A 64,029-nucleotide genomic window follows, 5' to 3' on the forward strand; every position below is an offset into this window, starting at 1 on the left:
ATCATAAAACTTAGGTCTAGAAGGGCCTTTAGGGTTTATCCTCTTAATGGAGAAACAAGGAACAAAAAGAAAGATTAAATGTAATGTAAACTCACACAGCTGCTGTCTATATACAGGCATACCTCATTTTATTGCGCTTCACAGTTGTTGCGTTTTTACAAACGGAAGGCAAGACCCTCCACCGGCCAAAGGATTAGCAGTGGCTTTATTGCCACGCTCGTTTTATTACAATGGTCTCGGACCGAACGGCTCTGTCTCCCAGGGGCGCCTGTAATTATTGTCCATCATTAGAACCCAAGGGCGAGGACCCCACCCAGCCCCTCTCACCCTTTCCCAGCCTTCCTGGGCTCCCTCCCCTAAATACACAACCAGAGTGAAAGCCAGTTCGGAAACTGAGGCTGCCCCTGACCCCACTGCTATACTTGATAAGTGTACTGGGTATGTAGTGTCATCACGTAATTCGTTAATGTAATTTCAAACTCCAAATGTTAAGAGAGCTCTCCAGCATTTCAGTGAAAAAAAAAAAAAAAAAAAAACATTATTTGCCGTGACCTTGTCCATGTAGGTGGAACTCAAGACTATTAAACGATTAAAAACCCAAAACTCGGGGTGGGGGAGATGGGATCTGTTAACGAAAGGTCAAGAGTTAGCTCTGTCCAGACCTGCGGAGAAAGGAACCTGCGGGGGGAGAGGGGAGGGGCGTGCATAAGATGGGCGCGGTAACAAGCGCTCCCCCGAAACTTGTGTCCGTTCCTAGTTTTGCCCGCGAGCCCTTTATTAACCAAAGGAACTGCAAACCCCGGAGGAGAACAGAAGACCTCCCCAGGCAAAGGGAGAGGGGCCACGAGCAGGGCGCGTCAGTCCCCAAACAGGTGCACTCACGAAGGGGACGAGTCTTCCCCTTCAGCCTCCGTCTTGCTAAAATTCCGCATTCCCTTACAATGTAATGAGAAGCATTTCCACACACAACACGAGGAACACTCATGTAAAATGTCAGTAAGTCGTGGGGCGTGGGACAGCGGCGGGGCAGGCGCACAGCAAGATCGGGAAGCAGGAGTTGCCCGATGGGTTTTTCCTGCCCCGGTTTCCCGCCGCGCGCAGGCCCCGCTCCGCACAGCCCGGGTGGCGGTCGGGGTGAGCAGGCGCTGCACGGGCTCCCGGGGCGGGGACCACAAGCTCGGGGGGGGGGGGGGGGCGGGGGGTGCCAGGGGGCAGAGCCGCCACCTCCTGAGTGGGACAGTGACGCGAAGGGACGGAGGCGCCGCTCTGAGAAGGAGGGATTCGCTTTAGTGTTTGCGTCAGAGACGGGGTTGGGGGTCAGCGGCCAGCAGGGCGCCAGCCGTCCGGTGGCGGAAGAGGTAAGGATCGGCTCGGGGCTCTGCCGGTTCCCCGCCGCGGAGCGGGAGGCCCCAACGTCCGTCCCCTTACCTGCTGCCCATGGCTCTGCCCGAGGAAGGGCAGAGTGTCCAGGTGCAGAGGCCGCGGGGCCCGGGCACAGAGCGGGGCCGGCGGCTGACAGCTGAGGGCCCGAGGGATCTGCGATCTCGGCGGAGCGAACGTCCCCCACCGTATTAGGAAGCCGAGAGCCCACGCTCCGTCTAGAGCGCTGACGACGCGGGAAAGAGCTGCCCCGCACCCACGCACCCGGGGCGGGGACCCACGGGCGGGGCGGGAGGTCGCGCTGGAGAGCAGGCAGGGGCGTTTGGTTTGTCTTCCAGGAGCCGCTCTCCGAGGCCCGCGCGAACCTTCGGTCCCCGGGGGGACCCGCGCCCGCCCCACGGCCCCCTCCCTACCTCCCCCGGCCCGGCTGCTCAGAGCACTTGCGGCTCTGAGCCGAGTTCCCCCTCGTCCCCAATGTCCACCTCGTCCTCCGGCTCGGTCAGCACGAAGGGGCCGGCGGGCAGACCCGGCCGAGCCTCGGCGGGTGCGGCTTCGGGGCCGCGGGGGCTGCCCTCGGGGCTCTCGGGCGCTTCTGGCGCTTTGGGCTCCTCTTGACTTTTCCTCAGCTGCTTTTTATGCTTCATCCGCCGGTTCTGGAACCACGTTTTCACCTGATTCCAGGGAGAAAAACATAGAACCACGTCATTCCTCCAGACCCACGGTTCCCGACCTAAGATCGAAGCGACTGCTGGGGGTTAGGAAAATGCGCCACAATCCACTGACGGGCTGTTGGGGAGCTGTGAGGGTCTCACTCCGGGTTCAGTCAGCCTGAACCGCCCCACAGGCTACCGTCTCAGGCTGCGTGAGAATCAACCCAAGGCCCCCAAAGTAACCGTCCAAACTAACAGCGAGGATCAGAACAATGTGGTAAACACCGATCCTGTCATTAATTAGAATTACTAGTAGTAAGGGCTGCATGCGCGTCTCCTCCACCTTGGGCACAACACGGCTCCTCTGGTTCCGACATCTAAATGCCTGGTCCAGCGAGACTCACGGACAGGCGGACGGGAATGAGGCTTGCTGGCTCCCGTCGGAGAAAACCGCTGGGGCCCGGCAGAGCGAACGGTTGCGCAGCAAGGTGGGTTCCAGGCGCACGGAAGGTAAGAGAGGGAGTGGAGAAAGCAGTTGTGGGGCGCATGGTATCTGGAGGAAGATAAACGGTTCTTCCACTCAGGGCAATAAGGAGAAGCTTAAATTATAATATGAGGGGGATATAGACACGAAGACTTGTAGCTGTGAGAGATTAAAATAAGAAGACAAAACTGTCCTTGCGTGGGCATCTCTCAGGACAAGACCCTATCTGTTTTCCTACCGCCCGGGTGGACGAGAAGCGGGGAAGGCGCTGAGAGGACAGCCCTCAATCAGGGAGCGAAGGTCAGAATCACCCGAGGAGTTTTTCCTCCACGTCGTCCAGAGACCGCTGGAGAGATTTTGCTTTGGTAAGTCTGACCGGAACTTGGGAGTGGCTGTACTTGGCTAAGGATTTTTGGAGACGCCTAGAATCAAGGGGAGCGGGGTCAAGCCCACCTGCGTCTCGGACAGGCTGAGGGCCGTGGCCAGTTCCACCCGCTCTGGCGTGGACAGGTAGCGCTGAATCTCGAATCTTTTCTCGAGGCCAGACAGCTGTGAGTCGGAGAACACGGTGCGCGCTTTGCGGCGGCGGCAGTGCTTCCCCGGCAGCTCCGCGTGCGGCGCGTGCGGGAACAGCGCGGGGACCGGCACCCCTGAGGAGAGACAAACAGCCGCGTGGGCAGAGCCCGCCACGTGCCGGCAATCCCCGCTCCACTCCCGGCCTCCGTCCCTGGCGCCCCCCTCAGCCTCCTGTCGCCACCAGTCCCCTCCTTGCCCCAAATCCTCTGGAGCCCTTCTCCCAGGGATCGCAGGGCATGGGGATCTCAAGAATACCGCTTGGAGATCTTTAGCTGGGAACCATCTAGAAATACAAACAACAAACAGTAGGAATACGGGAAGGGAAAGTATAGGCTGGCGAGGATGTGGAGAAAAGGGAACCCGGATGCACTGTTGGTGGGAATGCAGACTGGTGCAGCCACTGTGGAAAACAGTATGGAGATACCTCAAAAAGTTAAAAATGGATCTGCCTTATGACCTAGTGATTCCACTTCTGGGAATATATCTGAAGGAACCCAAAACACGAATTCGAGAGAACTCAAGCACCCCTTTGTTTATTGCAGCATTATTTACAATAGCTGAGATATGGAAGCAGCCCAGCTGTCCATCAGGAGATGAGAGGATAAAACAACTTTGGGACATTTACACAATGGAATTCTACTTGGCCCTACAAAAGAAGAAAATTTTACCCTTCGCAACGGTATGGAAGAACCTGGAGAGCATTATGCTGAGTGAAATAAGCCAGTCATCGAAAGACAAATACCACATGATTTCACTCATAGGTGGAATCTAATGAACAAACTGAACAAGGAAAACAGAGCCAATTCATAGATGGAGAGCAGCTGACAGCTAGTCGGGGGGGAGGTTAGGGGATGGAGGGATGAACAAAAAGGAAAGAGGACTCATGGACATGGACAGCAGTGTGGTGATTGCCGGGAGAGGGGGTATAAAGGGACTAAATGGTAATGGAAAATACAATAACGAATACATTTTTAAAAAGAAAATTATAAAATAAATCCAGAAGACTTTTAAAAATATCTTTCTGGAGAGACTTTTGAAACGCCTTCCAGCATCCACTCCTTGTTGTGCCTCCTGAAGTTTCCTTGCCAACATCTGAGAGCCCAGGAGCTATCGCCCCCTCCCCTCCAATCCTTCCAGACCCTGGTCCCCTAGTGACACTCTGTGTTGTTCTGAGGCTGCGAGAACTGTGGATGTGATCTTGCCTTCCAAACTCACTAAAAAACACCCTTCTCTTTCTGGAGCCGCCCCCATTTTCCCACCTGCAGCCTAAGTGAACAGATCAAAACTTTCATCCACAGAACCTCTGGAGCGAGGATGGAGGGGCAATTCCTGCCCCGCGCGTTTCCTTATCACATTCTGGGGAACGCTGGGGACCCCGATCTCTAATCTGCTCCTCACTGTTTTTCTCCTTCTTTCCCACCGACCTCAAGCAGGGCTGAAGCACTTTTCCTCCTCAGATCTGGAAAACTAACAACAACAATAAAATCTTTCCCCACTTTCGCAGGCTTTACTGTGTGGAGAGGCACCAAGCAGGCAAACTGCCACGGATAACCAATACCAGCCAATTCAGGGAAAAACAAACAAAAACCAAAAACAAGCAGTTCTGGCATCGCAGGCTTTGGCCACTGCTATTTGAGGGGAACATGGCTAGGCTGGCCCGTGCTGAAGCCGAAGCCGAAATTCGGACTTCAGCGTAGGCTTTGCTATTGCCCTTCCAACCCAGTGTCCCTGTGTCTGGGCTTTCCCGCTTCGCAAACACTTTGAGCTTTTGTTGTGGGTTCCAGTGCTCACACTTCACAAAATGTCTCATGTCTTTCCGGAGACAGTGCTGGGACCAGGGTTGCTTTTCCGGCTGCAGTCTGCACTTGGGTTCAACAAATTCTATTCTGGCTGGAACGGAAATTCCAGAGAAGAAAGTGTGAAAGTGACCTTTCAGAGAGAGGCAGTGAAAACCTGGGTGTTTCCCAGCATGTCCCCGCACCAAATAGGCTTTGCATGTCCGGCAAAGCAATATACTTTGGTGTGGGGCTCCAATGATGCCAGCAACTGGGGCAGGGGGGGAAGGCGAGCCTAAGAGTTTAAGGTAAATGCTAGACGTCAGGACTAAAGAGGAGCCACATCTGTCCCTCTCCCCCTCAACCCAACACTTTCTCCTTTATTCTGGCCAACACAAACCTTTAGTTCTCAGGCTGTCCCAAACTCTCTTTCTCTTCTCTTTCACTTCTAAGCCCCCACAGTGTGGGTGGTGAATGCTCAGCACCTGGCAGGAAAAAGCTGGCCCCACTGGAGCCTTTTGAGCTCCTCTGAGTTGCAAAGTTGAATATTGTTCTGTAGGGTGGACTGGTCGGGGGTCTACCTCGGAGCCAGCATAGACAGAGAACTGGGACTGAGAGCTGGACCAAAGTAGCTAGAAAGACCACAAGGAAGGAGGCTGAGCACGGCCAGCCAAGAATATTGTCAAAACCTCCAGCCACCTCTTGGCTAGGCACATTTCCTCCACTGTAAAAAGTCCAGTGACCACGAGTTACCCCCATGGGTTGGCAGGCCTCAAGGCAGCTCCGCGCGTTCTCACCCATAACCCCTACCCTCTGCTGCTGCTCAGGGAAGGAGGCCGACAAGCCAGGCGCACCAGCTCTGGCCTTTTCCAGGCTCCATCCCAGGGGTAAGGCCTGCGCTGGAAGACCTGCTCTCTCGCTCCCCATACCTTGAAGCCCCTGTTACTTACCTGAAGTGGTGAGGAAATAAGGATGGTGGTGTTCTCCCTTATGCAGAGGGTGATGAGGGTGAGGAGCCAGGAGGGTGGGTGTGGGCATGAGGGGGTAGCCATAGTCTAGCAGTGGCACACGCGAGGCCAGAGAGCTGGCAAAATGGTCGGGGGCCACTTCCCTTAGTGGCTTGGGCTTGTGCAGCAGGATGTCCTCAATGAAGAAGGACGTGGGCCTCTGAGAAGATGCCGGGTGTAGAGGGGAAGTGAAGTTGAGATTCATCTTGAGCCGAGCGCCTGACAGAGAGCGAGAGCCAGGAAGAGGTGTAGGAAGCAAGCGGCGTCTCCACAAGCCTGGTCTCGAGGCGAGACCCGGGAGCCGAGAGCTGAGAGTCGGCCACCGCCCAGCGAGGCTCAGATCGCCGCGGCTCTCTCCTTGGCCTGGGCCAGCTAGCCCGGGCGCTGGAGAGGCGAGAAGACTAGCTTCGGGGTAGGTTGGGTCTAAGTGCAAGAGAACTGGCAGCTTGGAGAGGGGAGCCGGGAGAGCCAATGGCAAGGCTGCCAGCGCGGAGGGAGGGTGCGGCGGGCTCGGGGCGTGGCGGGGAGCTGTCCGCGGTGCTGAATCCGGCCGGCCGGACCCACGGGAGCAGAGCGGACCGGGTTCTTGCTCCTACCAGGATTCCGGACCTCAGTTGCTGCCTCTCCACAGCGGAGCTGCTTTGCTCCCAGCTGTTTTTAAAGAAAGCTAAAAATAAAAAGTCTGTCCTCTGACAAACTCTTATTTAGAGAGCAGAAGTCATTTAAGGGGCCCAAAGTAGTAAGGATAAGGCACTTATTTTGGCATGCGTCTGGGTTTTAAACTTTGGGAAAATGGTAGCATAGGAAAAGAGAAAAAGCGAGGAGAAAGAGTCCTCATCCGCCAGACCCAACTTAAACTGATGGCTGAGGGATAGCTAAATTGTTGAGGTAAATAAATAAAATGATGATCATAACATTCTTTACCTCAGTTACAGAGGTAATATAGTTATATAGTTAAGTAATATGGCCTGTGTAAATATGTCCAGGGCTGCTTTTCAATGCCAGTCTCCATGTCCTCTCAAATTTCCATCATATCCTCCTCTTTCCACTCACAGGGCTTACTATTTCTGCTAGAATACCCCTTTAAACTCTAACCCCCCCCCACACACACACATAATTGTCTCCCATTCCCTTTCCCAGCCTTTCCTTTCATTTCCCTCCCTTCCAACCGTTTTCCTGTTTGTCTTTTTCTAATCTGTCACATTTATTTCCCTTGAGTCAATTTGCTGAAATTAAGGTGATCATCCACAGCACAGCAGGGGTAACTTTGGCTTCCATCTCCAAAAATTGCTCTAATTATTGGTGTTAAACTCAGGGAAATTAAAAGAAGCCACTTCTCTTCCATCTCCCTATTTTTAAGCTCTAATTTGTTGAAATCTAGTTGTCATCACAATTCCAATCACTACTGCTAATAGTAAAAGTGTTTTAATAGAGACTGAGTCCTCACAACCCATGCTATTAGATAATTAGAGGAGGTGTTAGAAAGCCAAGTGCTAATCCTTGGGTGCATGGGTAGAATTTTCATCTGATCTAGCAGGTAAAACAAATTAATTACCGGAATCAATTAGGCCCCAAACTGCAGTGCTGCAGGAAGTGGGAGCGCTGTATTCCATATGGATGACCTAGTAAAAATGGTAAACAGACGAGGAGAGGGAGAGGAAAGAGGAAGAAGGGGAAATAGCTTTAAAATAAGATCTTGGCAGGTAGGTGTCTAAAAAAGGTCAGAGTGCTTTGATCTAGAGTCCAAACTGTGATGTTTGTTTTAAGTTTATAATAGTGAAACTGAAGGCCTAGAGCAGGCCACCAAGAGGGGCCACGGAGAGAGACAATAGTAGACTTCCAGGAGTCGTTCCTTAGTCCTTCACCCTGGGCTCAGCAGTCCACACAGTCCTACCTCCACCCTCTCCCAGTGAGAGCTTCCGGCAAGTGGAAACCAAGCCGTCCTGTCTCCTAAGATCCTAAAGGCTAAGTGGCTACTGAGGACATGGAAGGTATACAGCCAGACTCTGGCCTCAGTAAAGAGCCTTCCTGCACCTGCTCAGCCCCCTTCTTGATCCCTGCAGGATGGAGAGCAGATTTGCACTCAACCCTGGGGATGGGATTTCAACTTCACTATGGGTTGAAGTTAATGTCTGCCTCAGAAATTGAAATAAAGAGATTATTGAATGTCTCTTTGGGAGCAGGGGCAGTAAAAGCCATTTTGGGGTGACAGTTAATTTGCCCCAAGTCACTGCAAATGCTTTCTCAGAATTTAGCCTTAAGCAGTTCTCAGTATTTCAGTGTTTCTCGGGATCTGAGGAGGGAAGGGAAGGGGAGCGTAAACCACATGCTGGGTCCTAACCCTTCCCCCTTATTAAATAGGCCCTGGACTCAGCTCCTTATTCTCCCCCAAAGCTAAGGCCGTTTTCCCAGCCCTGCTGCCTGGCCTAGATGCAGGGGAGGAGGCCGACCCTCACACTCTCCTTTCTGACTGCTGCTTCTTCTAGGACATGCCCTCCTGCCTTCAGGTAGCCCAACACTACCCACTAAGTAGGGACTGAAGAAGCAATAAATGGAGAGAGAAAACTGGGTGGCTACAGGGAGGGGCAGGACCTCGAGGACTGCAGGGGTCGTACTTCCCTCTCCCCTTTCAGCGGTGCTAGGAAACAAAGCTGCAAGGCTGAGAAAGTAGACAGCCACTAGCACTAAAGCAGGCCCCAGCAGAAGAGAGATGACAATAGGGGATCCGAAGTGAGAGGCAGAAACTGGGATTCCTCAGTCTCCACAGTTAACACCCTGTTCCATGAGTGAGACCCCCTTCTCCCAGGATGCTCAAATAATCACAGCTTGGGCTTGCCTTGGGACTGTGTCCAGCACTGAAATGGACAGGCTGTGCAAGCAGGTCTTGTCCTGGAAAAGTTCCTATGGGGTTGGGCTTCACATTCCTCTTAGGCTAGAGCCCAGACCCTCAGGAAAATCCAGAGGTCAAAAAGCTCCAAATGTCTCTTCAGGGGTGGGGCTCCTGAGCAGAACCTGGGGGGAAGCTTGGTTAGCAGAACCCAGCCCCTGCCTTCCCATCAGGGCTCAGTACTACTTCTGTGGTGGGTGCCTCCAGGGACCTTTGGAAATTCAGTTCCTATTTGTCCTAGGGTTTGGAGGAAGAGGCAATCCAGAACCACAGACCTTCCTCTGCCCGCCCACCCCCACAGGGCCATTCTGGGTAAAAAATATATTTTTAGATAGCTTGTAAACAATTTGCTCCTTAAAAGCAGAAATGATTCATTGCCTGGGTTAACTATATTCTAGATCAGCACTGTTGAATAAAAATATGAGAGCCACATAGGTAATTTTTAATTTTCTACTAGTCACATTTAAAAAGTAAAAAGAAACAGATGAAATATTAATATAGTTAATTTAACCCCAATATGTTAAAAAATATTATTTAACATGTAATTAATAAACATATTATTAATGGGATTTTTTGCATTCTTTTTAATACTAAATCTCCAAAATCCAGTGTGTATTTTATATTTACTGCACATCTCAATTCAGACTAACCATATTTCAGGTACTCAGTAGCCACATAGGGCTAGTGGTTCCCTGCTGGATAGCTAGTTAGCATGGCTAGTTAACTGTCATAATCCTTTTTACCCCTCTTCAATGCAGGCAGACATACACAGAGAAAATGGAAAGCAGCTTCCGCAGCCAGCCTTGCACATTATCAATGCTTGCCCTTCATCCATCCATTATATTAGATTATTGTGAGTGTTTATTGAGCATCTACCACACACCAGACTACTCACTACACATCTTCCCAACCTCAGGAGATTCAGTAAGTGCACTCACATTACACTTATTTTTGATTCTCATTTGACTAAAATCTGTCACCCAAGGCAACAGGCTGTGGCTGACACATCAAACCAGACCCTGAACCCTGCCCTGAGCAAAAAAGAAAAAAAAAGATCAAATGAATCTTCCCCTCCTCAATCTGTAAGACATGATACAGCTCCTGCTTATGGTTTCAGCAGAATAATTATGAATTTAAAGAGAAAAAAAGATTTTTTTCAGAAAGCAAATAATTAAACAATCCTACTCTCTTTCATGTCAATCTCATCTAAAGCTGTCATCTGAGCTGGGACTTAGTTTCCCGAAGAGATAACCCTATTGATGATCAAAGGGAAAGACTGGTTCCATTAGCCAAGTTGCCTATACTGTGGCCTTCAAAATAAAGAAAGAAGTGTATTTTAGAAGGATCTGAGTAACACACTTTACCCATAACACTTTGTATTATATTGCTGTTGTCTGTTTCAGCTTACCTTCTATCTGAGTATTTTATTTTAAGCACTGCAAAAGTGGATGACATGTCTAGAGAAAGAACCGGAGTCACTGAATGCTTCCTGCAAATGCTTCTTCTTTTACACTGGAAAGTAGGCTGTGAACTCACATGAGAACACATTCAAGGATCGGATACTTAAATCACAGTGTTCTTCATATAAGAAGGATGAAACCCATCCAGTTTGCTCATTCAGGACTAGGCTAGTCTTTAAGGTCAAAAAATTTCATTTCTTTTCTCTCTTGAAGTTTTCCATACTGCCTTTGGAATCTCTATTTAAAACATGCTTCATAAAGTTTGTGATAGAAAGAAATACCTTAAGGGAATTAAAGGTTTAAAATATGAAAGGTCATATATCATCTTTCTTAATCCTCTAAGAGGTATTTAGTATTTCTCCATTTTTCTTATGAAGTCCCCAAAGAGTAGCCATATAGTATCCCCTCACCTATCGCGGGTATTACGTTCTAGATGCCCCCAACCCCACGATAGGTGAAAATCCGCGAAGTAGGAACCTTACATTTATTTTAGTATTTATACATATTTTAAGGCTTTATAAACCCTTCCCACACACTTATAAACCGTTTCCAGTCCCTTATTAACCTTTCCCACTTCCTTATTAACCTTTTCTGACACTTTTATAAACATTACTTATGTTCTTAAACATATTCTACACTCTTAAAGCTATGTAATTTTAACAACATACGTATACAGTACCACAAAATCCCGCGATATAGCAAAAAATCCGTGATAAATAATTAAATATAATATTTTTTTAAATCCCGTGATACAGTGAGGCCGCGATAAGTGAACTGCGATATAGAGAGGGACTACTGTATATTATCAGAAAAAAAAACAAAACAATAAGCTAATATAAATGCCTTTTAAATATTCTTTCTTCATTCTAAATCACCCAAACCTATTATTAGGGTTAAAATTTAGCACCTAATGACACAGTTTACTTCAAACAGTAATAACATAGTTTTGAAAATAAAGGGGCTTGAATTGCTACCACTATGTACTGTATGTTTCTGATTTTGGAGATTGTGAGACCCTTTCAAACTCTAATTTTAGGTATAGAGTTGAGCTTGTAAACATTTCCCAAAATGACCTCATGCATGGAACTAATTGTTTTGTATGTTTTTGTTAAAATTCTGGATCACTTATATTTTGTTTGAAAATACTGTTCATGAAGCCAAATTGATTTTTATTCTTCTCTCATTCATAATGCAATAAAGTTAGTGGACCATAAATAAATAAATAAATAATGGAAGGTACAAATGTTGTCACTCCGAGGGGATAATATTGAATTTGTCTTACAATGACCAAGATGATAGCTAATCTTAAAAGGAAGCAGAACAAAAAATATTGAAGGAAATTTTCTTAAGTAAACTTAAGGTAGAAAAAGCCATTCTGTGTATAACATAAAAACCTGGAAGCTACAGAAGAAAAATATTAATGAAATTAACTATATTATTATTTTTTAATTCTTTATGACAAAAACTACCATAAGCAAAGAGAAAAAGAAGACAAACAACAAACTGGAAGAAAATATATGGAACTCATATACCAGACACAGGAATATTCTGTTATATATAAAAAGTTACCATAAATCAATAAGGAAAAAGATCAAGAGCACAATTTAAAAATGGGCAAAGGATAGGAAAAAAGTTCACAGAAGAGAAAATATAAATGACTGTTAAACAGTTTAAAAATGCTAATAAGAATACTAAAAATAATACTAACAAAAGTTTAACTACATTGAAACAACATTAACTACTAAATTAAATTTTAATCTAATTAATTTAAAATTCACTCTGTTAGCAAAGGCACAGGGGAAAGAATCACTCTCATATGTTAATGCAAACAATGCAAATTTATACACCCTCCATAAAGAACAATTTGGTAATGTATATCAAAATTACAAGTGTACGTTGAAACTCATCCAATAGACATGATCTGCACATCATAGCTAAAATATTCAAACACAGATTGAAAGAAGCTCTTAGATGCATTGTTAAGAGAAAAAAGCCAAGTTAAAAATGTTGACAATTGTTTTAAAGGGGGAGAGAAGGATAATACTAAAGACATGTTATTATATATGCTATACATACCTGTGGACTGGCTGGTTTGGCTCAGTGGATTGAGCGTCGGCCTGCGAGCTAAGTGTCGCTGGTTCGATCTTCCAGTCAGGGCACATCAGAGAAGGAAAACTCTGACTCCAAAAAACCTCCGCTGCCTTGCGGCATACCTCTTCAGGGGAAAGGCTAAGGGAGTAAACCCCGACAGAAAATCTGGAGCCGGAGTCCCTAAGGCGGTTTGACGTTGTAGTCAACACCGGCAACTCCTGCGGCGCACCTGAAGCCAAGCTGTATTAACTCCGTCTTTCCCTTGGACCCTTCAGCTGCGAAGAGAGGGGGGGTCTGCTGCATGGGCAACAGCAGACCCTCCATATCACCCTGCCCAGGCTCTGTAGCTTCAGCTCCACTGGAGAGGACACTCCAGCGTCATCGCAAGATGTCAATTCAACACGGGAGGAGACAGATACCGTGTCACTCCCGAGTCGGACTGCACAGCCATTCTCGGCGGTGCAGATAGACTCTTAAGAAGCTACACCATCGTCTCTCGAGACGGACGGCTGCCGACGACATACCTGTGGAAAGATACATAAGAAACTCACAGCATTAGTTGATTTTAGGGACTGAGGTTCTAGGTACTTGGTGGAAGGAGGTTTTCCCCTATGTGCCCTTTTGTACTTTTTGAGTAAGAATCATATGAATATAATATCTATTCAAAAGTAAATATTAAGCCCTGACAGGTGTGGCTCAGCTGGTTGGTCATTGTCCCACAAAATGAAAGGTCTCCTGTTTGATTCCTGATCAGGACATACACCTGGGTTACTGGTTCAGTCCAAGAGGCAACTGATAGATGTTTCTCTATCACATCAATGTTTCTCTCCCTCTCTTTGTCCTTCACTTCCCCTCTCTCTAAAAATAAATAAAATCTTTTAAAATAAATAAATATTAACATTAAAATATAAAGAAAAAAATAGTTATTTTGCTTTAACCCAAAAATGTCCAAATCAAAATTCACTACATTATTTTGATTATGGTTTAGTTCTTCTCTATAAGTTACTGGATCCACATTAGTACATTGTTGTGTTTAATTGACATTTACCTGTAAGAGACATTAAACTTTTATTCCTTAGTAAAAGTTCTGCAACTCTTTACTTTCATATTACATGTTATTTCAAAAAGTTAATCACACACACACCATTCCTGTTAAGAAATTAGGGAAAATGTCTATTTAATCACTTAAAGAAATGTCTTTGAAGAATGCATTTTTACTATTTAAATGATGGTGTTGCGGATATCTTGCATTTATAATATACATAGCTCTCGCCATGTAGCTCAGGTGGTTAGAGCATAGTTTCCATATGCCAAGTTTGCAGATTTGATCCCCAGTCAGGGCGCACGTAAGAATCAACCAACAAATGGATAAATAACTGGAACAGCAAATCTCTCTCTGCCTTCCTCTCTCTTTCTCTGCCCTTGCCTCTCTCTCTCAAATCAGTAAATTTAAAAAATTTATAATATACATTGTATTTTTTGCTCTGCCTTCTTATTGGAATATCACAACTCTTTTTTTTTTACATATAAAGAAATAAATGATCACTTAGATAGAGTCATGAGCTGAAGATCACTCAGGCTGGGATCTGACTACAGAGTCCATACTCTGTTCATTCTGACCACATTATCTTTGAAAAATACAAAAGTAAAGTAATAATAGATCCTCTTATTTCTCATCTAAAATGGAGCTTGGAACTATAGTCCTTGCTTTAAGATGCCAATATCCTCAATTCTTATCAGAGTGTTTATAAATTTATTCCATGGCCTGCAATAAATAGAATCCAAAACACCATAAAGAATGCTCTAAGAGTTTAACTTTGGAATATAAATGCTCACACACACGCACGTGCACAAACACACTTACCAGCATCACTTAAAGGTGATAACGGTGGTACATATTACCAGTGGTAAACAGAACAGGACTTGGTTTCAAACATACCAAGGTTAGAGAGCTAGCTCTATCACCACTACGTACTAGCTGTATTATCTTGCAAACTTTACTTAACCCCTGCACGTCATACTGTCCTCACTTGTAAGTGGGAATAATAACAGCACCTACTTCATAGGACAGTTCTGGGGAGTAATTAAGGCAATGTATGCACCTTAAACATACATAATGTTATATGTCAATTATATCTCAATTTGTAAAAAGGTAATATATGTAAAGCATTTTTCTCAGTGCTTGGCACATAGCTAATGCTCACTTAAATAGCTCTGCTCCTGTTGCTATTGGCTGCTGCTGTTGCTGGTGTCCTGACTAACTGGATAAAGCAACCCCAGATGATTAATGCTGGAATCCTGGGCTACCACAGACAGAGAGAGTGAGGTTGGGGGAGGAATGTATTGGGAAGGAGGTGATGAATACTAAGGAGTACAGGTGCAGAATATCTATTTAATTCTTAAAGATAATTTTAAGCAAGATGACATCTTCTGATTGGATGCCTGCACTATTCATGTTCCTACTTTCCTGCAGCCAGAATTTGAAAACATTAAGATAGAAAACACTTTAAAATCAACACCAAGGGCATTTTCTTCTGGCAGGGCGTGGGGAAAACTGATAGGCAAAGAACATTTATTGAGTGTCTACCAAGGACCTTAGGCTGGGGAGGCAGTTTGGAGAGAGAGGGTAGAAAAGTGCAGGGAACAAAGTAATACAGAAAAAGTATGAGCTTTATATCTGCTTCAAATACACACACACACACACACACACACACACACATACACACACCTCTAAATACATTCAACCAAAAACATGCAAACCAAACACATAAAAACAAACAAGAGCTTCTTTGTAAATTTTACTTGATTAGGAATATATTTTCATCATTAAGATGATACAGGCTCACCCTGGCTGGTGTGGCTCAGTGGATTGAGTGCCAACCTGTGAACCAAAGAGTAGCCAGTTCGATTCCCAGTCAGGGCACATGTCTGGGTTGTGGGCAAGGTCCCCATCTGGGGACATATGAGAGGCAACCACACATTCATGTTTCTCTCCCTCTCTTTCTCCCTTCCTTCCCCTCTTTCTAAAAATAAATAAATAAAATCTTTTTTTTTTAATGATGATACAAGCTCAATTATAGGATAGAAAATAATAATGCGAGATGAGGAAGCCAAGGGCTCTGTGATTTATTCAGTTTATTTCTGCAGCATTTAAGGAACCTTGTAAAAGATTTGTATACATGTGGAGGGTTTTTCTTGTGTGTATGTGTCTTGCCTCCATTTTTAAGCTGATGGTTTAATTTCATCTACTGTCTTTAATATTTATAATGCATAATATAGTACTCCAAAAATTGACATTAAAATACTTCTATGGTTGACTGCTGTATTATTTGGCAGGTCCCAAATTTAAAATAATAATATAAATTTAGTGCAGATTACCATATACCTCTCTATTGTCTGAAAGGCAGGAAGCTCCTTAAAATGGTGTAGCAATAATACCACATGCCTTTAAAAATTTACCATGTGAGCTTCTTGGGGAGGGCAGTAATATGGACTGGTGAACTCAGAGGAATCTCTCCAAAACCTTCAGAACCAAACTAAAACAGAGCCTCCACCTTGCATTCTGAGGTCTTAGCCTTACAAAATTCAATTATTATTCAAAATTGCTTTAATCTGTCTCCTTTCTGGAAGGATCATCCTTAGCACCTCTTCGTCTACATAGATAATCTCCATCCAAATCAAAATCCAGTTCATTCCCTTCTTCTTCAGAAAACCCATTCCTGCCCACAGGAATGGGTACCATCATTATAGCAGATGTACCGCTCTCTGAGCTTTTGGTATAGGCTAAATACTACACTAATATGTTTTATCTTTTTTGTGTGTGTGTGTGGCCATATTTTGTTTTTCCAAGTAGGCTATGCATCATTTTTTCTATAAGTAATATATTTAAATAATTCAGAAGTCAACAACTATAAAAATTATAGAGTGACAAATCTCTCTTATCCTTCCCCTACCCTCCCACCATTCTCCCTGTGGAGACAAACTCTGCTATCACCCTTTAGGTATCCTTTCAGAGATATTTTAAGCATATACAGATTATATATGTAAATGAATAAACAAATAAAGTTTACAGGTGATATATATATATATATATATATATATATATATATAACCTCACACATATACACATCCTTTCTCCTTTTTATACAAAGTTTAAAATTTGTAGAATTTATACATATCCTTTTTTTCTTTTCTTTTCTTCTCTTCCTAAATGTCAGAGTTCTTGGTCAGACCTGAAAACACTTCAAAACAAGTCCTTGGCAACCTCCAAATTATTCTTGGTGACCTAGACACGTCTCTGGCCATAATCTTGGGACCAGAAGGACATGCAAAAAGTCACCTTGGCTTTTCTTTTGCACCTTGTTTTTTTTACATATTCTTTTGCACCTTGTTTCTTTTACTTAATAACTTTTGGGTGGGGGTTGCACATTCTAACAGCTGTGGATGTACTATGATTTATTTACCTAGTCCCCTTTGATGATAAGATATTTAGGAGGTTTCCAATCTTTTGCTATTACAAACAATACTGCAATAAATAAATGCAATAAATAACCATACGCATTATTTTGCCTATGGGGAAGTATGCCTGTAGAAATTCTTAGACAAAGAATTCCTGGATCAAGTTTGTAATCTGATTGTCTTTGCCAAACCGTACTCCACAGAGGCATTGTCAGTTTACACTTCTCTCTGTGGCATACTAGAGAGCTGCAAGTGATTCTCATGCAAATGACCGAAGGACAACGCTCTTGCTTTAGCAGGTCTGTTACCTATTGAGAGCCTTGGTTATTCTATCTGCAAAATGGGAATAATAACATTCACTTCTGAGACCTATTGTGGGGACTAGTTTGTGACTACTTTTAAAGCAAAAGAGCTTTAAAAACTGAACAGCAAGATAAACATATTAATTATTATAAGGATAACAGCATCTAGCACTTTGTGACAGGCATTATATTTTTAATATATCCTCTTTAATCTACACTGAGAGTAAATATAATTCCCAGAAAGGGGAATTACTTGAAATTCTTTTTTCCATCCCTTCACTTTCAGTCTTTGTAGATCTTTTGTTCTGAGGTGGGTCTCTTCTAGACCAGCATCTATGTGGGTCATGTTTTCTTATCCATTCAGCTGCCTTATGTCTTTTGATTGGAACATTTAATCTATTTACATTTAAGGTTATTATTGATAAATACTTATTTATTGTAATTTTTCCCCTTTGTACCTGTGTTCCTCTCTCTCTCTCTCTCTCTTTCTCTCTCTCTCTGTTTCTTCATCTTCTTAAAGCAGACCCTTAAGCATCTCTTGCAATGCTGCTTTGTTGGAGATCAGAGAGGGGATTTAGAAGACCACACACCTGATATGTGGCAAGAGAGGTCTTCAAACCCAAACATGCACAGGTTCGAAGTCTGGGCTCTTTCCATTTAGCTTTATTTTGACTTATAATTTAAATAAACAAACTACTAGAATTGCATTAATTTTTTTTTTAATTTTTTTTTTTGGTTTTTCAATTACAGTTGTCCCCTTTTCCCCCAATTTCTCTCCCCCACCCAACCCACCCCCTCTCCCACAATCATATCCCTCCCCGTTGTCCACGTCCATGAGTCTTTCATACAGGTTCTTTGACTAAACCCTTCCCTTACTTATCCCCCTTCTCTCCCTCTCCCCTCCCCCCTATTGACTGCTATTCTGCTCTTTGTTCTATTTAGTTCCTTTGTTTGTGTTGTTCTATTAATTTTTATAAATTTTTATTTAAATCATCTTTCAAATATAGAACATAGTGGATTTGCAAGATCCTGAGATTAGCATTAGTAAAGTGAATCTGGACTAGTATTCTGTATTCTGAAATGTGGTTATGATCTTATTAATAAGCACTCTGAGAGATAGAAAACTTTATTTTTACTTTCGAGCACAATGGGGTGAGCATAGGAGCCAATGAAGGTGAAATTTATAAAATTTCATCTCAAGTCTATGCATGAAGGAACTAGAGGAAAGGTACTAGAAAGTCCAGAAAGTAAATTACTGGTGTTTCCAGATATGAGTCCATTTAGCCATTCAGCCAATAAACAACCATTCATCCCTTCAACAAATACTCATCAATCATCTCTGTGGATGTCAGGTATGGTGGTAACAGCTTCAAAGATAAAGACACATGTGCTCTCTGCTTTTAGGACTTTCACACCTCCTGGTAATGGTGCAATCTTATAGCGCACAGTCTGTCAGGTCCTGTTTTGTTATTTCAGTCTTTTCTTCCCGGGCCTGAGTGATGGCTCAGTGTGCAAATATGATTAAAATCCTTTGGAAGTATTTATGTATATTTTATCATGATAAAAATTTTTCTTAGCCCTGGCTGCTGTGGCTCAGTGGATTGAGCGCCGGCCTGTGAACCAAAGGGTTACGGATTCCATTCCCAGTCAGGGCACATGCCTGGGTTGCGGGCCAGGTCCCCAGTTGGGGGTGCACAGAGGCAACCACACATTGATGTTTCTCTCCCTCTCTTTCTCCCTTCTCTTCTCTCCAAAAACAAATAAATAAAATCTTAAAAAAAAGAAGATAAAGTGAGCTAAACATTTTTTTCCTTAAATCTTTGGTCATTTCCCAGTGCTCTAAACTCTTTAATATGCCATATTCTCTCCCATCCCTGAGTCTTAGTATATGCTACTGTCTCTGCCAGGAACATATTACTCTAGCCACATCTCACTCCGACACTGACTTATTTCTATACAATTCTCAATGAAAACACAAATCACACCCCCTGGACGCCATCCCTAATGCCCCAGGTGTGTTAGGTGCCCTGCTTCTGTGCTACCATATGCTTCTGATATCATAGTATGTGTCTCACTGTATTGCAACTGCCTCTGTAATCACTTCTCTCCCTCAGTAGAGTCAACTGTATACTCTACATAAGGAGGACCAATTATATCCCAAGCATCTAGTTTAATGTCCAGCACATGGTAAGATCTCAAAACTTGACTAACTTACTGAATATCAAATGGGGCAGAAGTCCTAGGTGGCAGGAGTTGAGGTGGCTGGTTATCAGATGACAGTTGGGAAGAAGATGGTTGCTATGACAACTGTTAAGCACCATAAGCCTAGATGCACAAGCAAAACCCAGATTCAAGTAGGTTCAAGATCTTTAGGCTCCAACTACCTAGTCTATACAGTTCTTTGTACTTTTTTAGAATCCTAGAATGCTAAGGCTGGTAGAACCTTAGAGTTTTTTCCTTTCTGTATTCCTTGTTGTATAAACAAGTTCCAGAGAAAGTAAGCAATTTGTCCAAAGTCACACAGCAAATTAGTGGCAAAGCTGAGGCTAGTAAACCTGAATAACCCCATATCCAGTGAAGTGTTAACATTTCATGACTCCCAACAGTATATCAGTCACAGGTAGGTGTGCAGAATTTCTCACTAGGCTAAATTTTTCATTGTATTTACTAAAAGCTCCACGCATCTATCCTTTACTCATTCATTCCTTCAACCAATATTTTTTAGTGTTACTACATATCTTGCACTACTAGATGCTGCACGAAATAGGAAACAGTCTAACACAGGGTCCTTGGCCCTCATGTGAGGTTGGCCATAGAATGAGAGGAACTGGGTAGTGCGTAATGACAAAGTATCACCCTATTGATCACTTGCTGTTCACAAACAAGGAAGTGTCACCACGTCACTCCCACCATGTGGTTAATCTCAGCATCCCCAGCGGCCAGACAACCAGACACCAAGCGGGCCCTCACTGCGATGCTAGAGGAAGTACACACCAACACCGATGCTTGTGTTCCTGCCAAATGTTTAACTGAATCCAGCCAGGTCAGGCCAGCTTCAACTTATCGAAAATACAAAGGACAGAAAAGTGATCTAAAACTATAATGCGTGAAAGCAGTCGGACAGATGCAGGAGGGTCAGCATTCTGTGGGACAATTCCTTCCTTCTTTCAATAAGGCAGTGCCATGAGGAAGATGGCACAGCATGAGGGCTGGTGACTGACATGACAACGTCAAGTGTTATGCAAGGTCCTTGATGGGATGTTGCTTTGGACATACCAGCCATAAGAATACTTTTAGAGAAACAGGGAAATTTGAATACAGATGAGGTACTAAATGATATTGAGGAATCATTGTTAATTTTGTTAGATGTGATCATGGTGTTGTGGTTATATAAGAAAACATCCTTTTGTTTTTTTATAAAAGGTGTATTCTTTTTTTATTTCATGTTTATTGTATTTTTTCCATTACCATTTAGTCGGCTTATACCCCCTCTCCCCAAAAAAGGTACATTCTTAGGTAATTAGGATAAGATGTGATGATGTCTGGATTTGTTTTAAGTAAATCTCAGTGAGGGGATGAAATAAATATAACAAAAAGTTAAATTTTAGTGTTTGATACATGGAAGTTCCTTATACTAGTTTCTTTCTTTTTCTTTGTTGAAAATGCCCCTAATGAAAAGAAAAAGATAAGAGTGAAAATACCATTCAGCCATAAAAAGAAAGTCAAACAACAGTAAAAGAGTATGCTCACTAGCCAGTGTACAGAAAGCAACACAGAAACATAAATGAAAAGCTTTCTAGAAATGTATTGGAAAAAAAGTATCTCTTGGCAAAGAATATTTCCTGGAGGAGGGGGACTTGAATGAATAAATTGCAATATGCACCAGCAGAGTCAAGGGCCCAGCAGAACTAAGGCACTTGCCAGTTTAAAGACACACTTACCTCTCCTCTCCTCCCACTGTGGGCTACAGGAGGAGCACTGTCCAGTCTAACCCCCTAAGAGGTGGCGCCTCGGTGACTAACTCGGTTTGAAAAGTTCACTCACTGATGAACTCAGAGCCTGAACCCCTGCCATGCACCCCTGTAAGCTCCCAGTCAAATAACCAAAATGGATTGGAAGCACAAAGGGACGCTCCTTGGCAAAGAAATGACCTTCAGCTACTTGTTGCACCGGTTTGCGGGTCAACTCAGTCCAACCCAGTTAGTACTTGCTGAAGAGATTGCAGCCACATCCGGGCCGTCCCGACAGCAGGCTCTAGAGCTAGCCCAGCAAAGCCCCCAGGACCCTATGAAAGCCTGAGAGGCAGGTTTTCTCTCAAGCTCAGCATTGCCCATTCTTACCTAGCCCTTGTCCCTTAAGAATAAATCTAGTGAGCCCACATCAAACAAAACAACAGCCGAATGGCTGATGTTGCCATTTATATGCTCTGACTAATGCAGTTCCTGATTTCCCTTCCAAATTAAATGCATTTCGCTTAGTACATTTTCAACAGACGTTACTCATCTGCTCGATTAATGAGTTTGCTGTGAAAGCGTACTTTGGTAGCAATTTGAAACAAAAGGACCTAACGTGACTGAGGCTTTGCGTCCCCTTCTCTCTCCATCTTAGCCTCTCTTCCTCCCCCTCCCTCCCCAGGGCACATACTTCACTGAAGCGAGGATGGGGAAGCTGGAATTGGCTGAGGGTTCTCTTCTGTGTCACTACACTACATTAGGAATAAAACCTTCCACTTAAACACTTAAATGAAAACATCGAGAAACTAATTTACTATTTGCAATCACATGATTTAAGCCGAAGCTGCCTTAATTTCCTTCCCATTTTGCTTCATATTCGATGTGAGCGCACACTAGATTGGTCTATGAAAAGGCTGTCTTCGAATCACAACACTTAAGACCTCTTTCATTTTCTTTTTGATTAAATAATTGAAATTCCTGTCAGGGCCTGCACTTTACTGATGCACAGATTTGGTGTGTGAGGATAAAGACCGCTTTTTGTTTGCTGCGTGGGTCTTAAAAGCCAGCAGCCTTTACTTCATTGAGGGGCAGATAAAATAGACCCACTCTATTCACCCATTTCACAGAAATTTCCTGCGCCCATTAAATGATTGCCTGAGACAACGTATGGAAAGCACCTCCTCTCATTTAACCATCCTCATTCACCTGGAGGCTTCTGCCTGCTGAAAAGAGCTCAGCTACCTAGTGCCAACTGCATCCATTAGGAAAACAAAGACAAAAGCCCACACGCATATGTACACATGGAAACAAAACACCCAAATACCAAAAAGAAATAATTAGTTACAGAACACTTCACTTACCTCAACTACAGAAACCTGAGGTTATTTACATTCTGTGATGGGTTGTAGCAACAGCATCTCCCAGCGTGGCCCAGTGTGGCCCAGCGTGGCCCAGCGTGGCCCAACATGGCTATGGGCCTCTGGGCTTCTTAAGGTTGAAGCAAGTGCATGCAGAGGAGGGAAGGAAAGACCCTCACTTGAAAGATAAGCTGAACCGTCTTTTCCTTGGTACTATCACCCGATGAGCAGTGACTGGACAGTGGCAGGCGCTGTGTGGCTCGGTTCTTTGAAACTGGTTTCTGTAATTCATGCACAGTCTCACTTTAGAATGTGTGCCTGAGTTTAACTACAAATCACACAGCCTTGTTTATGATGCCAATCCTGAGACACACCTGGATGTTCTTCCTAGCTCCACCTAGCCGTGTACCTTTGGGAATATTATCTGTGATCTCACAGTCTCAGTCTGATCTATAAAACAGGGATATAAATAAATTGTCCCTCCTTCCTTTCGGGATGGTTGGAAGCTTTATGTGAGACACTTCATAGGAAGTGGTTGGTGAGTTTGGGACATAGTGCTTGCTTAATAAAAATCAGCCAATGCTATTATACACTTATGCATCTTTAGATGGGTATTGACATCTGGACCATGTTCACACTCCCTCAAATAGTGTCCTTTCAGAGGATGGTTTTACCCACATTTTACCCAGTAAAAAACAAATAAACAAAAACTCATGTCTGGGTATACGAGGAGAGCCACACGCTATACGCACATGCACGTGTACCGACATACATATGCACCCACATACATATGCATGCATGCATGCACAAATGCAGCATAATTTTATAGAAGGAAATGGCCTTAAAGAATATCAGGTTTGACCTCCACCCAAATTAAGCCTCCCACCTAAACATCTGAGATAGTTCAATGACTTTCTCATATGAAACCTCAATTTATTTTGGGGTAACCTCTACTACTAACTCCTATTCTGACCTCTGTAATCACATAGAAGAAAGCTCATTGCTACAGAGAAGTCTTTCCAATATTAAAAAAAAAAATCCAAAACATTAAAAAAAAAAAAAAAGAAAAGCTCTACTGTTTTCTCTGAGTATTCTCTTCCAAACCTATGTACCAGGAACCTGCCCTGCTCCTCATAACACACCACATCAGCCCTCTCACCATATGGAGCTCTGAACTTTAAAAGGGTGCCTACCCTGAATTAAACATAAAATTCCAACTAGGACCTGAGCAATGTTGGATAGAGACATATATTGTATTCATTCATTCATTAACTAATTAATCCAATACTTATTGACAGCAGAAACTAAGCCAGTCACATATATGGACAAATATATTAAATAGCCTAATAAATGCTGTGTAGAAAAGACCGCCTCTTCAGCACGATGACTATAGTTAATACTACTGTATTGTGGATTTGAAAGCTGCTAAGAGAGTAGGTCTTAAAAGTTCTTATCGTAAGAAAAAAAAATACAACTATGTAAGGTGATGTATGTTAATTAGGCTTATTGTGGTGGCCATTTCACAATATATACAAGTATCAAATCATTATGGAATACACCTGAAATGAATATAGTGTTGTATATAAATTATATCTCAATATAAAAATAACTGTAAAATTCTACACATTGAAAAGATTACTTCTTGATTGTACACATTGGAGATTATGCGTGTCGGACCATTAATTCCAAGGGCATTGCTTCCATCCCAACCATGGTTTTAGGATTCCTCATTTTGTTCTCAGGGGTTGTGGGCTCAGGGGCCACAAATTTGTCTTTCACCTTAGTGTAAGGAATTTAAAAAAAAAAAGCAACTCCCTCAAAAATTTACTTGGCACTTCTCCATGCCAAACCAAAAGGCCCTGGTATTGTACCGTCACCCAGGCCCCCGGCTTCACGGCAATAGCACGAGTGGCTGAGAACGAATCCCACAGGTGGTGAAGAAAACGCAAGGGGAGTTAACCAGGTGAGACTTCCACCGGGGAAGGCTCCCGCGGGAGGCGAACTGAGCGTTTGGAGAGGGAGAGGAGCGCCCCCTAATGGCAGCCACCGGGAACGGGGCACGTGCGGCCTTGCTTGGAGGCCGAGGAGATGGTCCGGCCAAGCCCGCAGCCGGCCAGGCTCCTCTCGCTGGACCGCAGACGGAGGTGCGCGTTCCGGCTGCCGGGCTACGGCAGGGGCCGGCCTTCGCGTTTCCACAGCCGGGACTTCCGCGGCCCTGCGGGGGTCACCGAACAGCCTCCCAGCCTCAGACCTTCAGGTCTGCTGCTCCTGCCGTGCTCCTAGCTCTTCCTGGGCCTCCCGGGATAATTTTTCAGTGTTGGAATCGTTTTACCTCCATTTCTAAGCCTGCCGAACAGCTCGGCAAGTGAGATGGTCAGCTGTGCAAACCTGTGTCCCTGAACTGCCGACTCACGGCTGCAGGCAGAGAGGGAGGGTGACTTTGAAGAGGTGTAACCCAAACAGGAGGAAGAAACAAGCCAGTTGCTGTGACAGTGGCCTGGAGAACGTGCTCCGGCCTTCTCCGTTCGGAACAGAGATGACTCTGACTTGTCTCACGAGTAGACCCATGGATGGCAAGCAGAGGGCATAAGATGGCTCCTAAAGCCATTTCTTCTTCTCCAGGTGACCTCTTCCGGGGACTCGGTTTCCCTGAGTGTGGGATGAACTTGGGCTCCGGGGCTGCTAAGGAGCCCCGGCGCACTGAGCACGGAAGGCTGCTCAGCATGCTTCCCAGGGGCCTCAGTGAGGGTGCAGAAGGAGCAGGCAAAGGAAAGTGATGTGCAAAATGTCACCCGACCTGCCTGTCAAACGTAAGTACCAGAGGTGTTGCGCTCACAGAAACCGGGCTCACGCTCCCTGTGGGCACAGTGCACGCCCCTTTCCCACCGGAGCTGCGAACCCCAGGCCCTGGGAGAGTTCTGACTGCGTCTCAATTTTGATCTAATTTCCTTCCGTCTGAGGAAGCTCCAGCGCTCTCTCTCTCCCCGGGAGCAGACAGATATCTGTGTCCGATTCTGAGTTCCCCGATCTGGTCTGTAGACCAGTTAGAACACATGATGAGGTTACTGGTCATAAAAAGAAGAGTAAGGCCACAGTAACGAGTCTTATAGAGTTCAATTTATTTCACTTACAAGAGCTCTTTTATTCTGAGATTATGTTATTGGAATGTAAGTTCCAAGAGGGCAAGGACTTCTATTTTCTTGTTCTGTTTTTTCATCAATACCCAGAGGAGTACTTGTACATAATCGTCGTCGTCGTCGTCGTCGTCGGCAGCCGTCCGTCTCGAGAGACGATGGTGTAGCTTCGTAAGAGTCTATCTGCACCGCCAAGAATGGCTGTGCAGTCTGACTCGGGAGTGACACGGTATCTGTCTCCTCCCGTGTTGAATCGACATCTTGCGATGACGCTGGAGTGTCCTCTCCAGTGGAGCTGAAGCTACAGAGCCTGGGCAGGGTGATATGGAGGGTCTGCTGTTGCCCATGCAGCAGACCCCCCCTCTCTTCGCAGCTGAAGGGTCCAAGGGAAAGACGGAGTCAATACAGCTTGGCTTCAGGTGCGCCGCAGGAGTTGCCGGTGTTGACTACAACGTCAAACCGCCTTAGGGACTCCGGCTCTGGATTTTCTGTCGGGGTTTACTCCCTTAGCCTTTCCCCTGAAGAGGTATGCCGCAAGGCAGCGGAGGTTTTTTGGAATCAGAGTTTTCCTTCTCTGATGTGCCCTGATGTGCATAATAGGCAATTGACAAATACTTATTGAATGAATGAGGGAATAAATTATTTCCTATTTTCCTAGTATTAAAATATCTTTTCCTTCCTGAAATGGTATTAATAGTGTCAGAGTTTTTTAAACACTATTTCTCCTTGGAAAAATTAAGGTATGTCATTACCTTTCAAAAGTTTCATTAATCTGTTATGCTTGTTTGGGAATCTACTAATTAGAGGATCCATTAAAGAATATTCAATCCCGGGGGGTGGGGGGGTTAATAGGGGGGAAAAGTGGGACAACTGTAATAGAAAAACAATAAAAATTTAAAAAAACAAAGAATATTCCATTCTATGATCCATCAGACACTAAGTGAAATTTGTCCAAAGTCCTTTAGCTACATAATGGCAGAGAGGTCTCACATCTGAGGTATTAGTAGCAGGGAGATCAGGATTCAGATCCTGGACAACACATGTTAGCCATATGACTTCGGGCAAGTCACTAAAGCCTAGCTTCTCCTCTGTAAAATGGGAGTGGTGCTACCTTCCCCACCCCCTCACCAGTGGAGAAGTTTTTACTGTTTGTGATTTCCCAGCACTGGGAAGATAGGACCATGAAAGTTGTCCCAGTGGCCTGGCTGCCTGGAGGTTTTCTCCACCTTCTCTGGGAAAGATGCTCCCCTTTCTAGGCTGGTACTTGGATCCAAGAATCCCTTTAAAGAAAGAAGGAACACCCTGGCCAGTGTGGCTCAGTTGGTTGGAGCATCCTCTCGTAGACCCAAAGGTCCTGAGTTTGATTCCCTGGTCAGGGCACATACCCAGGTTGCTGGTTTGATCCCTGGTTGGGGAGTGAATGAAAAGGCAACCAATCAATGTTTTTCCTCTCTCTCTCTAATCTCTCCCTTCCTCTCTCTAAAAGCAATGAAAAAATAACCTTGGGTGAAGATTTTTTTTAAAATTTTTAGAGAGAAAGAGCACATTTGCTTCTAAATTGGACACATTTTTAGGGGAACCTGGAACAAATCCCACTGCAAAGAGTTGAGGGGGCGAAATGAGTTGTTTTTTTAAAGCTAAATATATTTCATTTAGATTGTTCTTCATTGTATGTTTTTGATATTAACTCTTTTTATTCTATTATTATATGATGGTGATAATAAATGGTAGTTGTTTCTTCTTAAATTTAGGAATTAACAAAATTTAAAGTTTCCAAAATAAAAAACCGAGAATCTACACTGTTGTTTCAAACTGACCTAGGACACCTTGGTTCTGCACAATTATTAGGTTCTTTTTCATAGATGCGGGTCATCTCCAATAGTTGAGATAGAATAAGGATCTAAGTTTTTTTCCCTCCAACTTTGCCATCAGGTTGCATACTTCAGTGAAAGAGAGGCACAGACTAAATTCTGCCACACGTGCAAGCATTCGCAGTTAGAGCTAAAAGCACCCACACCGCAGCCCTGCGAGCTCACAGAAGCTGAAGCACTCTCCTTTCCCAGGGTTCTGCAGCATGATTGATTCTCAGGCACAGGCCATCCTTTTGGGGGGAAGGGGACTGCCCTGTGTGTTTTAGGATGTTCAGCAGCATCTCTGGCTTCTACCCACTGGAGCTAGTAGCACTCCCCCCACCCCACACCCCACCCCACCCCACACACACCCTTGGGTAAGAGGGAGGAGCAAAATCATCCCTGGCTGAAAGCCACTCATTCCAACAGCATCTTGCAAGCAAGGCTCACTCACAGCAGATTCAGATCACCTTTTTTTTTTTTTTAATTAATTTTTCTCCAGACCTCCAGCTCCTGCCCTGGACCTCACTCAGCGTGGCAGAGGCCTTTGGGTAGGGGAGAAGGGCAGTGTGCGCTGTCCCAAGCACTGAGCCTGGAGTCCCCTCCCTTAGTTCATAAGCAGTCACATTTCCAGGGCAATTTCCTGCCCATCGCCCACCACACCTGGTCTCCCTTTCCTAGCTGCTCGGTGAGACCACTTGCTTCTGTCCCCAAACCCAAGCAACAGATGGCCTCTTCCTCTGGCTCCCTAAAACTCAGACTGAGCTGTGTGCATTGGGGCATGCCCACCCCATGGAAGCCCCTGCCTGTGTCCACTAGGGCTCTCCCCAGGACAGAGATTTGTACTTCCAGGCTGGGTTGGTGAAGGTGGCCCTGGCTTCCACTGTGCTGGCCCTGGCAGGAGGGCCGCCTCCTGCTGTCCCCCATCCCTGCCATGGGCAGGGCCTGGCCAGGGTATAGGTAGCTCAGAGTACTGGGCTTTCCCCATTCTTCCTGTCCCCAACCCTCTTTCCTCAGCACTTCCTCTCTCTTGGACTGACCTGACTGACACCATGGCATGCCCCCCAGAGAAGGCCCTGGTTGTGACAGTGTCCATCTCCCAGAAGGACTCGAACAAAGAAGGTGACAAGTTCAAGCTCGATAAGTTGGAGCTAAAGGAGCTGTTGATCCGGGAGCTGACCAGCTTCTTGGAGAAAGGCCAGATGAAGCAGCTTTCCAGAAGCTGATGAGCGGTGTGGACAGCCACGAGGACCACGAATGGACTTGCAGGGAGTGTTCTGTCTTCTCCTCCTGTGTGGCCGTGCTGGGCAGCTGGTTCTTCCAGGGTGTCCCTGATGAGCAACCCAGGAAGAAATGAGGGCTCCACAGATGCGGTGGGGCCTGCCAGCTGGGGTCTTCCCTGTGGGCAGTGGGCACAGAGCCTCACCCTGGCTCCTCCAGCCATGTGCAGGATGCTGAGAACATCCAGTAAAGACTCTTTGAAGAAATTAGAGAATTAACTAATTTTAAATTACAGTTCACATACAATACCATTAGTTTCAGGTATATAACTTACAAAGTGATCACCCCAATAAATAAATCTGACACCATACATAGTTATTACAATATTACTGACTATATTCCCTTAACTGGAGCCACACAACAAGACTCTGTATAAACTTCCTAAAATATGACCAGACTGAGTGCTGGGCTCAGGCAGTGTCCGAGAGAGCAGGCCGCTGGGCGTGCTTCATGAATACTCCTGTTCATCCATGAACAAGAGCACCTGACCCGTTTCTAAGCAAGCCACACATCTTCAACACCACTTATTTCACCAGAAAAAAAATCATTTCTGACACCAGTTGTGCATGTCAACCAACCTGGTGTTAATAGGAGGTAAGATCATTAAGGTGCCTGTAGTGACCACTTCAGGGGTATGGACTTATGATTAGACTTTCAAATGCTGACTAACCAACTGTAAAGTATGAGAGGTATAGCATGTTCTTCCTACTGAAGGTGATCCAAATAAAGGCAATGTAATAGCACGATATAACAGTGATTTAGACACCCCAAATCTTTATTATTTACAAATGTTGTTATTTTATAGAAGTGATTGATGCACAAAACCCAAAACACTGGGAACAACTGTCTCCATCAAACTCCATGGCAAAGGAAACCAGTCCCTCCAAAGGGAAAGGGACTCTTGTCCTCACACGGCTGCTGCATGTAATTCACACCAAATTTCCATGCAAGCCCATGTCCCAGCTGCTTTTCCCAGCTGACGGAGAGGGTGGTTGAGAACAGGAGTCAGCCTGGATCCCATCTTGGGGATGAATTGCATGATTGCCAACCAGAGTTTGTTTCTCAGTGAGTCTGTGTGTATAAGAATGCACAAGTTGCAATTAATTCCCAGCGAAGTCACTCCTTAAGTTAATTAGAAATGCAAAGTGTGAGTCTAAATGTTATGAGATTATAAAATGGCTTAATAATGGGAACAATGAGATTGAAGCATATGCATTCTGGCCATGTAAATATTTCACAACAGTGCCAATCTGAGTTCATTTGCCTAATCATGCCATTGATATGCAGCTGCGAGCCTGCAAATAGAAAGGCTGAATTGCAACAGATCACCCTTCTAATGTCATAATTATTAATATTCGAGGGAAATGGAGCTGCCACACTCCGATGGAAGCTGCTAGGCCTTTGGAATTGAGATGGAGATGGCGCTGCTCAGGGAGGAGGAGGGTGATAGATACACCAGCCCCAACGTCCCCATCCTGTTTATTGGCCAGAAGTATTTAGGTAATTAGGCAGCTCAACAAATTAACGCGATGAGGATGTCGGAGAGAAGAGTTGCAAGGCATAGATCCCCCAGCCTCAGTCAAACTCGTGCTGAAACACACAAGCAACCCGAGAAAAGGACAGAGAAGCAACACTCTGCGGCAGTAGAGGAGGGCGTGCACCAGCACTGAGCCTGAGTAGTGCTGGGCGCCGGCGGGGCTGAGCCGTGCAGCCGCCTCTCCCAATTCGGCCTCTATTCAGTCGCGTGTCCCATATGCTTTGTGCACAAATTTTTCTCATATGCACACAATCTCACTTCCCTCGAGACGTCTGAGAACTGCTTCCCCTTGAACTCTCGTTGGCAGCACCGTGTAGGGGAAGAGGCTACAGGAGCTGCATCAGATGTGGGTGTGAGTTTCGGGGGCACTGCACTTGGGCAGGTTACCTGACTGCTCTTGTCCTTCCTCCGTTTGTGAAAGGGGACTTATGGTGCCCATGTCACAGTTCTGCTGGGAGCGCTGTGCAAGAAAAAGAATGTCACATCGCTATTTATTTAGTTACACAATGCCTCGTTTCAGGTAGGATCTGGGGCAACCAGAATATGCTTAATAACATGACAAGTGCTATGCAGAAGTTTACATTAGTATTTTCAGCCTTAAGTTTCTCTGCTTCCTTTTGCTCCAAGAAGCCTCTCCATAGCCCTGAGAACAAATACTAGAGGAGTTTTCTTTTAAAGAGCAGTTGCCATGGCTGGTGTGGCTCAGTGAATTCAGTGCCAGCCTGTGAACCAAAGGGTCGCTGGTTCAATTCCTAGTCAGGGCACATGCCTGGGTTGCAGGGCAGGTCCCCAGTTGGGGGTGTGGGAGAGGCTACCACACACATTGATGCTTCTTTCCCTCTCTTTTCCCTCTCTTCCCCTGTCTCTAAAAATAAAGAAATGAAATCTTTACAAGAAATATAATTTTCTGTCTATAAGATTCATTGATATTGGCATAGGATTCTATTGTCTAGACAGTACATTTTTGTTCTTTTTAAATATTGACTGAGCAAATTATTTAACTTCCCTAACCTCAGTAACTTCATCTGTAAAATGGAGATAATAGCTCTTGTCACACAGGATTAATGTGAAGATTGAGATAATATATATATAAAACATTTAGTATGGTGTTCAACTCACTGAAAACTCTCTGTATTTGTAATCTTTACTATTATCACTTCTAATTACTTTATTATTATTATATTGTATTATATAATAAATAATGCTAATAGTATTACTAATTATTATTAATTATAAAATCATAAGTGGACACATAAGAGAATCCAAGGAAGCCAGGAGTTTAGAGATATTGCCACAAATACAGCTCTTGATTACTTCTCACTGTCAGACTGTATTCAGAACTGTAGATTGTCATTATGTGTCCACAGTATCCAGGGCTTGTAAAATGTGTATTATAGAAATAATAATTGCTAAGACTTATATGGCACTAAGTACATGCCAGACACTGTTCTAAGCACTTTACATACAACCCATGTAATTCCTACAGCAGCTCTCACAAAGTAGATCCAATCATTCTCCCCATCTTACAGATAAAAAACTGACCAGGAGAAGGCATATAATTGTCCAAAGCCCAGAGGCAATAAACAGTAGATCTGGGATTCAAAATCACGTCACCTGGCTCTGGAGTCCATCCATGCCTCTGCTGGGGCATGAAACACTTGTGCTGTGTCCTTACTGCAAAGCAATTCACAGGGAAGGGGACATTCGGGTTCACACCCATCACTCCTGCTCCTTGGGAACTAAGAGCCTTCCAGTGGTAAACCCGCAGGGATTTTGCCTGTTCAGCTGTGTTTTTATCCTGAAAGCCTTTAGGCACAATGTATGCTCTTCAGGTGAAGGCAGACTGAGCTGCTCACTGTGTTTCTTTGCCTGCCTGCCTGCCTCTGGGACGTTTGAACACGCAACCCTGTGCTCTTGGAGCAGAAGGGTTGGAATCTGGCACTTGGAAGCAGTTTTAGTCCAGCGATGGGGGGCGGGGTGGGGGGAATAGGTCTTTGCGAGCAGGGTTGAAATGACAAGAAGCCGTAATGTGAGAGATGTGGGGTTTTTTCCTCATTATTTTTCCCATCAGTATTCACCCTGAAGCTGAGGAAGTTGGCAAAGGCCAAAGGGGCAGGCTCTCCCCTGCTTTGCTAGGGTTTCAGGCCACTGCTTCTAATGGCAGTTATTAACTGGCCTTTCTCACCTCAGTCCTTGGCACATCCCATTTCCCCATTAGGCCAAATGTCCCCCCAGGCTGCTTCCCTCACCTCCACATCTCCCTCTGCAGCCAGGCCAAGCTCTGTGTTCAGAGACCATCCCTACCCGATGCTCCTCCAGGCCCTCCCTGCAGGTAACTAGATCACCAAGGCCAGGTGTGGTGGTTTCTCAGCAGGAGCCCTTGGACTTGAGTTTGGAGATGCAGCACTCTGAGCACAGCAACGGGGTCGGCCGAGGGAGATGTGGTGCAGCACAGCGGTCAGCCGCAGGAAGGCTGAGGCCCAAATCTTGGTCTTCCTTCAATTTCGTGTGTGACCTTGAGCAAATACTTAACCTTTCAGTGCCTCCATTGTTTTTATTTTTAAATGAGAACTAATAAGAACACCAGACTTGGAGAGTTGTTGTGGTAATTAGATCTGTTCATCTAGATGAAGCATTTAGAATAGTGTCTAGTGCATAATAAGTGCTTGAGAAAGACTCATTTTTATTATTTTTCATTGCATGTAGAACCATCCAGGTGAATAGGTTGTTCTGTTCTGACCTCTGACCCTCAGGCCCACACCCTTTCTCCGATTGCTCATCTCTAGGCAGAGCCCCTTCTCTTCCTCCCTCCGTCCTTCTTCTCTCTCAGGGCTAAAATTAACAAATGATAACAGCAAAAGTTAGACTCAATTAGGACAAGGTCCCAAGGCAGATGCTGCTGTGTGCAGAGGATGGAGTAAAAGAATTGGCTCCAGAAGGCTTGGGGACTGCCTGTAGGAGATGCTAGTGGATCTCTTGCTGCTAATTTTTCCCCCCTAAGTGAACATGAAAGGGTGTCTCAGAGGCTCATCTGCTTTGCAGGTGATCAGGCAAATGAAGATCTGTGTCCAGGGAGAGGTGAAGATTGTCTTTTTTTTTCTCTCTCTCCAAAGGAAACATGATCTCAATTGTCCCAGGCAAAGATTTAATTCCTGCAAGAATGTTAAGCTGGAAGGGGATCAAAGGTCACTGCCAAAACTGATGGAGGCTCTGACTCATTCCCACTCCTGCAAAGTCCTAGGATCATGGAGGCTTAAGAAGAGCTGGCAGTCATCTTATCACCAATGAGTTTGGGTGATACGAAGAAAGCTTGAGCCCTGGCTGCTGTAGCTCAGTGAATTGAGTGCCAACCTGCAGACAGAAAGGTTGTGGTTGGATTCCCAGTCAGGGCACATGCCTGGGTTGTGGGCCAGGTCCCCAGCTGGGGGCGTGCGAGAGGCAACCAATCAATGTATCTTTCGCACATCAATGCCTCTCTCCCGCTCTTCCTCCCTCCCTTCCTCTGCCCAAAGGGCCAAAAAAAACGCTGGTGTTGATGCTGTGAGCATATAGTAATGCTGAGTGCTCCATAAATATTTAGTAAGGAAATGACCAGCCGAAGGCTCTGCCGAGAAGGTGAGTGGTTTAAAGCTGTGGTCCTGAGACTGAGACTGCTACCCACCCGGAGATCACTCTAGGAAGGAGGAGGAAACCACTGCCTCACGCCCTTGTTGCTGCAAATCAATTCTGTAACTTGATCTAATCTCCCTCACTTGGGGCACTTGGTCTCCTCTCACATCATCCCTCCTTTCCATTATTATTGTCACCATCTCCATTCAGTCACTGGTTACCACCTTGGCCACTGATGAATTAGTGACACTGGTCATCTCCCATCTCTCTAAAATTCAAACCACCCTATGTACATTGGCTAGATTAATCCTTCCAACCACGTGAAAACATGCACTACTCAGTGCCTTCCAAGTACAGCTGCGGTCCTCCACCCAGGATTTCAGGCTGTCCACACTCTCCCTCTGCCCACGCACACTGACCAGTCTCCTGCTCAGACACACTCTTGCATATTCATGCCTTATTTCAGAATCTGCAAACCGAGTGTCCCCCCCTAGGTGTCTGCGGTGGAAGAAGAGAACGGGAGGGGGCGCCATAAAGTCAGACAGATCTGAGATTTATGTCCCTGCCCTGTCACTGAGTGTTGAACAACTTATTCAGTCTCTCTGAGTCTTAGTTTCCTCATCAGTAAAAGAAAAGTAATCACAATGACCTTGCAGGGTAGATGAGAGGCTAGAGTTAATTCCTTAACTAGTATTTGTTGAGCACGTGTTGGTTAAGTGGCAGGTGTCATTGCAGACACTGGAAATACAGCAAAGAACCAAACCGGAGGTTGCATTTGAGCGAAGGGCAAGGGGAGACATAAACAAATAAAACCAAGTATTTGCAAAGTGTCTAGGGCATGCCTGGCACATAGCTGTCTCTCAATAACTTTTTTCATAGATTTTAAAACTCTTAATAACAGGTGTACATTTATCTATCCAATGTAGTCAAGTTTCTTCAGTTTCAACTGGAAAACTCAGGAAGTTTCTTGAAGGAAGGGACAGTATCTTGTCTATCAATGTACTGTCAATGTATTCCAAGTACCAGACACAGCACCATCCATATAACAGGTGCTAAATATTTGTTTGTTGAATAAACGTTGCCTGATGGGTGATGATCGGGAGCTTTAATAGACAGTTTTATTGTCTTTAATTATAAATGAAAACTATATTATTTAATAAATCTACTTTAATAGGCATTGCAAAAAGGAAACACTCAGGCCTCAGAACCATAGCGCCTAGAAAGCCCTTTCAACTATCTTTATTTACTGGTAGCCTGTCCTGTCTATAAGCCCCAAGTAGACCTCCTCCTTGTCGACGACCAGCACTCTGATTTCATCCGCCACATGCTGGTCTCCCGTACTGAACATCTGGAGCACTTTTCAACATGCAAATTGTACAGCATAATCATCTGAGGGTGACTTTTGTGTCACTTCTAGGCCACAGACTCTTTGTGGACCTATGTCATCTTTTTACACCAAAGCAGCAAGCAGAATGCCATGCTCTTAGAAAATGCACTGTCCTTGCCACCCCGCTCCTTCTTCCCATCCTTCCTCCTGCCCTCACACAGCATGAAGCTCAGTCTCCCCTCTGCCTCCTTGGCAGTTCCCGCCCCACCCCCAGATTTCACTCCCTTTGCAGAAGTAGACTAGCTGGACCACACAACTAGTCAGCAAAGGAGGCAGCAGCTCCTACAAAGTAACTGTAAAATATTATGAGGTTCAGGCTGTAGGCTCTGAGTCAGACTAACAAGTCCCAGCTTTACCTCCACATTCATCTTTTACTGTGATAATGGCTCATTTATTTTATCTCTGGGGCCCCAGTTTCTTCATCTATAAAATGGGAGAAATAAACAATGACACCTATTTTATAGGGTTGTTGAAAGGATTAAAGGAGATAACACATGTAAAAGTCTTAACATAGTGCCTGGTATATTATAAGCACTCGAAAAATGTTAGCTATAATATAATTCAAGGGCAACTAAAAGGCCACAAGCCCCAAATGTCATTTACCACCTGCTGGCTGGTACCCACACTCTACACAGTTAAAAGTACAGGCTGAGGAGCCACACTGCCTTGGTTCAAGATCTGCTCCTCCCCACTTACTAGCAGTATAGCTTTGGGTAAGCTCCTTAACTTGAGACTCTGTTTCCTCACCTTTAAAATTGGGGTGATGCTGATAATGTACTCCCTCTTTAGAAGACATTGGAGTCTCAAGTAAGTGAATATGTGTAAACTGCTCACGATGGTGCCTGCTACACAGTAAATGCCCAATTAATGTTAGAATTCATGGTATGGCCACTATACACCCCATTTCCAGAGGCTATGTCCATTTGTTTACACCAGGAGAGAGACGATCTCTTTGTTCTGGTCTGCTGTTTACCCCACCGGGAGAGCAACTCTTCAGTCCTGCCCTATCAGACAAATGTTACAGGCACTGAAGGCACCAATGACTAAGGGGAGACCCCTGTCCTGCAGGAACTCTCGGTCTGGTCCAGTGGCTCTGTCCACAGAGCTAATAATTATGCAGCAGCTTGCAGTTTAAAAAGCATTTTCTCATTGACCACTCTGTGCTTGTTCACATCCCAGACAGAGATGTCATCTGTCCATTTTGCAGCTGAGGAAACGGGCTTGCTCAGCGTAAATGATTCACACAGGCCATGTGGTCTGTGAGTGGCTGAGTCAGGGTTAGAACAAGCGGCCTCCAGCAGGCATGCTTGCAGCCCCCAGAGAATGGATTTCGATAGGTGGAAAGACCTGCAATTCCTGGGGGAGCCCAGAAGGCAGCTCAGAGTGTGGAGGGGGACAGGGCAGCTGCAAGTTCCTCATTCTTCCTCGCCAGCAGTGGGAGGCCAGCTCCGGGCAGGTGCTGGGGGAGGGGGGGAGTGGCCTTGCAGGGGACTCTTGTCCTCTGACTATTGCCTCCACTCTGCCCTGTGCACCCCCCGTCAGAGGGCAGTTAAGCCCCTCTCCCTGTCTGAGGAAGCTGCGTTTGTCATTCAGGCCCTTTCCTTTCAAGTCTGCCACTCTCCTCTCTCGTGCAGTGGCTAACAAGGCCTCCCCTAATTAGAGTTTTATAGTCAGTATAATTGCGTCCCACTAGTGCTTTTGAATAAGATACTTCTAACCTTGTTCACCTCGTAATTGGGGGCATCCACCCAGGTGTGCCCACCTATGAAGCAGGCACAGGTGTGGGTAGAGAGAAAGAGTCTGTGTCAAAGGCACATATGTGTATGTATGTATGCTTGTTGGCTACATGCATGCGGATGTCTGTGAATACAGCCCATCCACGGCTGCCTTTGTAGGCATAGGCAGGCTTTGTGGCTGTAAGGGAGAACATTTGGCTACATGTTTACTGTTTAAGTGTACAGTTTACTATTTAAGTGTACATGTAGAAGGAAGGAGTGTGTGCGTGCAAGGAGTTGCGTAATTTCTTTATTTGTTTATTTGTTTGTTTATTTATTTATTTTTAGAGAGAGGGGAAAGGAGAGAGGGAGAGAAACATCACTGTGTGGTTGCCTTTCACTCATGCCCCCAACTGGGGACCTGATGTGCAACCTAGTCATGTTCCCTGACTAGGAATCGAACCAGCGACACTTGGTTCACAGGCCAACGCTCAATCCACTGAGCCACAGCAGCCGGGGCTTGAGTTGTGTAATTTCTTAAGGGAAGGTGGTAGGGAAGCAGAAAATTGTTGCTAAGCTCCTACTATCTCTCTCCAAAGAAGGTATTTATTTGTTATAGATATTATATGTACATGGATTCAAAAGTTACAAAAATATACAGTAAAATGAGATCTCCCTCCCACCCTGCCCCCAGCTATCTGCTTCTCTTCCCAAAAGGCAATCTTTATTCCCAGGAACATATGATTGTTCTGAACCTTGCACTTTTCATTTATTTAAATTATATTTTATTGATTATGCTATTATAGTTGTCCTAATTTTTCCCCCTTTGCCCCTCTACCCCCAGCATCCACCACTCCCTCAAGCCATACCCCACCATTGTTCATGTCCATGGGTCATGCACATAAGTTCTTTGGTTACTCCATTTCCTATACTGTAGTTTATGTCCCCATGGCTATTCTGTTACAACCTATTTGTACTTTTAACCTGTTCACCTCTTCACCCATTCCCCCACACCTCCTTCCATCTGGCAACAATCAAAACGCTCTCCATATCCATGATTCTGTCTCTGTTCTTCCTGTTTGCTTAGTTTGTTTTTTAGATTGGTTGTTGATAGATATGTATTTTTGTTATTTTATTGTTTGTAGTTTTGATCTTCTTTTTCTTAAATAAATCCCTTTAACATTTTATATAATAATGATTTGGTGATGATGAGCTCCTTTAGTTTTCTTCTTGTCTGGGAAGCTCTCTTTCTGCTCTTCAATTCTAAATGGCAGCTTTGCTAGGTAGAGCAATCTTAGCTGTAGATCCCTGCTTTCCATGACTTTGAATATTTCTTGCCAATCCCTTCTAGCCTGCAAAGTTTCTTCTGAGAAGTCTGTCAGTTTCAGCTGAAAGTCTTATGGGAACTCCCTGTAGGTAACTAACTTCTTTTCTCTTGAAGCTTTTACAATTCTCTCTTTATATTTAACCTTTGGCATTTTAATTATGATGTCTTGGAGTGGGTCTCTTTTTATTCATCTTGTTTGGGACTCTCTGTGCTTCCTGGACTTGTATGTCTATTTTCTTCACCAAATTAGGGAACTTTACTTTCATTATTTTTTCAAATAGGTTTCCAATTTCTTGCTCTTTCTCTTCTTCTGGCACTACTATGATGCAAATGTTGAACCTTTTGAAGTTGTCCCAGAGGCTGCTTACACTATCCTCATTTTTTTGGATTTTTTTCTTCTTGTTGTTCTGATTGGTTGTTTTTTGTTTCTTTATGTTCCAAATCATTAATTTGATTATTGGTTTCATCTACTCTACTGTTGTTTCCCTGTAAATTGTTTTTTATTTCAATTACTTTTTCCTTTGTTTCTGAGTGGATCATTTTTATGTTGCTGAGGTTCTCACTAAGTTCCTTGAGTATCCTTACGACCAGTGTTTTGAACTCTGCGTCTGATAGATTGCTTATCTCCATTTCATTTAGTTCTTTTTTTGAGTTTTGATCTGTTCTTTCATTTGAGCCATGTTTTTTTGTCTCCTGTTTTGGAAGCCTCCCTGTGTTTGTTTCTGTGTATTAGGTAGAGCTGCTTTGACTCCATGTCTTGGTCGTGTGACCTAATATAGGGTCCAGTGGCACAGCCTCCACTATCACCCAAGCTGGGTACTAAAGGTACAGCATTCATGCGAGCTGAGTATCCCCTCCTCTTGTGGTTGAGCTTTGGTTGCTGCTGGCAAGTCAGTGGGAGAGATTTACCCAGACCAGTCAGCTGCAAGAACTGGCTGTGTCCACTGACCACCAACCCCCGCCCTCTGTGGAGGATCATCTGTGCAGCGGCAGGGTGGTGGTGCTCCAATGTGCTCTGTAGCTGTCCACTGGGTGCATTGGCCCTGGGGTTTCCTGGGTGGAGGAGGCCAAGTTCAGCCCCCCTGTGTTTCTCCCAGGGCCATCCTGCCTGAGCTATAGAGCAATCTGAGATGGCTGCTACTTGTGCTGGGCTTGGAGATTCCCAGGTGAAGCCAAGCTGTGAATTTAGGCTGGCTAGTGCTAGTGCCATGCCTGGGGCTCACTGAGGCCAGCTGTTGCTTGTTTGAGAAGATTTAGGAAGTTGTGAATTATAAGCCAAGACCAGTCATTCGTATGGAAAAGTAGCTTGGTTGAGCCTATAAGTAGGGTGGGGCAGAGTCTCTGGGGAATCTCCAAGGCAGGTCAAACAGTGTTAGCCAGGAGTCTCGGATATGGCACCAGCTTGACAGCTCTGTGGCAGGAGGGCTTGAAAAGGGACAATGGCTTCTGCTCACCTTGATGCCAGACACTTCAGTTTTTTCCAGTATGCCTCTGGTGACTTTCCAGCTGCTACCCTGGTGCTGGAGCTCAAAGGGAGTGGGTCCATGTGTGGATTCTTTAAGAGGACCTGCTTGGGGCTCCAGCGGTTTCTTCCACCAACTCAATACTTGCTGGTTTTTTGCAGCCAGAAGTTATAGGGACTTATCTTCCTGGCACTGGGACCCTAGGCTGGGGGGCCTGGTGTGGGGCTGAGAGTCCTCGCTCCTGAGATAGCCCTCCCAAATTTTTATCCACCACACGTGGATGTGGGACCAGCCCATTCTATGTGTGCACCCCTCCTACCAGTCTGGATGGATGTGGTTTTGTTACAGAGAGAACCTGGCTACAGTTTTTGTTAGTCCCATCTTGTCCCACCAAAACTGTTACAGAGCAAAAGGGGGTTCTTTCCCATGGCACCTTGGTGTAAAACCCAACAACTAGTGTTGAGGAAAACAGGTCTTTCTTTACAGTATTCCAACCTGGGGAGGACAGTGAGCACTTCAGCTCAGAGCCCTGTTCTCCCATGGGACCTAGCACTTCCCTTGCTCCCCAAAAGGCTATAAGCCAAAAACATTCCCAGAAGTTCCCCATCCCTTACATCCCTTATCTGTCTGCTCTGTTGTTCAGGATCTGCGGTACGATGTCATCAGCCTCCGTCCAGGAAAGCATGTGCCGTGTTGCACTGGATCTGTTTGCCCTTTCAAAGCCGCATGGAGTCCCTCTCTCCCTTTCAAAGCTGCATGAAGTTCTTTCTCTGCCCTCCTTGCAAACTGCGTGGATCTCCTCTCCTCCTCTCTCTGAAAATGGTTGTCACCTATTTTTAAATCCCTGACTGCGTTCTGACGCAGTGGGTATGGTAACCAGTCTGACCATTCACAGAACCTTGCGCAGGCCCCATATGCTCTTTCCACACCATTCCATGGTCAAAACGCCTCCCATCTCCTTAGGGCCTTGGAAGAACCAAAGCTATTTGCGTAACTAAGACACTAGCTACTAGCCATAGTCATGCAAAGGCATCTTAAAAGCTGTTCCCTTTCCTCCATCCCCCAACCTGCAGGTCTGGGGATTTTTGGAGACCCCCACTCGGTAACAGTTTCTTTAATTCCTTGGTTATGAGACTTTCATTCAACTTGATGATTCTGAGTGCTGATTGTTCTATATTTTAGTTGTAATTTTGATGTGGTTGTGCAAAGAGGTGAGCCATGTCTGCCTATGCTGCCATTTTGACTGGAAATGAAAATTGCTCTTTTCGTTTAAAAATACATCTGTTGTCTGTTATTGTTAATGATCCTGTCTGTTCCACATCTATACCAAGAGAGTTGTTGTTTTTTTTAATTATCATATGCTCTGAGTTATTACATTTTTAAAAAATCTTCACCTGAGGACATGCTTGTTGATATTAGAGAGAGGGGAAGGGAGGGAGAGAACCATCAATGTGAGAAACATCAATTGGTTGCCTCCTGCAGGTGTCCCAACTAGGAACAAAACCTGAAACCTGGGTATGTGCCCAGACTGGGAATCGAACCAGTTGCCCTTCAGTTTACAGGTTGATGCTCCACCCAGCCGAGCCACACTGGCAGGGCTTCCCTATCTTTTTAATGACTACATACTATTTTGTTTCCTACAGTTATCACTTAACTAACAATACTCTTGTATAGTAAATATGTGCCTTCCCATTTAAAAATATACATTTTTCACCCTGACTGACATGGCTTAGTTGGTTGGACATCGTCCTGCAAAGCAAAAGGTCGCCGGTTCAAATCCCAGTCAGGGCACATACCTAGGTTGCAGATATGGTCCCCATTCAGGCTGCAAAAGAGAGGCAACTGATCGATGTTTCTCTTGTTCTCTTTCTTCTTTCCTTTCCCTCTATCTAAAAATGAATAAATGAAATCTTTAAAAATAAATAAAAATATACATTTTTATCTCATCTTCCTCCTGAGGAAGCTTAGTTTTGCCCTTAAGCATGCTCACCAGAGCAACTCGGGAAACTCTACACCCTGAGCGCCTGAGGAGGAAATCCCACCGAGGGTGACAAAGGATGGGCCGTGAGCAGGGTGGGACTGCCTACCTGGTTTGGGCTCTGGGATGCCAGGGAGCAGAGGGGCCAGAAAGGTACCTGTGTGGTTATAACTCCCTAGGGTAGCTAAGCAACCTGGAAGCATGCAAGGGGCCCGTGCTCTGTTTGTGATACGCTGCTGTGTAACAAACTACCCCAAACTCAGTGATTTACAAGAGTGACAGTCATTTTTCTTTTTGTAATGTGTGTTAGTCAGGCACTGGGGAGCAGTGTGGTTGGGTGGCTTGGGCTCAGGATCTCTCGGGAAGCTGCAGTCAGCATGCTGGCTGGGACGCAGCACTGGGAGGCTTGACTGGGGCTGGGAGGGCCACTCCTGAGATGGCCCACCCACGCGGGTGGCAACTTGGCCTTGGCTTTCACTAGAGGCCTTCACTCTTTTCCATGCAAGTCTCTCCACGGTGCTGGCTGAGTGTCTGTATTAGTTTTTGTGTTACTATTATTTTGTTTATTACTGCATAACAAATTACCACAAACAGTAGCTCATTTATTGCCTCAGAGTTCTGTAGGTCAAAAGCCCAGGCAGACTCAACTCGGTTCTTAAGTTCTTACAAGTCAAAATCAAGGTTCTGGCTGGTCTGGGCTCTGATCTGGGGGACTTTGGGGAGAAATTTGCTTCTGAATGCATTCAGGTTTTTGGCAGACTTGTTCCTTGCAGTTACCTGAGCCTTAGCTTCCTTTTTTCTTGCTGGCTATCAGATGAGGGGAGCTCATGCTTCTAGATGCCGCTGTCAGGCTCAGTTAAGTCACCAAGAATGCTTTGTGTATCTCTAATTGCCTCTTCTGTCACCAGCTGAATAAGCTCTGCATTTAAAGGGCTCATAGGATTAAACTGGGCCCTCTCAGGTAATTCCCTTATCTTAAGGTCAACTGATCAGTAACCTTAATTACATCAACAAAATCTCTCTTGCCATGCAACATAAGTTAATGATGGAAATACACTTGAAGGCCGAGGTTATGGAGACCAGCAGAGTATGACAGTTGCTCCATGTGCCACCAACACTTGGTATTGTTTGTCTTTTCCATTTTCATCATTCTGGCTGGCCACTTAATACCCTTCATTCAGCAAACATTTATCAAGTCCCTGCTACCATGGACTGAATGTAGTACCTAAAATGATGTCTAAAAAACGAAGTAGGAACTCAGTAAATATCTTTTAATTGATTTTCCAGATGGTAGAGATGCAAAACTTAATTAGATGTGAAATTTGCCCACAGAAGCTTAAAAATAGATATGTAGGAAAAGATTAATGAGCAGTACATAAATAACTGTACCACAGTAGAAATAGCCATAAGGGCCATGAAGACAGTGTGTTAGACTGCTAGAAAAATTTAGAGGGAAGAGAAAATGTTTTCTAATTTAGAGAGAGAGAGAAATCAAGGGAAACTTCCTAGAGGAGGTGGCATTTAAATAGGTTTTGTAAGAAGGAATTAGGGTTTAAACAAGCAGAGGTGATGGAGAACAATGGTGACAGCTAATGTTCCAAGAAGGCAGAAGAACATGAGCAAATTACAGATTATTCTCAGAAGAAATTCAAGAACTAAAAGCTGGCAGCTTTCTAGACACATTCAATACCCAGAGGTATTTTGTTTGGTCTATTAAATGTATTTTTACAATTTACATTTGAATGCATTTTAGCAGGGCATGCATTTCCAATTCTAAAACTTCCTGTTGTCTTAAACCAACCCTTCAGCCTCTTCATAGACTTTACCTTATCCTCCTGGCTCCTGAGAGATTTGTGCCTGAGCCATGAAGTTCAATAATCCCTTCATATTACACAAAAGAAAACCAAAGTCCAGGACAGTCGCGTGACCCCACAAGGAGGTGGCATTTCTACATGCATTCCAGCCTCTTGAGGTTCTCTCCAAGCCTCCCCTGCAGAGGCCGATGGACGCAGGAACTCAGTCAAACTTACTGTGAAGGCTGCCCACTGCCAAAGGTAGCTTTGGTTTTCTTTGGAGCAAATTTTAATTAAAGGAAAAGGAAAGGAGCCCAAGATTTTTAGGCAAAGACAAACAGAGATTAAATTGTGCCTCCTTTGTTATTTTACTGAGAGCTGAGCTGGAGACATAAATGGCAAAAAATTTCTTAACTAATTAAAGAATGCAAATAGAATGTCTCTCTTCTTCCCAGAAATAAAATTGCTTTCTAAAGCCAACCTAAGCCCTGGAGAAGCAAAAATTTAAAAAAAAATTAAAGGTAAAACGGGACTGCAGTAGATTTGGAGGCGCCACCTAGTGGCCTCTTTTAACCCAAGAAAAAGGAAAAAGGATTGACATTTGACTCAGGTCACAGTGACATTGGCACAGAAAACTCCCACGTGTGCAAGTGGTATTTACCAAAAGGTTTTATTTGGGCTGAGGCCCAACCAGTGGGAGGTTCAGTGCAGGTGGGCTAGTTGGAAATTCAGGACTTTTAAAGCACTTGTTAGAATTACGAACCAGAGCACTAACGGAAGAGGTGATACGGGAACAAAGAAGGGTGTTGGAGAACGGGGTAAGGTGGGAAGGAGCCCGGGCTTGAATCTGCCTGCAGCCTTCAGAGCACCTGGCCCGGGAACATTTCTCCAGGGCTTCTGGATAACATGAGAGATAAAGTGTTACATATCCTCGGTGTTTTTTAAAAATATTTTTACAAATATTATTTACTTTTAAAAACATGTATTGACTTTATTACAAATTAATAACATAACCACAGTAAGGGTTGTGAGGGGAAAAAGGAATTAACTTGAGGAACTGTGGATAATAATTTAAACTATATACTTCAAGGCTGAAGACTGCACAGCATGTACTCCAATTAGTAAATTTGCTTTTCAAATAGGTTATAGATTAGGAATTCCGAAACTGCTTTATGTGTAATCTAGGGTTGAGCAGATAAGTAAATATATTGTTAATAATAACAGTAGGGGTTTTTTACTATCACAGAAAGGAATTATAAACAAGAAAAGAATAGAATAGAATGAACCCTGAGGACTGAAATGGAATTCGATGTATCAGTATAAAGTCAAGGTTTTCAGTAGATAGACAGACGGATATGGAAATAAGTAGAGACGTGTGTGCATGTCACACATGCATGTATTTATGTCCTAGCTCGGCTCACTTAGTGAAGAAACAATGACATGTGGTAGCAGTGAGCATGTAGTGGTAAGATTTCTGTTTCTAAATATTCATTTCCAATCAAAAGGAGCCAGGCCTACTTTCAATGAGGGCTGATTGCTTACTGGGCAGGGAAAGTACTGAGCAGACTTGGGACACCCTGTGGTACCAGCAAGTAAGGAAGTGCTCCAGAAACGAGGGGGACACGTGGAAACAAAACAAGCCAACTTCGTGGGGCTTCACACCTGGGACAATTTGAGCAACAAACTTAAAATGATTATAATGAAATATAATTCACAGAATAAAGCCAATAGTTAAGAATCCATATTGATATAAATAAATTATTAAATAAACAATAGGTAAAGGGAGGAAAAGGAAAAGTTCTTCCTTACTGGAGCACTTCAATTAATAAATGTAGAAGGGATGATGGAAATAGAAAATCATCCATTGCAAATGCCACAGTAATAATTGTTTCAAGGAAGCGTTACCAATAGATGCTAAAGGAAAAATATGAGCAGAAACAGGATCTTTACAGTGTCTCAAAGTATCTCTCCCCAGTATAGTTATTAATTACCATGAGAAGTGTAATAGCTTCACAGTCAAAAAACCTGGCAGCCCTGACTGGCAGGGCTCAGTTAGTTGGCATTATCCAGCAAAGCAAAAGGTTGCCAGTTTGATTCCCAGGTTGAGGCAGGTGCAAGAGGCACCTGATTGATGTTTCTCTCCCACATCAATGTTTCTCTCCCTCTTTTTCTCTCTCTCTTTGCCTCTCTAAAATAAAATAAAAACCTGGCAAAGTTAATGTCACCAGTAATGAAATATACAAACAATATGGTGTGCTGAGACGCACACAATATTACTTACGTGGTATCCTTACCAAAATGCAAAACCTAAATTTTATAATGAGGAAAGTCAGACAAACCCAAATAGAGAAATAGTCTACAACTTCACTGACCAATCAGTGCTCTTCAGAAGCATCGAGATGAAAAAAAAAAAAAAAAAAGCACTGCCTCAGTTTTTAAAAGACTGAGGAGACATGACAAATAAATGCAATGTGAAATCCTGCATTGAATCCTGGACCATAAACAGAACATTAAAGGGACAGTTAATGAAAATCAAATATCTATAATTAGTTAATGGAATACAATAGCAATGTTAATTCCTGTTTTTATCATTGTATTGTGGTTATGTAATATGTTAACATTTGCGGAAGTTAGGTAAAGAGTATAGGAATTCTTCATAACTGTTTTTATAATTTTTTGTAAATATTATACTAATTCAAAATGAAAAGTTCAAAAGTTAAACAAGGGCTATTGACCAATTACTACATATAAGGCACTTTACCAGAACATCAATTCTCATGAGGTGTAACCTGCAAATTAGAGATCTTTCAACGTAATACTAAATAATCATCAGAGCATTGTTCTACTAGCTAGAAACCCTACAACTCTTTTCTTGTCCAGCTAGCATATCTGTATCTTAATTAATTGCTTTATTCATTCATTGATTTTTTTAAATTAAAAGACTATGGGCTAAGCCTCACACTGGGAATAGAACAGCGAATAAGCCTGACATAATCCTTAATGAGCCACAAATTACATGAAAATAAAATTAAACAGTCAATTTTAATGCATTAAGCATTTACAAGCAGCATAATATAATGGCACAAACTCTAGAGCTATGTTGTTGATTCAAATCCAGGCTCCACCACTTGGTGTGTGACTTTGGGAAAGTTCTGACCCTCTCTGTACCTCCATTGTCTCCTTTGTACCATGAAGATGACAACAATAGTATCTACATCCTATGGTTTTTGTGAATTTAAATGAGTTAATTTTTAAAATTATTTATTTATTTATTCATTTGTTTGTTAATTAATGTATTTATTTTTAGAGACAGGGGAAAGGAGAAAGAGAGGGAGAGAAACATCACTGTGTGGTTGCCTCTCACTTGCACCCACAGCTGGGGACCTGACATGCAACCTAGTAATGTGTCCTGACGGGGAATCGAACCAGCGACACTTGGCTCGAAGGCCGACACTCAATTCACTGAGCCACAGCAGCCAGGTAAATGAGTTAATTTTATAAAGCACTGAGAACAGTGCCAGGCATACAGCAAAGATTATAAAATAAATGGGAACCCTTGAGTTAGGGGGCATCTAACCCTAATGTGTGGAGGACAGTATTGAAGGAAAAAAGTCCAGAGCAACTGACATGTAAGCTGATATTCAGAATGGTCAGGCTTTGCAAAGGCCCAGAAGGGAGATGGGGCAAAGAGACTGGCAACGCTGAAGAAAGATGAAATGTCTGCTGTGGTGGGTGGTGGGTGAGTGGTGAGAAATGAGGGAGATAAGCAGGGAGAAGATCACACAGGACCTTTTAATCTGGGTTATGAAGTTTGAACTTTACCTTTAAGGCTGTCTGACCAATTTGGCCTTCAGCAGAGTGGAGATTTACAGAGGACCACAGTGGAGCCATAGTCAGGAAGTTTTTGTGGTGATCCAAATAGAAGATGGTGGACAAGTGAACAGATTTGAAAGATAGGAGCACTATGAGGGGAGAATTTTTTAACATCTTTGAGATAGAATTCACATACATACAATTCACTCATTTAAAGAGTACAATTCAATAACTTTTAGTATATTCACAGAGTTGTACACCTATCACCACAATCAATTTTACCACATCTTTGTCACCCCAAAACAAAACCCCATGCCCATTAGAAGTCACTCCACCTTTCTCCCCAAACCTCTCCCCCAAATCCCCACTGCCCCCAGCATTAGGCAGCCACTTTCTGTCTCAATGGATTTGCCTGTTCTGAATGTTTCATATAAGTAGAATTATGATATGTGGTCTTTTATGACTGGTTTCTCTCTCTTAGTGCAATGTGTTCCAAGTTCATCTATGTTTTAGCATGTATCAGTACTTTATTCCTTTTTATGCTTGCATAATATTCCACTGTATGGATGTGCCACATTTTATCTATCCATTTATCAGTTGATGGACATCTGGGTTGTTGACACTTTTTGGCTATTATGAATAATGTTGTTATGAGCATATGTGTACAAATTATGTGTAGGCATGTTTTTATTTCTCTCGAATATATAAGTAGTAGCGGAATTCCTGAGTTATATTTTTACCTGAGTCTATGTTTAACTTTTTGAGGAACTGCCAGACTATCTTCCAAAGAGCTTGCACCATTTTACATTCACCACAATTGTGTTGAGGATTCCAATTTTTCAACATCTTAATTGGCATGAAATGGGATCTTGTGGTGTGGAGTTGCGTTTATCTGATGGCTAATGGTGTTGGACATCTTTCCGTGTGTTTCTTGGCCATTTGTGTAGCTTCTTTGAGGAAATATCTATTCAAATATTCTCCCCATATTTATGTTGTTTTTTTTAAATTATTGAGTTGTCAGAGTTCTTTATGTATTCTTGATACAAATCTCTTATATGTATGATTCAAAAATTTTTTTCTTCCATTCTTTTCATTGTCTTTCATTTTCTTCATGATGTGTTGTAAAAACTTAATTTTGATGACTTTTTTTTATATTTTCTTTCGCTGTTTTTGTTTTGGGTGTTATAGGTAAGAAACCATTAACCAAATCCAAGGTCACAAAAATTTACACCTATTTTTTTTCTAGCAGTTTTCTATATTAGCAATTACATGTATGTCTTTGACTGATTTGAGTTAATTTTCATAGATGGTATGAGGTAGGGGTCTAAATTCATTACATGTGGGTATCTAGTTGTCCATCTGGATGGGATTTTGATGTGAATTGTGTTGAATTACTCTCAAGCAAAGAAGGGAATGGGATCTAGGAAAGAACCCCTGAGCTACACTATTAGTTAAGGAATAGCAGGGAAATGCTATTATGCCAAAGGCAGAATAGAGAAAATTCAGGGGAGTGTGGTGCCAGAGACTCCAAGTAAAGTTTCATAGAGGAGGGAGAGTTAACAATGTCAAAATTGGGGCAAAGGGGAAAAAATTGGGACAACTGTGATAGCATAATAAATAAAATATACTTTTAAGAAAAGTCAAAATTCTTGAAGGGTTCAAGTAAGAACTGAGAGTATTCCCTGAATTTAGTGAGCAGAAGCTCACTGTAATAAAGAGAGAGCAGGGTTAGCAGAGAGAGTCAAGAGGGAAGGAGGTGAGGAGGTAGAGATGGCAAAAGCAGACAAATCTTTGAATTAGTTTGACTCTGATATTATGAAAGTTTAAAGTAGAGCAACTAATATTTATCGTGCATCTACTGTGCGGCAAGAGCTTTCACATACATTCCATCATTCATTCTCTTCAACCACCCTGTTGTGTTAAGACTCACTAGGTATGAGTGCTTCCCTGTTTTATCACAATCAGAATGGAAATTATACCTCATTCTTAGTGACCCACTATTGTCTTTCAAAGTCTCAGTACACATTTTTTCATGATTTATTCTAGAACTTCACTGTGATCAATTTCAAGATTATTAGTCTATATTTTCCAGAATTTGCCCTTCGCCTTCCATATTTACCTGTTTTTTATTTTTTGGCACCAAGTTTTTTCATAATTATTTAGCCAGGACTGCCACTGCTTCTGTGATTAACTAGATTCAGATGTATGGTTTCAGAACTACACAGGACCTAGAATAAATGCCACTATGTCTTCTTTTCTTTGTTTCCTACCATCTGTGAATTGCACCCCCTGCTCACCATCAGCTCAAAAATACAAATGCCATTTCACACAACTCTTACAGAGGCTCCCAACTTTTCCTTCTTAACATTCAACACAGCTTGACATGAAACCCAAACCAAAAGAAACTGGGAAATTTCGTTCCTCTGTTTAATGCGTTGCTCACATTCCATTTCCTTGAGGTCCACTGCCTGGCTTTTAAATAAGACCAGCTCAGATTATTTTTAGGCACATGGGGCCAAGGCTGATTTTCTTTTCTTTTTTCTTTCTTTCTTTTTTTTTTTTTAATATTATGAATTTTATTATAGCATTATAATTCAATTGTATAAAATTTAAGAGTTCTGAAACCTGTTAACATAAATTACATATATGCTTTTAATTATTACAGGTAACCAATATACATAGAGTAATCTTAAATATTCCTAAGGGTTGATTTTCTGAACTTGTTTTCAGCACAATAGACCATTCTCATTCCAAACAAAAAAAAAAACCCATCATGTTTTCTTCACCTGCTCAAAGATGCAGCCACGTCCCCATCTCCCTAAAAGCTTTCTGCAGCCCACTAAAAATATTCAATGTTGACAGATGCAGGCTATCAATACAGAGACTCAGATCCCAGGGTGAGAAGTGGCCAGAGGCAAAGTCTTGATAAACAGCTCAAATTGGCTCTTACTCCACAGGTGACGCCTAGTTTATCTGGGTAATTGTGAAGGGCATTTTACAGCAAATCAATTAAATGAAAATCTTTTAAACCCTTTTTAAACGTGAGAGAAAAGGGAGGGCAGAAAGAGCCAACCTTTGTAAGCTAACAGGTGATTTTAATTGGAACCAGCAGTGTTATACCATGTTTTTTGACCGATTCGGTAAAGGCAGAAAAAGAAATCAATAAATTTCCATCAGCATTTGCCCTCCCGGAGTCTTATAAGTAGAATGGAGACACGAATCCCACTTAATGGCTTCATCAAGCACCTCACTGATTCTCTAACAGAATTAAATAGGTTGCAGGTCTCTCACCGTTGTCCTCAGAACGCCACAGTGTGCTGGGCGCTGCTGGGGGTTACGTGGGCACCACCCTCCTCTCTATACGCACGGGCTCTCCCACCCTGGCCCAGGTCCAGTCGTGACAAAACCTCCCGAAGCAGTCCTATGTCAGAGATGTGCCTCCACGCACCGATCCTTTAACAAAAACGAAACACAACAGCTCCATGTTCCCTCCTGAAAATAGATCTGCAGAGAATCAGCAGGGCCTAGCCAGCAGGCAACTTACCTTCAGCCATGTATTAGCTGTGCGACCTTGGGCAAATTCCTACCCTCTCCAGTCTGCCATTTTCTCATCTTTATGAGGCAGAATGATGCCAACCCCCTACCTCACTAGGTTGTTGTGAGGTGAAAGTTTGTTGTATATGAATATACTTAAAGGTCCATGCAAAGATTTGAACAGAAAAAATTTAAATGGCCATCTAATACATAAGATGAGGCACTAACTCAATCATAATAAGAGCAATGAAGACAAAACTCTACTGAGATGTTACTTTTCATCTATTAGAATGGCAGAAATCCCAAAGTTTGTGAGAATATTCTATTAATGAAGTAGTGGGGGAACAGACACATCCATTGTTGTTGGAGACCCAGGAGGGCAATGCCCTATTAGAAGAGGATTTGTAAATATCCAGAAAAATACGTGCATTTACTCTTCAACCCAGAAATCTCACTAACAATTCATCCCAAAGATATATGAGCCATTATTCCAAATGACCTGCACACCAAGTTCATCTCTGCATCATTACTTGTAATTGCAAATGATTGTAAATGGCCATGAGTGACTAGTTGTATAAATATGAAACCTGCATGCAGCGGAGTTCTCTGGAGCAGTAGAAGGGATGAGACAGAACCATATCTGCTGATGTAGGGTGATCTCCAGGACAGAGTAAGTGGCAAAAGCAAGAAGTGGGACATTTGGGTATAGAGGATGCCACCTTTTTTGTGTTATGGAGCATTTACGAGCAAAGAGGACATGAGGCAATTTAGAAACAAATTTATGGCATTTATTTACCTGGCCAGGGATGGGTCTTCCCACTTTCAGAAGCAGAAGATGGGAGAGCCGCCCCGCCTTACAGACTAAAAGGTTTTTAAAGGCAAAAAACTATACTCATGTCCTTGGGGCAGCCAGATAACAACGGCAGGCGAAAGAAGAAAAAAACTACACGGGCGTGAGAAACTACATATACACACACTTTCTAATTTAGAAGGAGCTTCAGCTGATAAACACTTGGCGCCCTGGGGTTGAGATAATAGCCAGGGTCAGCTAGCAAAGGGGGCCTCAAGGTTGCTGGGATACGTGAGCAAAAAAATAACCTGCCACTGGAGTAAAACGCAAAAATGGCAAAATAGCAAAAACAGTAAAAAATGACTTATCACATTTTGTAAAAAATAAAAGAGGAAACAAGTGCAGATATACTTATGTCTTTGCTTATATTTGGGACAACAAACACTGGAAAATAGACCCAAAACTAACAAAAGTGGGAGGATTGGCATGATCATAGTTGGAAGTGAGGTTTCTTTAAACAAACCTTGCATAAATTTCACTTTAGAAACATGTATTTTATATATTAAAAAATAATACAGAAAAACATAACACTTAAAATTGAAAGTGAACAAAATTAACTATAAGTCAATTTGTTGAATAAACACTCATAGAAAATAATTATTCCAAGTGATTTTAGACCATAGTGACAGGGGAATATATTCTAAAGATAAAAAAAGCTGGAGATACATTTTAATTTTCACTTGGTAGTTTAATTATTAGTTTGATTGCTTTAAAACTATTTCATTTATTATAGAACAATGCTAATAAGTAATTATACTAATGTCAGAAATCAAAATTTTCAATTTTGTATGGAAAAACATGTATAGAATAAATTTTTAAAAGCTAGTTAAGGACTTGGCAAATAGAGATTATGCAATCAATTTTAATTTTTTCCTCTTTTCTTCTTTTTTTGGGGGGTGTTGGGGGAAAAGATCCTCCACGTAGGGGACCAAGTGGTTCAGAATACACTGAGAGTCTTCCCTTTGCTTGGTGTTCTCTTATGCTGAGTACTCCTTACAAGCCACAGAAACCGACTCTGGTTGCCTTGATGGGAAAACGGCCTATTAGGGGAATAGTCACAAGATCAAAACGAATGCTGTCCAATTATGCTTTGGGGGAGCCCTTGGAGCAGGGCAGCCCGGGACTGTTTGATTTATGTAGCGCAGCATAACAAACCATCACAAAACTTAGTGGCTTACAACAACCATAACATATTATTTCTCATAATTTTATGTATCAGCTGAAAATTATTCTGTTTTCTCCTGGGCTTGCTCATGCGACAACATTCAGCTGGTGGAGAGACTGGGGCTGAGCTCATCTGGGAAGGACGAGGAGACTGGACCTCCCTGTCTACATGATCCTTTATCCTCAGGGAGGCTGCACCAGGCCCCTTCACAGGGTGATGGGCTGATGGGGAATGTCCCAAGAGGGTACGAGGACCTAAAAGGCCTGCCTTGGCAGCTGTACACCCTTTCTGCTACATTCTGTTGGTCAAAGATTATCACCCAGATATCCCAGATGCCAGTGTTGAGAAAACAGACTCCACACTCAATGGGAAAGGCCACAAATAATTTGTGTCTATTTTGTATTCATCAGAGTCCATTCTCTGACCAAAATTATTTGCAGCTCCTCTCATCAGAACTAGAGTCCACATCGCTACCTTGACTCTGGACGGGTGTGGCACACGTTCTGAATGGCAGAATGCGGGGAGCACCTGGGTGGCAGCGATGGCGCAAGGCTATGCCCTTTCCCTCTTGGCACGCTGCCTTTGCCCTGTGAACAAGCCTGGCCTGGGCTCCAGGAGGAGGCAAGAAGACCCCATGAAAAGGAAGCCACTGCTATCACTGTGCCACCTGAACACCGCTGCATGTGTGGCCCAGACGAAGAGCTGCCCAGCGAACTCGCAGAGTCATGAGAACTAATAAATAGTTGTTTTAAGACACGACTCCTTGGGGTTGCTTGCTGCACAGCAGTGGGCGACGGCCACCGGGGCTCCCTGCCACGGTGGCTGTGCCAAGTCGTTAACGTGACTGCTCCAAAGTCTGGTGTCCAGATCTCTGCGCTCCATGTTGGAGGCAGGAGTCTACCTCTGGACCAAACAGCTATGGTGGGCCTGAGGGCCCCCACCTCCTAGCACAGACAAGGACCTAGGAGTCACCACGTTCATCTCTCCCATCACCACCATGCTTGTCCCAAGGAGTTTGCTATCTCTGTTTTAATCTTCAAGCCCAAGCTCAGGTAGGATTATTCTCCTTCCTTGCTTCCCTTTAAAACAGCTGAGAAACTCTGAAACAAACAAACAAACAAACAAACAAAAATTGCCGAAATTTCAAGAGGAGCCAGAGACTAAAACAAAGAAAAACGAGAAGATTATAATAATCTCAAAGACAAGGTTTCTGATGTGTGCTGGCCAGACAGTGCTGACAAACATGGAACTTTTATTCATCCTACCTCTTCTTCCATGTTGAAAATAAGTGTGTACCGGCTGCAGATCTGACAGCATGTAAATATCAAAACCAGGCAGTACACACATAGGCTGAACATGGTCTGTTCTGGGAACTTGCTGTTTAGAAATTCCACGAGGGGGAGCTTTACCGGGGAGAGCACTGCATAGCGCTTAATGTAAATGAAAGAGGCAGACATATGCGTCTCTTCATTTGTAAAGTGGGAATAAACTGTAGATCATGGTGTGGATTAAATGCAAAAAAAACACAACTGTATAGTATTTAGCATAGTTAGCAAACAGTAAGGGCTCAAGTATTCATTGTTAACAGCAAACTGAGAGCAGCTTTGAGCACAGGGACACCGCTCCTTCATCTTTGTGCGCTCAGAACCTCTCACGCTGCCTAGCATGTGTTAGGGGCTCAATGAACATTCACTGAATAAGTCACTATGTGAGGGGGGTCAGGAAGCATGAGGACACCAGCAATAAAGTCATTGACCCAAGGTCACCATGCCACACTGCCACTTCCAAGCAGAGCTTATAAATCTCTGCAGTGTGGGTTTCCTTTAAGTCTTTTTTCCTAAGTGTTTGGATTGTACCTGACTGAGCATAAGTCTTAGGGAAAAAGATTCAATCAGAGTTCCAAGTCTGACTCCTATTCTAGCCACAAATGAGCAAGTGTCTGTCTCTCCTTTTCTCTGGGCCAGTGACAATCTCAACAAATAGGCTTTTAAATTAAGTAGTGATTTGGAATGTAAGTGAGTACATTTAAGATGATAAGAGACGGAGAGATCCTAATGGCTGAAATATTTGTCATATCACAAGTAAACGGAGTGTTTCGGGGAGTCACTAATATAACTAATTTTTCGAAATCCTCCTCTGCTCTGTGTGAGAAGATGAGGTCAGAGTGGGTTCAGCCAGCCCACGGTGAGCAGCTACCGGGGGACTGGAGAGAATACTGATGGGCAGCGGAGGTGCCCGGGCTGTTTGACTCGGGAAACCAGAGCCCGATTGTTCAAATTAAGCTGTGGCTGCCCAACCACCAGAGGCAGGTTGCTGCGAAATGAAAAGGTGGAGAAAGAATGCGCAGCCCAGACAGCTCTTCCCCCGGTGGTTTGGGCCCAGCCCAGTGCTGCGGGTGTCAGAAGAGAAAGAAGCTGGAGATAATCTAAGGCAACTCCTTCCTCCACATTTCCACCCCCTAACCTTTAATGTCATCTACAGGAAACCCAAGTTATGGTCATCAAACCCCTTCTTGACTGCTCGCACATCCTCGGGCCCGGTGGAACCCAGAGCCTCCGGCACTGCGGCCGCGCCGACTTCTGCCTGTGTCAGCAGTGAACCAAAAGGCAGACAGGCCTGGCCCGTTGGGTGCGGTGTTTGGAGGGATCAGGCTTAAAGCTAAAACCTGACTTCAGGTCTTGACCCCACCCTCAAATGTGCTGGCATATCTTCAGCTAGGAGCAATACTTGCGGAGACCCCTGCTTTGTAAAACTGGGAGTGATGTCTGCTCCACGGCCTTTTCCAAGGGGAAGGGGAGGTGGGAAGGGAGCAGTGGTCACCTCACTTGAACTTCACATCAGCGAAGGGCATCAGATTTAGATTTTGAAGTTATCTCAGAAGAAATATACATCCAGCCACAGAGAAACACTAACAAGATTGCAAGGAATGCTCACCGCTCAACTCGACACGTGCGTCATTTCGGGCCACACCTACAGCAGCACACTCTAAGGAATTTTTTAAATAAATTTGTCTGAGATGAGTATAAGGCATTGCATTTTTAAAGTAGTTATTTATTTGATTTAAAATTTTAAGCATGCTATAATTTTTGTAATCTCAGTCTGGCATTTCTTAACATCTCGAGAGCCTAAAATATGGAAATGGTCCAGGTTCTCTCTGTGAGAGGCTCTGTCCTGCCTGCTTCTATGATTATTGTTATAATCAAAGAAGATTAAGAATGCAAAATTGGTTTGTTATTAAAAGGCTTTATAAATTATATGAGGTTCCTAGAGTAGTCAAACTTTTAGAAGCAAAAGTAGAATGATGGTTGTCAGAAGCTGGGGGGAGGGGAAATGAGTTGTCTCATGGAGATAGAGCTCCAGTTTTGCAAGATGAAAAAGTTCTGGAGATTAGTCACACAACAATACAAAAACACAAACCATCACTGAACTGTACACTTAAAAATTGTTGAAATAGAAATGGGGAAAAATTGGGACATCTATAATAGAACGACAATAAAAAAAAGAAATTTAAAAATAAATAAAAAAATATTTAAAAATAAAACTAAATAAAAAGAGAAACTATGTTGAAATAGTAAATTCATATTATATGTATTTTATCAATTTTAAAAGAGTTTAATCTTAAAAAATTGTAAGTTTTAATATAAATATTAGTGTCATTGCTACTACTCGTCGTCGTCGTCGTCGTCGTCGTCGTCGGCAGCCGTCCGTCTCGAGAGACGATGGTGTAGCTTCTTAAGAGTCTATCTGCACCGCCGAGAATGGTTGTGCAGTCCGACTTGGGAGTGACACAGTATCCGTCTCCTCCCGTGTTGAATCGACATCTTGCGATGACGCTGGAGTGTCCTCTCCAGTGGAGCTGAAGCTACAGAGCCTGGGCAGGGTGATATGGAGGGTCTGCTGTTGCCCATGCAGCAGACCCCCCCTCTCTTCGCAGCTGAAGGATCCAAGGGAAAGACGGAGTCAATACAGCTTGGCTTCAGGTGCGCCGCAGGAGTTGCCGGTGTTGACTGCAACGTCAAACCGCCTTAGGGACTCCGGCTCCGGATTTTCTGTCGGGGTTTACTCCCTTAGCCTTTCCCCTGAAGAGGTATGCCGCAAGGCAGCGGAGGTTTTTTGGAGTCAGAGTTTTCCTTCTCTGATGTGCCCTGACTGGAAGATCGAACCAGCGACACTTAGCTCGCAGGCCGACGCTCAATCCACTGAGCCAAACCAGTGGATTAGTAGCTACTACTAATACTACTAAAAGTAATTATATACTCAGTCTTTCCTTAAATATGCATTGAGGATCCACTCTGTGCAGTACCAGGAACTGCAAGGTAGTAGAGACATTTAACTTTGCTGGTGAATGAAGATCACACAGAATTCCATGAGGTACATAACAGGAAGTTTATCAAACTGTGATAGAAATCAGCACGTGAGTGAGTGTTGGCAGGTGCGTGAGTGCGGGAGTCTGGTCCACGGTGCTGAGCTGCCCGCCACCCTACGGCTGTGGAAGAACCTAGAACGGAAGCCGTGTCCTAGACGCTGACCGGGCACTGCTGCTGTGAACAGCAACGCAGAGAAAATGATGAAAAGTGGGAACTCAAGCCAGAGAGCTGTGTCCGAATTTCAGCTCTGCAACCTGTGTGACACTGGGCAAGTTTACCTTACCTCTCTGCATCTCAGTTTCCTACTCTGAAAAAGGGGGGATGATAACAGTAGCAACTTGAAAATGTTTTTATGAAATTTAAATGAGCTAATATTTATCATATTGCCGAGGACAGTGTCTTGCACACAGGGGATGCTATACATATGGATTAAATGAAATAGCATACTTTTTAGCAAGCCAGTTAATTTTCTGGGCTTTGGTAACAGACAGCTAAAAGGGGAGACTGAGATAATAACTTCTGGAACGGTCATTCCTCCTATGGCTGGGGCACGAAGGAAAGGAGAGGAGCTATCGGAGCCTCAAAGCCTGTAGGGTGAGCCCACAGGGCTGGAGCCAGCTCTCTGGGAACGAGGTGCAGCCTGGTTGTTGCCGGTGCTGTAGGAGCTTGGAGGGGAGCCTCATGGAGCTGGGATTCAAACCTCTGAGGAAGGATTGCACCCAGCACTGACAGCCTCTGACAGGGCACAGTGATATTTGTTTGGGATGTGATGGAAAAAAGCTAGAAACGAGAACCAACTGCCACCGTCATGGTGGGGGCCACTGCTGCGTGGTGCTCTCAGTAACAGCAAGCAGAGGAAAGGCCCGTGTCCTGCCTCCTGCTTTCTCATCTCCTCGGATGCCCCCTTCAGGGCGACTAACGGAAACCCAGTTGGCAAGGAGAAGTGGGGTTTTCAGAAAACCAGGTAAAACCCCCAAATCAGTCTAAAGGAATGGGTTTGGAGCTAGAGACAATAACTCAACAACTGGCCTAATAGCCCTGAAACTGCTTTCTGACACTTCACTGCAGCTGTGGATGCCAGTTCTGACCTCCAGACTGATACCGAATGTATTCACACTCTTCAAGTACTCAAAAACCGCTGTCCTTGCCTCCCCACGCTTTCCTTTTCCAACCTGTCAGAGCCTTCTGCTGACTGCCCCGCCCTGGGCTTCTCAGGACAGGAAGCCCTTGGGCTCCGTTCACCCCTCTGCAGTCAGCAGAACACCAGGAGCATGCGGGTGCCTTCTCAGCACCCATGTGAATCGACAGATTGCTCTAAATGCTAGGAAATCAGTCTGTGCACTGAGCTCGGATCAGCCTGCCCTAAAGCAAGTGGTCTATGCAATTCAGCAAATTACCTGACCCATCCCAAAGCTGTTTCCTTACAGTTCAGACACTCCCACCCACCCACCCCTCCTTCCCTGGAGAACTCTGAATCCCTCACTCAGGGGTGTAAGTAAAACCTTAGTACAGGTCTTAGAAAGAAATTATATTTTAAATAAAAGCATTTTCAGAAGGAAAACTTATTGCGGTTTGCACAGCTGGGGAAATGTGGTACACAAACCCCTGCGCTCTGACTCTGTTCCATGATCCCCAGAGAGGCAAGGCCTAGAGGATGTATGGAAATGAGAACAGTCCTGACCTCAGAGGACCTTACTGGCAACGGAGGCAGACGGCCAGGCACACAGACATCTCCAAAATATTTGAAAAGTATTATATTAAAGATACAAATTGTATAGGGAGCACCGAGTCGGGGAATCACCAACTTGGCCTAGGAGAGTTCTGAAAAAAAAAGATTTCAGCTGGCTTTTGAAAAGTGAATAGATGACCAGGTGGAGCGGGAAAAGAAAGCCACTCTAAATCCACAGAACTTTATTCTCTCTTGGCTCTCCCCCTCTCCACCCTTCCCAGGCTATCTTGGACAGCCACATCTTGCAACCCTTCTTGCTTCTTCAGTTTCACTCCTTCCTTTGAATGGAGTCAAAGCAAACTTGAAAGAGAAAAACAAAATTGGGGGACTCATACTACCTGGTTTTAAGGCTCACTATAAAACTATAGTAATCAAACTGAACCAAACACAAATTTAACCAAATGTAACAGTTCTGGTTATCCATTACTGCGTAACAAATCACCCTAAAACAGTACAGCAGTCCCTCTCTATAGCGCGGTTCACTTATCATGGCCTCACTGTATCGGGGATTTTCTTAAATATTATTTTTAATTATTTATCACGGATTTTCCACTATATTGTGGGATTTTGCAGTACTGTATACGTATGTTGTTAAAGTTATGTAGGTTTAAGAGTGTAGAATAAATGTAAGGTTCCTACTTCGCAGGGGGGTCTGGAACGTAATACCTGCGATAAGTGAGGGAATACTGTACATTAAAACTATTACAATCCCTTCTTTTGCTCAGGAACTGAAATGTGACTGATGTTAGGTGACTGATTCTCACTTGGGTCTGTCCTGCAGGGCAGCTGAATACCCTGAGAGCCCAGGAGATGCAGCACAGATTGAATGATCCAGACGTGGAAGTCACCCAGTGTCACCCCACACTCTACCCATTAGAAGTCAGTCCCTGAAGATGGCCCATATTCAAGAGGAGAGGAATTAGACCCCACACCTTGAGGATAGCAGAATCAAGACAAAACAAAACTGTGAACATGTTTTAAAGCCAGTACACAAACCAAACAAGTGAAGGACCTGAGATAAAAATCACTCTTGGCCTAAAAGAAAGTATGGTGGAAAGAAGAAAAAAATCTGATAAAACGATGGGAAATGCCCTGGGGGACTCATCGAGCTTCCAAAATCTCCTGATGAGGTTTAGCACAACGGCAGGTGGGGAGAAGTAAGAAGTTGGGTTTGGGGAGGCACTTTTTTCCTCTTCATACAAAGTGTTGGCCTTACTTGACCAGATAATACCCCAAAATTTCATGTGCCTCCTCTCTTTTGCTTCCAGGCCTTTGAAACACGCTGTTCCCCAGACTCAGATGCCCTTCCTCTTTCCTGAGACTATCTCCTACTCATTCTTCAGGTTCATTTAAGACATTTTGCCCTCCAGAAAGCTCTTCTTGACCCTCAAGTGGGGTTAAGGCCCATTCCATGGGTTGCCATAACTCCCTGTACTTTGGCCCTTCTCAGTGCTCAACAGTGTCTTGTTGCAGCCTATTCACTTATTGATCCCTCCACCCCTTCCTAGTGTGGAGGAAACCTGAAGGCACAAGGCAATGTTTTGTACTCCATCGTAATCACAGCACTCTAGTAAGATTGATGAATGACTTCAGTGAGGGTGTGGAATATTCCTGAGCTGCAATAGAACTCAACGTCACCCAAGAAGTGGCTGCAAGATCGCTCGCTTTGTTTCAAGGTATCGGGCATCACCTCTTTGTAGGGGCAAACCAGAACCGGGCAGAGCAGATTGGCCCGAGTGATTAGCTGGTCCCTCAGTGTGAAAAGCCAACAGTGCAATCTGCTCAGCCATGGCCTCCCCTTCAGCCTCCCCAAATCAGCCAACTTCCCTTCCAGCTCCTCTCTGAGAGTAGATCGACCTGCTTCCCACTAAAACTATAGACGCGATAATAGGAGGGAAAAGAGGGTCGAGGGCAGGACAATTGGTGGCGAGGAGATGAACACAGATTAATGACGGGGACCTTGCCCTGCCTCCCCGGCCTGGGCCGGGGAAGGTTCATAGTTGATACCCATTAAAAGGCTTAATGAAATAATTACAATTCACACCCCGGAGCATCAAAGAATCAATACTGGGAAACTCTGGGCCACTCTGGTGGTGGCCTCCCACTGACTTCCCAGCTCAGCGCAGCGGGCCAGGCTGTGGACGTAAGTGCGGCTGACAGGGAGGCTGCATTGAAAGAGGGCGATAGTGGATTAAAAGCTGCCAGGATCCCGCGGACTGGCCGCCATCCTTTGCTCCCTGCCTCGCCCCATTTCTGCCCCTCGGTGCACTATTAGCCCAGATCGATGGGCTGTCAGTCGGCCTTGCCAGCCCCAGCATTAATGCGAGCTCACAAAGGAAGCCTGCTTCTATATTATCACTCCTCTCGCCTCCAAATTACCACATAATGCAGGCCACGGGCAGCCTGTGACATGTTCATACTATACACCATTTGCTGGGATTGGACTAAACATTTCACGGCTAAAGATTTCATCAGAGACTCGATGACAGAAATAAACTGCTGCCCACAGGGAAATCACTGGAAATAATAGAATTAGGCATTGTTTGGGAACCTGGAGGGACGATGGCGGGGAAAGGGGTGGAGGGGACTGCTGCTCACCACTGGTGGTCTGCAGGGGGACCCGCTTTGGGGAAGCAGACTGTCACTAAAGGCCTTTTTGTTGGCCCCTTGAAAGAACAGGTATTTGAGTTTTGTCTAGGGCTTACTTTCTATGTTTGTGCAAAAGCTGGGGGGAGGCTCTGCCTTTTATGATAACAGGGAATGTGATTGTCACGGGTTGAACTGTGTCCCCACCCCACCCCACTGCCACCAGAAGTAGATATAGTGAAGTTCTGATCCCCGCTATCTCACGATGATTTGATCTTATTTGGAAACAGGGTTTTTATAGAGGTAAAAATGAGGTTGTTAGGGTGGGCCTCACTCCACTATGACCAGCACCCTTATAATAAAGGGGAGGTCTGGACACAGACACAGATGTGCACGGAGGGAAAACAATGTGGAAGTCACAGGAAGCAGATGGCCATGTGACTGGAGTGACGTGTCTCTGAGCCCAGGGACATCTGAGGCTGCCGAAGCCAGGAGGGAGGCGAGGGACAGCTCCCTCCACAGAGCCTTTGGAGAAGAGGGCCGTGCCAACACATTGTGCTCAGGCGGGAGCCTCCAGAGCTGTGAGACAATTCATTGTTGTTGTTTTAAGCCACACGGGTTTTTCGTACCTGGTTATGGCAGCCTTAGGAAATGTTAATAATGGTTGCTATTTAATTAATATTAACAATAGCCTTTACTGAGCACTTATTCTCTGAGGCAGGCAGAGCTAAATGCTGCACGTACACTGGCTCCTTTACTCCTCATAACAAACCTAATGGTGGTGTCTCATCGTCCCACTTCATAGCGAAAGAAAAGCATCAGAAAAGATCATTTGTTTAAGGTCACACACCTAGTAAGCAGCAGAGTGGGTCCCTGTTAGAAATATGAGAAACCCTAAACCATATTTATGAATGAAGAGATTTCTGGTGAAGAGTTCTAATGTCTTGTCAAGTGGTTACCTGCTGGCAGCCAGCTCTTTTCAGTCCAATCTAGTGTTTTCAGCCCCAGGCTATGAAACCTGGGTCTCCTTGGTTTGAGAGTCCAGTACTTCAAATGAAAGAGACAATAGTGGCCCAGGGCTGGGAAAAACGGGGGGATGGTGACTAACAAACTTCCAGCTAGAAGATGAATGAATAACTTCTGCGGATCTAATGCACAGCATGGTGACTACTGTTAGCAAGACTGTATTATATCCTTGAAATTTGCTCCAACAGTAAACCTTCAGTGTTTTCACCACAGCCCTGGCGGGTGTGGCTCAGTGGGCTGAGCGCCAGCTTGAGAACCAGAGGGCTCCTGATTCCGAGTCAGAGCACAGGCCTGGGTTGCAGGCCAGGTCCCTGTTGGGATCCTCCTGGGAAAGTATGGAGACTTGGAGCCCCGCGCAGGCCAGGACCTGACCGGAAAACCGGGTAAGCTGGGTGCATATGTGCCTTGATGCTATAGCCAGTGGGCCCCGGTGGGAATCGGGCCATGAGAAAATGCTTAATGTCCTTTGACGCTTGCCCTGTTCTACTACCCAGCTTGATGGCTTTATCATACCAGCAGCAGAGGTTTTAATTTTAACTCAAAATGAACTCACCCTCCCTATTTTACGGCATCTGAAGTCTTTGTGTCCAGCACACCCTGACCTGAGGGAGAGCTCACGGTCCCTCCAATTGTTACCCCTGAACAACATCTGTTTTCTGTAGTCAGCGCTGTTTAACATTGGTTGATGGGCCTCACGTGCATGCTCTATGCCCTTAAGCTGCTGCACTCAATAGAAGACCCTGGAGGAAGGCAAACGGGGCAGTTGTCTCTCAGACATTTTCCGGCCTTCTCTCGCCTAGCTCAAGCTGCCTGGGAAGTCTTCATTTCATTCGCGACACCAGGGAATCTCTGCGGGTAGGGGGTCCCCAATGGGTACCCAGTTGGGGGTGCATGAGAGGCAACCACACATTGATGTTTCTCTCTATCTCCTTCTGTCTCTCTTTCCCTCTCTCTAAAAACAAATAAATAAAATCTTTTTTAAAAACCCTAAACGTATACAATATTATATGTCAGTCAAGATGGGAAAAAGAATACAGTACAGCTATGATTACTCCAGCCCTTGAAAGTAAGACTCATATATTCTCTCATATTTCTATTGTTCTTCCACCTCCATCTGCCCAGTTACCACAGCAGGACACACACTCTCTCATTCACCCCTCCTGCTCTCTCCCCAACCCCCTCCTTGGAGACACCAGATCTGCTGCCTCTCATCTCTTTTCTTAAATTAAAAAAATCATAAAACTGCTTTATTGAAAAATATAATTCACATACCATAAAATTCATCCATTTAAGTGTACAATTCTATAGCTTCGGTATACTCACAGAATTGTGCAACCGTTACTACAATCAATTCAGAAGGTTTCATCATCCCTAAACAAAACTCCATACCCATTTGCAATAACTACATTCCTCTTCAACCCTTCTTTCCCTAGCCCTCAACAATTACCAATGAACTTTGTGTTTCAAAAGATTTGTCTATCCTGGACATTTCATATAAATATAA

The 64,029-nt window shown here is 44.2% G+C and overlaps 1 protein-coding gene and 1 pseudogene across 1 annotated transcript; one reads left to right on the forward strand and one right to left on the reverse strand.

The window, feature by feature from the left end:
* Positions 1–1,811: 1,811 nt before the first annotated feature.
* BSX (brain specific homeobox) lies at positions 1,812–6,077 on the reverse strand. The gene is made up of 3 exons (XM_090257651.1): positions 5,816–6,077; positions 2,968–3,164; positions 1,812–2,051 (listed from the first exon to the last, which is right to left on the reverse strand). Exons 1-3 carry the CDS (start codon positions 6,075–6,077, stop codon positions 1,812–1,814), a joined length of 699 nt encoding a protein of 232 aa, XP_090113777.1.
* Positions 6,078–28,417: 22,340 nt separating this feature from the next.
* Positions 28,418–28,722, forward strand: LOC149997303 (protein S100-A4 pseudogene; annotated as a pseudogene).
* The last annotated feature ends 35,307 nt before the right edge of the window (positions 28,723–64,029 follow it).

Source organism: Furipterus horrens, unplaced genomic scaffold (assembly GCF_987537825.1).
Source record: "Furipterus horrens unplaced genomic scaffold, mFurHor1.1.pri manual_scaffold_11, whole genome shotgun sequence".
Classification (NCBI taxonomy): Eukaryota; Metazoa; Chordata; class Mammalia; order Chiroptera; family Furipteridae; genus Furipterus; species Furipterus horrens.

Excerpts from the sequence above, each read along its gene's own strand:
- BSX (XM_090257651.1), bottom strand. The coding sequence starts at position 6,077 with ATGAATCTCAACTTCACTTCCCCTCTACACCCGGCATCTTCTCAGAGG. Across the intron at positions 3,165-5,815 it reads TTATTTCCTCACCACTTCAG|GGGTGCCGGTCCCCGCGCTG; the intron begins GTAAGTAACAGG and ends GTCTCTCCTCAG. Across the intron at positions 2,052-2,967 it reads TCAGCCTGTCCGAGACGCAG|GTGAAAACGTGGTTCCAGAA; the intron begins GTGGGCTTGACC and ends CCCTGGAATCAG.